The sequence below is a fragment of the Aquarana catesbeiana genome, linkage group LG08 (assembly GCF_042186555.1).
Source record: "Aquarana catesbeiana isolate 2022-GZ linkage group LG08, ASM4218655v1, whole genome shotgun sequence".
Classification (NCBI taxonomy): Eukaryota; Metazoa; Chordata; class Amphibia; order Anura; family Ranidae; genus Aquarana; species Aquarana catesbeiana.
The window spans coordinates 288,477,077-288,548,838 of record NC_133331.1 but is presented as its reverse complement, the minus strand read 5'-3'; the positions used below and the strand labels follow the sequence as shown (position 1 = coordinate 288,548,838).

General features: G+C 45.4%; 4 protein-coding genes across 8 annotated transcripts in view; 3 read left to right on the top strand and 1 right to left on the bottom strand.

Moving 5' to 3' along the window:
* Positions 1 to 4,430, top strand: part of LOC141106780 (uncharacterized) — a 111,245-nt gene extending 106,815 nt beyond the window's left edge. The window contains exon 13 of the mRNA XM_073597708.1: positions 2,559 to 4,430. Coding sequence (XP_073453809.1) covers positions 2,559 to 3,544 — 986 coding nt within the window. The 3' untranslated portion in view covers positions 3,545 to 4,430. The remainder of the gene's footprint in view (positions 1 to 2,558) is intronic.
* A 13,858-nt stretch (positions 4,431 to 18,288) lies between these two features.
* LOC141104714 (uncharacterized) lies at positions 18,289 to 39,348 on the bottom strand. Of its 2 annotated transcripts, XM_073594408.1 has the most exons (11): positions 39,263 to 39,348; positions 38,749 to 38,909; positions 38,090 to 38,260; positions 37,880 to 37,961; positions 32,636 to 32,724; positions 32,202 to 32,286; positions 28,793 to 28,887; positions 28,008 to 28,089; positions 21,629 to 21,709; positions 21,432 to 21,536; positions 18,290 to 19,701 (listed from the first exon to the last, which is right to left on the bottom strand). In XM_073594408.1, exons 2-11 carry the CDS (start codon positions 38,863 to 38,865, stop codon positions 18,974 to 18,976), a joined length of 1,635 nt encoding a protein of 544 aa, XP_073450509.1. In that variant the 5' UTR covers positions 38,866 to 38,909; positions 39,263 to 39,348; the 3' UTR covers positions 18,290 to 18,973. The 2 variants fall into 2 exon arrangements, with proteins under 2 accessions (XP_073450510.1, XP_073450509.1); XM_073594409.1 differs by lacking the exons at positions 38,749 to 38,909; positions 39,263 to 39,348 and having other exon boundaries at positions 18,289 to 19,701; positions 37,880 to 37,957; positions 38,090 to 38,218.
* A 1,521-nt stretch (positions 39,349 to 40,869) lies between these two features.
* On the top strand, positions 40,870 to 60,531 carry LOC141104687 (uncharacterized). Of its 2 annotated transcripts, none has more exons than XM_073594356.1 (9): positions 40,870 to 41,022; positions 41,703 to 41,830; positions 42,256 to 42,444; positions 43,065 to 43,128; positions 45,942 to 46,045; positions 50,499 to 50,574; positions 50,794 to 50,888; positions 52,052 to 52,142; positions 53,778 to 60,531. In XM_073594356.1, the coding sequence occupies exons 1-9, from the start codon at positions 40,881 to 40,883 to the stop codon at positions 55,226 to 55,228; spliced, it is 2,340 nt and encodes a 779-aa protein (XP_073450457.1). In that variant the 5' UTR covers positions 40,870 to 40,880; the 3' UTR covers positions 55,229 to 60,531. The 2 variants fall into 2 exon arrangements, with proteins under 2 accessions (XP_073450457.1, XP_073450458.1); XM_073594357.1 differs by lacking the exon at positions 40,870 to 41,022 and adding an exon at positions 41,052 to 41,575.
* Positions 60,532 to 65,910: 5,379 nt separating this feature from the next.
* LOC141104733 (uncharacterized) overlaps positions 65,911 to 71,762 on the top strand; it is an 11,740-nt gene continuing 5,888 nt past the window's right edge. The window contains exons 1-4 of one of the 3 annotated variants that reach the window (XM_073594434.1): positions 65,911 to 66,042; positions 69,902 to 70,054; positions 71,436 to 71,524; positions 71,700 to 71,750. In XM_073594434.1, coding sequence (XP_073450535.1) covers positions 70,024 to 70,054; positions 71,436 to 71,524; positions 71,700 to 71,750 — 171 coding nt within the window. In that variant the 5' untranslated portion in view covers positions 65,911 to 66,042; positions 69,902 to 70,023. Of the gene's footprint in view, positions 66,043 to 69,901; positions 70,055 to 71,435; positions 71,525 to 71,696; positions 71,751 to 71,762 lie in introns of all 3 variants that reach the window. The other 2 variants (XM_073594433.1, XM_073594435.1) reach the window with 2 other exon arrangements.

The following is a 71,762-nucleotide window of genomic DNA, read 5'->3' as shown; positions in this document are numbered from 1 at the left end:
CAGAGACACAAAAGAGAGCTCTTATGGTGAAATACGTTTTATTAAAAAATTATTTAAAAAACACAGATTTTTGCACTCACATGTGACTGTGCCAATCCCAGCACCAAGGTGTCTACAGCATGTGCAGATGAATATATCAGACTCGCAGCGGCGTGCGATCCACGCCTCGTTCTGGATTAACAATTATATAGGATGTCACATATTTGAAGACATATCAAACCAGAAGAATCTATACATTCATTTATGGTGTTGGGATTGTCACTTTTGGACTTTATTAAGTTCGCGATTTACACATGTTTTACTTGCATTGTTCTGTATGTTAAACACTTCATATGTGATGATTTATAGCCCCAGCACCTTTACCCTTATTAATTGTGGAGCTGATGGTCATGAGACTCGATCAGAACGTTCAAACCGTTTCCAAAACATATGCAATTGAAAGGTGTCTCTCTCTCGCTCTGGATCCTATTGAGGAACTGCTGGCGCAAGATTCATTGACTAAGCCCCTGTCTGCTCTTTACTTTGATCTACTTAGTGTAGATTCCCCTAAAATGAAACGTTTATGGGCTCAGTGGAGGGATGATTTTCCTGACCTGGATAGAGAGGACTGGGAGCCATCGGCTCCGGTAAGCGGCGGAGACGACCGGAACGCAGTGAGGACCTCTCCCGCAGCCAATAAAAGTGATCTTGTGGTGAATGCGCCATGCAGACCCCTTTTATCTTACAGAGAACTGCCCGCCATTTAAGAATATACCAGGGTTATGGCAGCTATCTGCTGCCATAACCCCGGTATTTATGTCAAAGTCCCAACGTACAATGACGGTGGTTTGCGGTAAGTGGATAAAGAAACTTTTTTTGCTTGTCAGTTTGCTTTAACTTACATTGTATGCAGATGAAAACTCATCACTTTGATCTGCAGATGAATGAAACAGAGTGAATACAAAAGGAACAATGTCAGACAGTCCATTTTTTTTTTTACAGCAGCTATTACATCTACTGTATTTAAACAGCAAGTCCTGCCTGTCATTTTTACAGCAGGGAATTGCTGGCAAGTTCGAAAGGAGGAGGACAGTGTACCTCAATGGGTTTTTTAGGTTTGTGTAGCACGCACAGTATCTACAATTGGCTTAGGGTTTTGGTGTGTCTTGTAAATTAGTTTTCTTACATTTAACATTTGAATACAGTTTGCTTTAGTTTAAGTGTTTTCTAGGGTAAGAGAGAAGGGCAGAGTAAGAAGACAGAGAAATGAGAAGAAAGAAGGAACAAAAGGCAGGGGTGTGACAAGAAGAGCAGAACGATGAGGAAAATTACAATGTCGTAAGAGCAAAGGAAGAAGCAGGAGGAGAGAGAGCTAGGGACTGAGAAGAAGGGAAGAGAGGAATGATGAGAAAAGAAATAGTAGAGGAGGAGCAGAGGAAGAATGGGAAGAGCGAGGTACTGACAAGAAAGGGAGAGAAGAATGATAGAGGAAGAGCAGAAAAAGCATGAGAAGAGTGAAGGACTGACAAGAAGGAAAAAGAGGAATGATAAGGAAGGAAATGATAGAGGAGGAGCCGAGGAAGAATGGGAAGAGTGAGGGACTGACAAGAAGGAGAAAGAGGAATAATTAGGAAGTAAAAGATGGAGGAAGAATGGGAAAAGCAAAGGACTGAAAAGAAGGGAAGAGAGGAATGATGAGGAAGGAAATGATTGATGAGGAGCAGAAGAAGAATGGGAAGAGTGAGGGACTGACAAGAAGGGAAGAGAGGAATGAGGAGGAAGGAAATGATAGAGGAGGAGCAGAAGAAGAATGGGAAGAGTGAGGGACTGACAAGAAGGGAGGAAGGAATGAAGAGGAAGGAAATGATAGACGAGGAGCAGAAGAAGAATGGGAAAAGCGAGGGACTGACAAGAAAGAAAAAGAAGAATGATGAGGAAGGAAATGATAGAGGAGGAGCAGAAGAAGAATGGGAAGAGTGAGGGACTGACAAGAAGGGAGGAAAGAATGATGAGGAAGGAAATGATAGAGGAGGAATCGGAAGAGCGATGGACTGACAAGAAGGGAGGAAGAAATGATAAGGAAGGAAATGATAGAAGAGGAATCGGAAGAGCGAGGGACTGACAAGAAGGGAGGAAAGAATGACGAGGAAGGAAATGATAGAGGAGGAGCAGAGGAAGAACGGGAACAGCGAGGGACTGACAAGAAGGAAGAGAGGAATGATGAGGAAGGAAATGATAGAGGAGGAGCAGAAGAGGAATGGGAAGAGTGAGGGACTGACAAGAAGGGAGGAAGGAATGGTGAGGAAGGAAATGATAGAGGAGGAGCAGAGGAAGAATGGGAAGAGTGAGGGACTGACAAGAAGGAAGAGAGGAGTGATGAGGAAGGAAATGATAGCGGAGGAGCAGAGGCTGCACGGAAAAGCGCAGGATCTGGTGGAGGAGTTCTGTCCTCCTTTCTACTGCTGAGACAAGGTGGGGTGGAGATGAGGGGGTGCCGTAGTTGCAGTAAAGGTGTGAGGACTACATGAAATAGCCTGGTGGGCTATTTCTCCTCCATGACATTTTTCTTTTCCTTCCAGCAGATGGACAGTACCGCACCGTATCTACATCCCCATCACCGCTTCTTGCAGCCCCTCCAGATGCTGAGATAAAAGACGAGGACCCTCCTGCAAAGTCTGCAGTAAAGCACACTGTCATCCCAAAACGTCATCCGACACTCCGCAGCCCAACCCTGCCACCAACTCTCTCTACGCACAGCAGCAATGCAGTCAGCCATTCCAATTCCACCCCTTCTAACCGAGTGGAAGGACGGTTCCCTTGTCCGGACTGTGGCAAATCATTCAACTACAGAGCCAAGCTCCTCTCGCATCAGATAACGCACACGCACGAGAAAGCATTTTCCTGCGATGAATGCGGCAGGCGGTTTGCGCACAAAACAAGCCTTTTAGACCATCAAAAAATCCATACTGGTGAAAAGCCTTATTCTTGTTCCTACTGTGGGAAAAGCTTCATTCAAAAGTCCAAGATGACCCGTCACCAACGCATCCATACTGGGGAGAGACCCTACTCTTGTGCGGAGTGCGGCCGGTGTTTTGCCTATAGGTCAAACCTCATTGAGCATCAGCGGATCCACACGGGCGAGATGTTGTACCCTTGCGCCGAATGCGGCAAGTGCTTCACACACAAGACGAAGGTCATTGCGCATCAGAAAGTCCATTCGGGAGAGAAGCCATACTCCTGTTCGGACTGTGGGAAGAACTTTGGCCACAAGTTCAATCTCCTGGAACATCAGAAGACTCACACAGGGGAAAAACCTTTCGAGTGCACGCTCTGCGGCAAGTTCTTTGCACGTAAATCAAACCTTGTTGAGCACCAGAAGGTTCACACGGGGGAAAAACCCTTCCCTTGTCTTCAGTGTGGCCAGAGGTTCGCACACCGATCAACTCTTGTGAAACATCAGAGCACACACAAGATTGATGAGACTTCAACCGAGAAGGCACTTCGGCACACGCAACTTGGGTTACAGACTTTGCCATTGGTAGACAAACGAGACCCACCAGTCTGAATATAATTTGGGGGTGATGGGGATACAGGGGTTTTCTACTATCTTGAATTAAATACAATCACTACTGAGCTTCTTAAGAGGGTATCAAATCCTAGAGAATTCAAATTTTCAGGAATCTCATTGATTTTGAATTTTTTGCCTTGTTTCCCATGCCATGTGGGCAGATAAGTTGAACTACACACATCATGGAACATCAATGAATCTTGCACCATTGACCTGACCATAATCCATACTCCCAAGAACTTCTTCAGACTGTTTACCTTTGAAGTCATTTTATGTCTCCTTTAAGACCCTTTTCCCTTTTAGGTTTGCTCTTGCTGAGACTTTTTTCTCCCTCCTGATGAGAGGAGAGAGGTGAAGGTTGGATGACAGCTGTGTTAAAAACTCTGAAGGAAAGTATTGCCTACAAAGGTCCATCATAGAACCATTTTGTCTATTCAAATCACCCCCGTGCTCCCTTTTGGTCTCCTAGCTCTTGCAAGTTTTTTCCTAGCAATGCTCGATTTGGTTGTTGAAATCAGCCTATTTCCATCGGTCTATGACATCATGCTACACAAATTGCACTGCGTTCACCTTTGATACCTCTCTCAGTTAGGCCACACTGTCCACACCTTGTGACATCATCATATTTTTACAGGCTTACCTGTTAGTTAGGATGCACTGCATGTACACTGAGATCTCACCATCCAATCACAGACTTTTCTCCTGCATCAATTGTACTGCATTACCTCTCATGCATCACATACTAACCTGCTACGTACTAAGATTGCACTGTGCTCATAACGGAATGTTGCCTTTAAACTGCAATCCTTCTTAGCACTTCAATTGATATATTTTGTTATGTTGTTATTTAGTGATGATTAAAGGATAAGTCCTTGATGATAAATTTACTTCCCCTCTATACGATGAAGCAGGGGTTAGAAACCTTTTGCACATTAAGGATTCGTTCTCAAGGATTAGACAACCAGTGTGTCGGTGTATAGCTCAGATCAGACCTAATTCCTACACCTTCACACCTCAGATCAGCTTCAATTCCTGCACCTTCACATTTTAGATCATCCTCGGTTCCTGCACCTTCATACCTCAGATCATCCTCAGTTCCTGCACCTTCACGCCTCAAATCAGACCCAATTTCTACACCATCTACCTCAGATCAGCCTCAATTCCTGCACCTTCACACCTCAGATCAGCCTCAGTTCCTGCACCTTCACACCTCCGATCAGCTTCAGTTCCTGCATTTTCCCACCTCAGATCAGACCCAATTCCTGCACCTTCTCACCTCAGATCATACCCAATTCCTGCACCTTCACACCTCCGATCATGCTCAGTTCCTGCACCTTCACACCTCCGATCATGCTCAGTTCCTGCACCTTCACACCTCAGATCATCCTCAGTTCCTGCACCATCAGACCTCAGATCAGCCTCAGTTCCTGCACCTTCACACCTCAGATCAGCCTCAGTTCCTGCACCATCAGACCTCAGATCAGCCTCAGTTCCTGCACCTTCACACCTCAGATCATCCTCAGTTCCTGCACCATCAGACCTCAGATCATCCTCAGTTCCTGCACCATCAGACCTCAGATCAGCCTCAGTTCCTGCACCTTCACACCTAGATCAGACCCAATTCCTACACTATATACCTCAGATCATCCTCAGTTCCTGCACCTTCACACCTCAGATCAGACCCAATTGCTACACATATACCTCAGATCACCCTTAATCCCTGCACCTTCACATTTCAGATCTTCCTCAGTTGCTGTACCATCAGACCTCAGATCATCCTCACTTCTGCACCTTTACATCTCAGATCAGACACAATTCCTACACCATGCACCTCAGATCATCCTCAGTTTCTGCACCTTCACACCTCAGATCAGACCCAATTCTTACACTATATACCTCAGATCATCCTCAGTTCCTGCACCTTCACTTCTCAGATCAGAACCAATTTCTACACCATCTACCTCAGATCAGTCTCATTTCCTGCACCTTCACATCTCAGATCAGCCTCAGTTCCTGCACCTTCACACCTCCGATCAGCTTTAGTTCCTGCATTTTTCCACCTGAGATCAGACCCAATTCCTGAACCTTCACACCTCAGATCAGACCCAATTCCTGCACCTTCACACCTCAGATCATGCTCAGTTCCTGCACCTTCACACCTCAGATCAGCCTCAGTTCCTGCACCTTCACACCTCAGATCATCCTCAGTTCCTGCACCATCAGACCTCAGATCATCCTCACTTCCTGCACCTTCACATCTCAGATCAGACCCAATTCCTACACCATGTACCTCAGATCATCCTCAGTTTCTGCACCTTCACACTTCAGATCATCCTCAGTTCCTGCACCTTCACACCTCCGATCAGCCTCAGTTCCTGCACCTTCACACTTACGATCAGAGCCAATTCCTGTACCTTCACACCTCAGATCAGCCTCAGTTCCTGCACCTTCACACCTACGATCAGACCCAATTCCGGCACCTTCACACCTCAGATCAGCCTCAATTCCTGCACCTTCACACCTCAGATCAAACCCAATTCCTGCACCTTCACTTCTCAGATCAGCCTCAGTTCCTGCACCTTCACACCTCAGATCAGACCCAATTCCTGCACCTTCACACCTCGGATCAGACCCAATTCCGGCACCTTCACACCTCCGATCATTCTCAGTTCCTGAACCTTCACACCTCAGATCAGCCTCAGTTCCTGCACCTTTACACCTCAAATCAGCCTCAGTTCCTGCACCTTCACACCTCAGATCAGACCCAATTCCTGCACCTTCACACCTCAGATAAGCCTCAGTTCCTGCACCTTCACACCTTAGATCAGTCCCAATTCCTGCACCTTCGCACCTCGGATCAGACCCAATTCCAGCACCTTCACACCTCAGATCAGCCTCAGTTTGCTGCGTCTTCACACCTCAGATCAGACCCAATTCCTACACCGTATACCTCAAATCAGCCTCAGTTCCTGCACCTTCACACTTTAGATCATCCTCAGTTCCTGCACCATCAAATCTCAGATCATCCTCAGTTCCTGCACTTTCACACCTCAGATCAGTCCCAATTCCTGCACTTTCATACCTCAGATCAGTCCCAATTCCTGCACTTTCATACCTCAGATCACCCTCAATTCCTGCACCTACACACCGCAAACCAGGGAGGAAGGCGATAGGTGGGTGAGTTTCTTTACTTAACAATGTTCTCAGTCGCAGGTGAGCCTATGCTAGCACTGGGTGGAGTGCCTGCACCTGAACGTCCTTGAGATCAGGCAGGTCTCTCTGAAACATCATGGAGGTGGGTGAGCCATGGCGACAGAGGGTCTAGCCAAGCTATGAAACTGGCAACCTAGTTATCTGTCAATAATAATCTGGCAGAGGCACTGTATTTGCGGGAAGCAGGGTTGCTCTGCAGTCTGAGCCAGCACCCATGCCATTTGACAATCATCAAGGTGCCACTAAAAATTACATTGCATGCCGCCCTTGGCACGCGTGCCTTAGGTTGCCCATCCTTATGATAGAGGTTAGCTTAGTGTCCAAGACCTCGGGAATGGCCTTTGCAAACTCTTTATCTCACTTTCTGCAGTTTCCTATGCAGGCTCCCACCTTCCCTACCAAATTGTCTTTCAGAAGGTGAGCCCATATTCAAAAGTAGATCCCAAATTCCCAGTTAAGGTGCTACATAGTTTGATTGTACTACCCTTTCCTGGTGCACAGTCATGATTTTCGGAGCCCCTAAAATAGAGTAATGTAAAATGTCTCTTCAGGCAGCGGTAGCTTGTGTACATGAAAGTTTGGGTCTCCACATCTAAAATCCATAGTTTTCAAACTGAATAAAAACTCTTTAAAAAGTTTTAAGGTTCAAAAGTTTTTAACCCTCCAATTAGTGAGGTGCTGAAAGCACATTCCCCCCTGCAGAAACTGCTAGACTTGGCAGTAACCTTCAAGTGCCCAAAGAATCTTAGAAAAATGTGTATGAAAGTGTACTCAGTGCTCCAACATTTTCCCAGAAGCAGAGTTTTACGTACCTGGTGGTAGAGCCTAATATGCAGAGGACGGCCTCTCTTACACCTCTGACTCGAGGCCCCTGGTAGAGCAGGCAGGAGTGCAGAGTCGCATGATTGCCTGGCAGCGGAGCTGGACTGGAACTCCTAGCAGGGATATGGAGGCATGCAGACACAGTGGAAGACCAGGAGCAGCGGGAAGCTTGGAACAGACTGACACTGGAACACCACAGGCTGGGAAGCAGATGCTGCTAGATATGGGATGGCAGCTTCCAGAGGACTGGAGGTACAGGCAAGCTGAGTCATAGTCTGATGAGTAAGTCAGGAACTGATGCAGAGGCTGGAGCGGAGTCAAGGTACAGGCTGGCAGCGAGGTAGCAGAAAGAGCAGGCAGGTGTGGAGACAAGCTGGGGTCGGATGCAGGCAGACAGCGGGGAATGTCAGGAACAAGCCGCGTCAAACAACTGGAACAGGTTTCAGGTAATGGAAGCAGGGACGCTGTAGAGCAGACAGCATTGAATCTGGGTGCTGACCCAGTTTAAATAGCCCATTTGGTGCCATGAACTGTCACAAGGTGCGCAGGCGCACCCGTGGCATTCTTACAGGAATTGAAGGCTTAGGACGTCATCTGTGGCTACCATCTTGGTTGCTGGCATGCCCTTCCTGACACAGAGACTTCACTAACCACCTGTGTTTCTGGTCTGGCATTTGGGAGACCAAGCTGATTGGTAAACCAGGCATAAGAATTTTTCTAACATAAATGTTTGGACATATATGGCCTCTAACCAACGTCTTGCCAAAATGTGATTCTTAATTGAGTGAGGGTCTCATGAAAGACAACCACAGTCTTCATTGACTCACCCAAAGCCCAACCAAGCATAAGACCTCTCCTAACACAAATGTTTGGGTATATATGACCTCTAACCAATGTCTTGCCAAAATTTGCTTCTATGTGGAATGGTGGCCTTGGTAAGGAAGACTACATCTGCCACTGACACAACAAAAGTCCATTGTATCAGTTTTATAGTCCCACATTCCACCAGACCTTGAGCCGTATCACCTAATGACAACTTCCAAGAAGATACGCAAAGCTCAGTTTCAAAGCTCCACGGCTGGGGTCTTGGCACTAGTTTCCACCAGGACTCAAAGTTCTCCCAGGAACATACTGGTAGGTTTATGAGCTTCTACATAAGATTTAAGCCACAAGATACATCTGAGAGAGCTTTAACACTTCCAGTGAAAGAGATTTGACATGTCACGTTGCCGATCTTCTAACTGCCATATCCGGATTTTAGTGCCATCATTAGTGTTGCCATCTTTCCTTTTCAGCCAATTCTAGCTGTAATGGTTGTGGGGGGGGGGCTTAAGCTTTATCTCCTGAGCAACCCATGTTAGCAAGATGCCCCATCCTGTGTGGGAACCAAATCTATACACTGATTAGCCTTAACAATATGAACACTGACAGGTGAAGTGAATGACTTTGATGATCTTGTGAAAATGGCACCTGAAAGTGGGTAGGATATATAAGGCAGCAATTGAACATGTTGTCCCTGAAGTTGATGTGTTGAAGGCAGAAAAAATTAGCAAGTGTAAGGGTTTGAGCGACTTTGACAAGGACCAAATTGTAAGACCCCTTTCACACTGAGGCGCTTTTCAGGCACTTTCACACTAAAAAAAGCACCTGAAAAGCTCACAAAAACCTATTTCCATTAAAATCAATGAACGCTTTCACACTGGGGCAGTGGGCTGGCAGGGCGGTGAAAAAACGCCCCTCTCCATTGAAATGAATGGAAAGCTCTTCAAAAGTGCCTGAAAAGCTCTTCAAAAGCGCTCAAATGTTTTACTGGCAGTTTAGAAGCGCCTCAGTGTGAAAGGGGCCTTACGGTTAGATGACTGGGTCAGAGCAAATCCAAAACTTCAGCTCCTGTGGGATGTTCCCAGTCTGCAGTGGTCAAGACTGACCAAAAGTGGCCCAAGGAAGGAAAACCAGTCAACCGGCAACAGGGTCATGGGTGGCCAAGGCACATTGATGCACATGGGGAGCGAAAGCTGACCCATATAGTCCAATCCAATTGAAGAGCTGATGTAGCTCAAATTGCTGAAAAAGTTAATGCTGGTTCCAATAGAAAGGTGTCAGAACACATAAGGTGTGCCCATGCTGACCCGTGTCCACAGCCAAGGGCACCTACAGTGAGCACAGCGGAATGAAAGAAAGTGGCCTGGTCTGATGAATTCAAGAATGGTTTGAGGAACACAATAATTTAGCCTCCAAATTCTCCAGATCTCAATCCAATCGAGCATCTGTGGGATGTGCTGGATAAACAAGTCTGATCCATGGAGGCCCCACCTCCCAACTTACAACACGTAAAGGGTCTGCTACTGACGGCTTGGTTCCAGATACCACAGCATACCTTCAGAGGTCTAGTACTGCAGTCCATGCAGGGCCGTCTTTAATATTGATTGGACCCTGGGCAAACATTTTCTTGCCCCCCCCCCATGCAATTTCACTCTCCACCTGCTCTGAGAGCAGCTAGACTAAAAATCAGTTTACTACAGCAGATCAGGCAGCAATTGCGCTTGGTTCCTAGAGGTTACAGCACACAATACTGATTGGTTGCTAGAGGTTACAGCACATCATTTCTGCTTTTTGATTGTTTTCTAGAGGTTACTGCACATCCTCACCACTCATTGATTGGTTCATAGAGGTTACTGCACATTATTACTGCTTACTTATTGGTTGCTAGATGTTACTGCACTTCATTACTGCTAACTGGTTGCAAAAGTTTACTGCACAACATTATTGCTCACTAGTTGCTAGAGATTACTGCACATCATTACCACTCACTGATTGGTTGCTAAAGGTTACAGCACATCATTATGGCTCACTGATTGGTTGCTAAAGGTTACAGCACATCATCTCCTCATTGCTTGCACACCATGGACTGGGGAGGTGAGGGGAAGCTGAACACAATTAATCCTTTTATTGCTGGCAGAGAAGTTACCAGTTGGAAGTGCATGATTAACCTTTTCAGATCTGTGTTGGACATGTATGATTAACCATTTCTTTGCTATCAGAACTCTAGTGTAAATGCATATTTCCAGCAGGGATCTTCTAGCATTAAAAGGGTTATCATGTGCTTCCCCTGGGATCTACTATCTCAACTCAGTAGCTGCCACGGCACATATCTCTGTCCAGTCCACTGTGCAGCCTGACTAAATCTGGCCATAGATGGTTCAAATCTCAGCCGGTCCAGCAGGAACCGGGCAAGATTTGAACCATGTATGGGAAGGCTAAATGTACTCAAGTTGATCGATCGATCAACTTGGGTACAACCAGCCTGCAGGATTTTAAATGCGATTATTACTAGCGGCAATGCCTCAGGGATAATCAGTACTCTAGTGGGAGCCACCTGATCAATGCTGGGGGAGGAGAGGGCAATCTGTCCCTGGTATGTTCTCCAGCGGGCCCCTTTCCTGCCATCTGGGGCCCCCCACAGTGGGGGAACGCCGGTGCCCGGTCGCAAGTGCGATCCTGAGAGTTCTGCCACTGGTACCACAGCTATTTGGTAGCTGGTTAAGTAGTTCCCAATGCCTCATTCTCTACTGGTGGTAGCAAGTAGCGGCTGCAAAGCCCTCTTACCAGATTCAGTGACACAGCAGCAATGGTCCCTTCAATCAGGTGTCTGGGGTTGTCCATGATGACCACAGTAGGCAGTGCAGCAAGGTCCGTATCCTGGCAGTGGCTTGGCAACACGGTCATCTCGCTCTTGCAGTCTCCCCCACATGGTACTTGTTTGGTTATCTGTCAGTGAGAGGAACCTGTGGTACAGTTCCCCCCCGAAACTCCCCCAGAACACTGCACTGTCATGGTGAATTTTTTGCCCTGGTAAATCTTGCTTCCTCCTCCTTTAAAAGCAGAATATAGTTCAGGTCCCATGGACTTTAGTGAACAGTACATTTCTTGGGACTACCTGTCCCATGATGCCCCTCGAGCCTCTTGTGATTGGCTGCTTGTTCTGCTTAGCCAGAGAGGGAAGAACAAGTAGCGATTAGAGAAAGCCCACGGCTGACAGCAGGAGGGGAAGGCGAGCGTGTTGCGAGCACCCAGACAACCCGCAGCTGCACCTCCTGTCAACACAGTCGATCAGAGACCCGTAGTGGCCCTGTGCAGCGGTGGGAGGGGAGATCGCTCAGCTACACTGATGACAGGGAGGTCGCATGGGCCCCCATAGCTAGGAGTGAACCCATGATATTACACCTATGCCAGGCTCAAGAAGCTGCATTGGGCCCTACAAAAATGACTGGGCCCAGGGCAGCTGCCCCTTTTGCCCCGCCTTAAAGATGGCCCTGAGTCCATGCCTTGACAGATTGTGGTGGGGGGGTCTTAAGGTTATGGCGGATCGGTATATATTCTATTTTTTTTTTTTATGGTTCAACGCAACTTTGAAAAACTTTAAACTGGAAAAATAAACAGAAGATACAAAAAGTGTGTTTTTGATGGAGTCATCTCCTTAAATGCAGATGAAAAGGTTGTGATTTGTCACAGGAACAATAGGGGGGGCTGCGGCCAAGGTTCAGCTTCTACTAGCCGACGGGCAGCCATGCTGATTCTTTGACTTCAATACTGTCAGAGGTACTGATCCCGCAATAAAATATGGTAAGTGGCCTTCAAACTCCTGATCTGCGTACTTGTTCACAGGAAAATGGTTCTGATGATGCTGGAGCTACTGGATTAGCATAATTGTTGGGCAGTAAGTTTTTGCCAAGGGGGCCGTTTATTTCTTTAATGACAGGTTTCCTTTATAGTGAAAATCTATTATGTTATTTTTAATGAAAGTCTGTCCAGCTGCTGTGGATACCAGGCATAGAATAGCCCTTTGACATGATGCATCCACCCATTGTTGGGCATGCCCACCTACGTGCCTGTTAGAATGGCAAATCACAACCCGGACTGAATGGTAAAGGCCAAAACACTCTTCCACTATGATGTGGTGCATTACCTGAATGCAGGTTACCAGTGTCAGGACAAGGTTATCTAGAGCCCAGGGCGAGCATCCCAAACTGCACCCCCCCCCCCCCCCCCGCAAGGTGTATGAGCATGTGTAAGCAACCCCCCCCCCAATGTTTAGCACTAAAGCACTAATCTGAATGCTTCCCCTCAAAGCATAAATTCCCCCTCCTCCTGGTACAAATCAGCCCCCCTGCTAAAATATCCCCTCCCGGAACAAATCTTTGGCCCCCAGCACAAATGCCCCCCCCCCCCCAAAAAAAAAAAAAACACCTCTCCTAGCACATATCCTCTACCCCTCAAATTTCCCCTCCAAGTACACAGCCTCCCCCCCCACTCCAAATCCCCACTCCCAGAACAAATCTTTGCCTCCCAAATCCCCCCAGCACAAATGCCCCCCCCAACAAAATCATCCCCCCTAGCACAAATCCTCTGCCCCTCAAAATACACAGCCCCCCCACTCCAAATCCCCCTCCCAGAACAAATCTTTGCCCCCCAAATCCCCCCAGCACAAATGCCCCCCCCAACAAAATCATCCCTCCTAGCACAAATCCTCTGCCCCTCAAATCTCCCCTCCAAAGACAAGCCTTCTAACCCACTCCAAATCCCCCCTCCCAGAACAATTCTTTGCCCCCCCCCCCAAACAAAATCACCCCAAATCAAATCCAAGACCTCCAAGCACAAATCCTTTTCCCCTCAAATTTCCCATCCAAGTACACAGCCTTCCCCCCTCCCAGAACAAATCTTTGCCCCCCAAATCCCCCAAGCACAAATAACACCCCCCCTCGCAAACAAAATCACCCTTCCTAGCACAAATCTACCCCTCAAATGTCCCCTCCTGAGTACCCTCCCCCCCAAAAAAAAGTTCTCCTCTACCATATCACCTCTTCTAGCACAAACCCTCTTCCCCCATCCCCCTTCCCAACACAAATCCTCCAAACCATCACTCCTAACACATCCCCCAAATTTCTCCTCCTAGAATACTTACCCCCTGCCCCCCCCAATTACCCCCTCCCAACACAAATCCCCTCCCCCTAATCTCCTTGCAACGCCCCCCATCTCATGATATCACAGTGCCCAGGACACCCCTTGTCCCAACCCTGCATGTTACATGCAGTGTGGTGCCATTCATTTTTAATGGCATGCCAAGGTACTGAGGCAGACTTTCTTGAACTTTTTTTTTCCATATTAAATTTTTATTGAGAAAAAAGAATATCTTTCAATGCAACAAAAGACATTACAGCAATGTGCAATTACAAAAAGAACAAATGTGAACATAAAATCAAGAAAAAAAAAAGAAAAAACCCCAAGACTAGTCACAGGACCACTATACATAGGTACGTCGGAAGAAGGCTCTATATGACAAATCTACTAACCATATAAATAACAAAATGGTTAAAGAGCCCAGTTAGCAAGACCATCATAAAGGAGAATTTATAATAAAGATTGAACCCCTGTTACCCAAAATGACTGTACATGGTAGCTTAACAAAGACTGGGTACAAGGGACACTACTATCTGGCAGTCCAAGCTCCATGGAAATCTGGGTGACCAGCGGCTGAAGAAAGAAAAAAAAAAGGGGGGGGGAGGGAGTAGGAAAAAGAGAGAAGGGCGAGATAAGGGAGAAGAGAAAAGAAAAAGAAAGAAGGGGGTGTAATCCAACTCCCAAGTGGGGCCAAGGAAAGGTAGTTAAACATACTTGGTTGGCCGGGCAAATCAGGCATTTCAGGGCCGAAAGACAAAGCTCACCAGGGTATAACGGGAGGGCTTTTAAAAGAATCTCAATACCATGCTGAGGTCCACCCAGCATGACCCCCAGCTTTCTTAACTTTTTTACCCCCGAGGATCCCTTGAAATGCTTTTTAGGTCTTGGAAAACCCCTGCTAAAAACATGTAATTGGAGATCAGTGGGAAAAATGCCCCTTAAATTGGTGGCCAGTAGGAAGAGTGGTGGTGGCCAATACAGTGGTGGTGGCCAATACCATCCCTACAGTGAAGCATGGTGGTGGCAGCATCATGCTGTGGGGATGTATTTCATCGGCAGGAACTGGGAGACTAGTCAGGATCGAGGGAAAGATGAATGTAGCAATGTACAGAGACATCCTTGATGAAAACCTGCTCCAGAGCGCTCTGGACCTCAGACTGGGGTGAAGGTTCATCTTCCAACAGGACAACGACCCTAAGCACACAGCCAAGATAACAAAGGAGTGGCTACGGGACAACTCTGTTAATGTTCTTGAGTGGCCCAGACTTGAACCCGATTGAACATCGCTGGAGATCTGAAAATGGCTGTGCACCGACGCCCCCCCATCCAACCAGATGGAGCTTGAGAGGTCCTGCAAAGAAGAATGGGAGAAACTGCCCAAAAATAGGTGTGCCAAGCTTGTAGCATCATATTCAAAAAGACTTGAGGCTGTAATTGGTGCAAAAGGTGCTGAGCAAAGGCTGTGATACTTATGTACATGGGATTTTATTTAAATAAATTTGCAAAGATTTTAAACTTCTTTCACGTTATTATTATGGGGTATTGTTTGCAGAATTTTTAAGAAAATAATCAATTTAATCCATTTTGGAATAAGGCTGTAACATGACAAAATGTGGAAAAAGTGAAGCGCTGTGAATACTTTCCGGGTGCACTGTAATGGTCAATATATGTAATGCTTGAGAGGAAATAAATCGCAGAATCAGAGCTGAAGCTCAGTTTACGCGCAAAGCTGAAACAGTCAGAGCAGTCGCTCCTCTCCCCTCCCTGTGGTTCTATACAGACTTTCAATTAGAAAGAACCAGTCGGAAAGAAAACAGCTTCTGCAGTGCTCTAGGAATCTGGTGTTATGAGTGCACCCTGCATTAAACATTTATTGGTAAAAATCCAGAAATTATCAAAATGACATCAAACAAATTACAAGCATGTAAACATTAAAATATTGACAAAACTGGCCAAATATGACCAGGCTTTCTCTTAAAAATGCAGTTAACATAACTGCCTATTGATAATTAAAAGGGGACAACAGATCACATGGGACGTTGGTCACTCCTGCTGTTCATCTCTTCTCTGCAATGGAGACAGCCTGATAGGAGATTTCAGCTGGTGGGCAGAACAGCGGAGTTTTATGTAAATTCATACTAATTGTGAAATAGTTCTATTTTTTTTTTTTTTTATTGAAAAAATATGAACATGAGCAAATAGAGGTAAAAAAGCAGTAAAATACACTACAGTGAGGAAAAAAAGTATTTGATCCCCCGCTGATTTTGTACGTTTGCCCACTGACAAAGAAATGATCAGTCTATAATTTTAATAGTACGTTTATTTTAACAGAGACAGAAAAACAACAAAAATATCCAGAAAAACGCATTTCAAAAAAGTTATTAATTGATTTGCGTTTTAATGAGTGAAATACGTATTTGACCCTTTCGCAAAACATGACTCTGATTGCCAACAAGGATTTTGCCACCAAGTACTGAGATCAGATGTTTCTTGTAGTTGGCCACCAGGTTTGCACACATCTCAGGAGGGATTTTGTCCCTCTCCTCTTTGCAGATCCTCTCCAAGTCATTAAGGTTTCGAGGCGGACGTTTGGTAACTCGAACCTTCAGCTCCCTCCACATATTTCTATAGGATTAAGGTCTGGAGACTGGCTAGGTCCAGGACCTTAATGTGCTTCTTGAGGCACTCGTATGTTGCCTTGGCCGTGTGATTTGGGTCGTTGTCATGCTGGAATACCCATCCACGACCCATTTTCAGTGCCCTGGCTGAGGGAAGGAGGTTCTCACCCAAGATTTGAAGATACCTGGGCCCCATCCATCGTCCCTTTGATGCGGTGAAGTTGTCCTGTCTCCTTAGCAGAAAAACACACCCAAAACATAATGTTTCCACCTCTATGTTTTACGGTGGGGATGGTGTTCTTGGGGTCATAGGCAGCATTCCTCCTCCTCCAAACATGGTGAGTTGAGTTGATGCCAAAGAGCTCGATTTTGGTCTCATCTGACCACAACACTTTCACCCAATTCTCCTCTGAATCATCACCCTCATGGAGCCCCAGACCGAGGGAGATTGACAGTTATTTTGTGTTTCTGACATTTGCGAAAAATCACGCCAACTGTTGTCACCCTTTCATCAAGCTGTTGGCGATGGTCTTGTAGCCCATTCCAGCCTTGTGTAGGTCTACAATCTTGTCCCTGACATCCTTGGACAGCTCTTTGGTCTTGACCATGGTGGAGAGATTGGAATCTGGTTGATTGCTTCTGTGGACAGGTGTCTTTTATATAGGTAACAAGCTGAGATTTGGAGCACTTCCTTTAAGAGAATGCTCCTAATCTCAGCTCGTTACCTGTATATAAAAAACCTGGGAGCCAGAGATCTTGCTGATTGATAGGGCATCAAATACTTATTTTACTCATTAAAATGCAAATCAATTTATACATTTTTTGAAATGCATTTTTCTGGAGATTTTTGTTGTTATTCTGTCTCTCACTTTTAAATAAACCGACCATTAAAATTATAGATCGATCATTTCTTTGTCAGTTTGCAAACCTACAAAATCAACAAGGGATCAAATACTTTTTTCTCTCAATGTACATCCAGTGTTACATGCTGTATAATAAAAAGTGTCTAACAATGGATAGCTTTGATTTTCCATTAATCAGGGGCCACAAAATGGCCAAGTACCATAGAAACCACGAAAAGAATGTTCATATTAAAGGGTCAGTCTCACAAAATTGGGATTTCAGTTTTTGGTTGAGCCTTGTAGGCCAAATCACCTGTTGGCTTTGTATATTTCCTCCCAACTCCGACAGCAAGACGATCCAGTCCCAGGAATGCAAAAAAAGACAATAGTGTGCCTGTGTTATGGCTGACATGTGGGTGGGACTGAGAACACAGGTACGTCTGGAGTCCCTAGGAGATACTTCAAAAAATCATGACCCATCGGGATTTCTCTATAGCCAAAACAATGGAATTTTCCTACTCATAATAGAATTTTTTTCTTGGAGTCCATTGATGAACGCAGGAATTCTGATACTGTTGGGTGCTGCCTACAGGATTGGATATTGGCAAACAAATTGCAGGCCTGCCCAGGATAACCCCTCCTCTTCCCAGCATGCCTCAGTTTTCTAGCAAGTAGTATCAAGACCATAATTATAAACACAGACGCGTGGGTCCCGGGGAAAAGGGATTTTCAATGGACCTTCAACAGACACAATGGACCTTCAACTGACTCAATGGACCTTCAACAGGCTCAATGGACCTTCAACAGACTCAATGGACCTTGATTCAAAAGCGGTCCAACTGTCTTTGCCCCCCCCTTCAAATCACCCACCCCCCCACGTCACCCCCTGCCCCATTTCCCCCCCACCCTTCACAGCCATGTCCTTTTGCCCCCCTTCACTCTCCTGCCTTACACAGAGTGGAATGCAGGAGGCAGGAGGATAGTAATGAACTGAGGGCAGGAGGTACAGCAGCACTGGATGGAGGGCGGGAGCTGCATGAGTTGACTTTCCAGCAGGCGGATTGGTTGCTAGGACACAGGGCGATCTTTCCAACCAATCGCCATCTTGTTAATATGATAGGTCAATTGCGGCAGCTCCCGCCCTTCAATGCATACTGTGCCTCCTGCCCTCGGTTCATTACTATCCCGCCTCCCGTATTCCACTCTGTGTAAGGTAGGAGAGGGAAGTGGGGGCAAGAGAACATGGCTGTGAAGGATGGGGGGGGGGGATAGAGAGGCAGGGGGTGACGTGGGGGGGTGGGTGATTTGAAGGGGGGGCAAAAGCAGTTGGACTGCTTTTGAATGTCCCGGCAGTAACTGAATTCCTTTGTCCCTCTTGTCCCTCAATGGACAAAAAAGGAAATAGAATCTTTGTACTCGTGAAATCCTTTATCTGAGGTCCATTGAGTCAGTTGAAGGTCCATTGAGTCAGTAGAAGGTCCATTGAGTCAGTAGAAGGTCAATTGAGTCAGTAGAAGGTCCATTGAGTCCGTTGAAGGTCCATTGAGGGTCCATTGAGTCAGTTGAAGGTCCATTGAGTCCGTTGAAGGTCCATTGAGTCCGTTGAAGGTCCATTGAGTCCGTTGAAGGTCCATTGAGTCCGTTGAAGGTCCATTGAGTCCGTTGAAGGTCCGGGGCGGGGGGGCAGGGGGCGATGTGAAGGAGGCAGTGCTGTGTGTGGAGGGGGGGCGGGGGGCAATGCTGGGAGGGAGAGATGTGGTGGGGGGAAATGCTTGGGTTGAGGGAGATCTGATGGGGGGCAGTGCTAAGGAGGGGGGTGATGTGAAGGGATCAGAGCACACTGTTATGGAGATGAGGGGTGTCATGTGATTTGGACCTCTGCTGGATGAAAATGTTACTGACCGGACCTCCGTGAATCTTACTTCAATAGCCCTGCTATAGAAGTCGTTTTCTTTTTTTTCGTGGAAAGGTCCTCATCTGGTGTGGATCATCTGGTGTCGGTAGAGGTTGGTCTCGCGGTTAAAACATTTGCCGCACATTATGCAGGAATAAGGTTTTTCTCCCGTGTGCGTCCTCCGGTGCCGGTTCATGCTGCTGCTGGTGGTGAAGATTTTGCCGCAGTCCTCGCACTCGTAGGTCTTCTCCCCCGTGTGGGTGGTCTGGTGGACGGCGAGGCGCCCGCTTGTGGTGAAGCACTTGCCGCACAATGCACAAGGGTAGGGCTTTTCTATGGCGTGGACGGGAAGGTGCGCCTCCAGAGAGGACCTGAGGGCGAAGCGCCGGCCGCATTCGGCGCAGGCGAAGGGCTTGTCGCCCATGTGCATCCGGCGGTGGGCGATCAGGTTGGCCTTGATGGTGAAGCATTTGCCGCACTGCGAGCAGGCAAAGAGTTTCTCCGAAGTGTGGACCGCGACGTGCTCTCCGAGCTCCTCGGAGCTGGAGAAGGAACTTCCACAAGCCGTACAGGAAAAGGGCGCCTCCCCCGTGTGGACTTTGTGGTGTGATTGGAGCTGCTCCGAGGACGCAAAACACCTCCCGCAGTCCAAGCAGGTGAAGGTTATTTTCTTGCCCCGGCGGCAGATACTTCGATCGACGGCTTCAGCGACCTCCGACGCTTCCTGGACGTTGTCTAAACTGATTTCGATAATGGTGTCCTCTGAGCTGTCATCCCGAGACGGGCCGATACGGTGCGGGGAGCCGCCTGTGGGAAAAGATCAGGAATACAAAGTCAATGCTCAACTCCGGCCTTCCCTTCAATCTTGTGCTGGCTCCTCTCCTGGACTGCTATTGCTTACTCCTACTTCACCACACACTGTGAGCTTCCCAGAGTGTGCATTCAAAGCTTCAGCATGTCAGTTACAACCCGCCCCATTTCCTGGCTGGAGGACGTCCAGCATCACCTTTCCTCCCCACTCTGACTGTCCCTGGCCTGCCCCTTCCAATCATTGGATTTCAGTAGAGGATCAGCATCACATGTGGACGTTACCCGGGGCAGTCTGCTCTTCAAAGGCAAACCGAGGCCGGGTGCTGGGATGTTTTCAGGAAGCTATGTACAGCACCCTGCTGGCCCCTCCCTCCAAGCTATGTACAGCACCCTGCTGGCCCCTCCCTCCAAGCTATGTACAGCACCCTGATGGCCCCTCCCACCAAGCTATGTACAGCACCCTGCTGGCCCCTCCCTCCAAGCTATGTACAGCACCCTGATGGCCCCTCCCACCAAGCTATATACAGCGCCCTGCTGGCCCCTCCCACCAAGCTATATACAGCGCCCTGCTGGCCCCTCCCACCAAGCTATGTACAGCGCCCTCCTGGCCCCTCCCACCAAGCTATGTACAGCGCCCTGCTGGCCCCTCCCACCAAGCTATGTACAGCGCCCTGCTGGCCCCTCCCACCAAGCTATGTACAGCGCCCTGCTGGCCCCTCCCACCAAGCTATGTACAGCGCCCTGCTGGCCCCTCCCACCAAGCTATGTACAGCGCCCTGCTGGCCCCTCCCACCAAGCTATGTACAGCACCCTGCTGGCCCCTCCCACCAAGCTATGTACAGCATGATCTGCCTGTGCTGCATAGAGAAGCACAGAGACCCAGTGATGACATCACTAGGTCTAAAATAATGAATCGAATGAAAACAGAACGATTTTATATAGTGGTGTCAAAAATTCTGGATGCACTTGGCCCAAAACCAAATTGAATTAATGTGGCTGCTGTTTTTGCATTGAAGTCAATAGGGGGTGTTTTTGCATTGAAATCAATGGGACACGATTTTGCATTGAAGTCAATGGGACGCGTTTTTGCATTGAAGTCAATGGGACGCGTTTTTGCATTGAAGTCAATGGGACGCGTTTTTGCATTGAAGTCAATGGGACGTGTTTTTGCATTGAAGTCAATGGGACGTGTTTTTGCATTGAAGTCAATGGGACGCGTTTTTGCATTGAAGTCAATGGGATGCGATTTTGCAGTCCCGCATTTCAGGCGTTGTAGTAGATTGGCACTAGCACACAGCAGATTTTGAAAGGCAGGACACTGACCTCTGGGGGTCCCAATTATAAAAAGTCAAATTTAGCTCTTTAATGGCAGCCCTGTGGAAGCACAGCAGGGGGCCTCACACTGTGCCGCCACAACCGGAGCCCCCAGTCCCAGCACTGTGACTGCACTGTCACCGATAGCTGTCACCGAGCAACAATTAGGATGGGCTCCCAGTCACGTGATCACTGACAGCCAATCACAGGAGTGGGAGGCCAATGTGAAGCCTCCATCATTAGGATCTTTTAAAGGGGCGGCTCCTGCGGTGGGAAGAGGTGAAAAGCTTATGTAGAGCCAAAACATTTATTGCTGTGGTTCCCTCTGTGAGGTTTCCCGGGGCGATGGCTCGGCCAGGTCTTAGCGATGGTGAGAAGTTTTAGGTCCGGTTGATGGTCTGGAACCAACTGACCTGCAGAAATCTCCCAGTGTGAATCCTTCCTGGGGCTCTCCTCCTCCTCCTCCTCTTCTGTCATAATGGATAGTTCTGCTTCCTTTGGGGGGCGCCACCTTCTACCTGCAGGATTAGGATAACAAAATCAGGATGATTAACAGGAAGGGCAGCGATTGATCGGCTCGGGAAGGAAGAAGGTTATACATCATACTGACTTTTGGAGTTTTCTTCGCTGTCCTCTTCATCCTCTCCCACTTCGATCGCTGACACAGAGGAAGGCTTGTCCTGGCTCCCCCCTGCAGGAGGATGAGGATGGTTATTGCAAAAGGCTTTTTTTTTTTTTTTTTTTTTTTTATATATATATATATTACAGGTCATACCAAACACTGTCCATTAGGGGGAGATGAGGAAATAAACGCTGGCAGTATGTACCTCCGATTTATATGAATAATCTGACTTTCTGTGCCTGAAGTCAGTGACTCTCCTACTTTCAGGGAAGCTCTACAAACTTCGGAGTGAATCTCCTTGAGGAGAATTGAGGAAGGCTGGGGCAGCTGTGCATGGCAACCAATCAGCTTCCAGCTTTCATTTTCCAAATGTAATTGAACAAGCTGATTGGTTACTATGCCCAATGCTCCAGGATTCTGTCTGCTCCAGTTTTAGTAAATTCCACCCATTCACTCCAAAGACCCAAGCTGGCAGGATGATTAGCATTGTGGTTACAGGGAGGGTTAAAGAGGAAATAAATCCTGATGGGATTTACTTCCTCTTTATTCCCTTGCAAAGTAAAAAGCATAATGGGCTAGTATGCAACCGCATGCTAGCCCATTATGTGCCACTTACCTGCAAACAAAGCCCGCGACGTCCCCACTTGTGGCCGCATCCATCTTCACCCCTCTTCCTTCGGGGGCCGCAGACCCTGGCTCTGTGACTGACTGGAGTCACTTGACGTCACTCCCGCGCATGCGTGCGGAGCCGGAGGTCATGATACGGGCCCTATAGAAACGACAGGCTCATGCCCTTTCTATAGTGTGCATGCGCCGATGACGTCGGCACAAGTGTACATGGTGAATATCTCCTAAACCGTGCAGGTTTAGGAGAAATTTCCAGTACCTACAGGTAAGCCTTATTATAGGCTTAACCGTAGGGAAAAGTAATGTGTAAGGGTTTACAACCATTGTAATGCCCCGTACACACGGTCGGACATTGATCGGACATTCCAACAACAAAATCCTAGGATTTTTTCTGACGGATGTTGGCTCAAACTTGTCTTGCATACACACGGTTGCATCCAATCGTTCTGAACGCGGTGACGTAAAACACGTACGTCGGGACTATAAACGGGGCAGTAGCCAATAGCTTTCGTCTCTTTATTTATTCTGAGCATGCGTGGCACTTTGTGCATCGGATTTGTGTACACACGATCGGAAATTCTGACAACGGATTTTGTTGTCGGAAAATTTTATAGCCTGCTCTCAAACTTTGTGTGTCGGAAAATCCGATGGAAAATGTGTGATGGAGCGTACACACGGTCGGAATTTCCGACAACAAGGTCCTATCACACATTTTCCGTCTGAAAATCTGACCGTGTGTACGGGGCATAAGTGTTAGGCCCCTTTCACACTTATACGACTTGAAAGTCGCGCGATTTCGCCGCGATTTGGGAGCAGTACTACTTTGTATGACTTTGCCACATTTTTGGCATTAATAAATGAAAACATACAGTAGTTGGTATGAATCATAAGGGGGAACTCCACGCCAAGTTTTAAATAAAAAAACTGGCGTAGGTTCCCCCCCCAGGGGCATACCAGGCCCTTAGGTCTGGTATGGATTGTAAGGGGAACCCCCTACGCCGAAAAATCGGCGTGGGGGTCCCCCCAAAATCCATACCAGACCCTTATCCGAGCACACAGCCCGGCCGGTCAGGAATGGGGGTGGGGACCGTACCAGGCCACATGCCCTCAACATGGGGGGGTGGGTGCTTTGGGGCATGGGGGGGGGGCGCCCACCCCAAAGCACCTTGTCCCCATGTTGATGAGGACAAGGGCCTCTTCCCGACAACCCTGGCCGTTGGTTGTCGGGGTCTGCGGGTGGGAGGCTAATCAGAATCCGGGAGCCGCCTTTAATAAGGGGGCCCCCAGATCCCAGCCCCCCACCCTATGTGAATGAGTATGGGGTACATGGTACCCCTACCCATTCACCTAGGGAAAAAAGTGTCAATAAAAAACACACTACACAGGTTTTTAAAGTAATTTATTAGGCAGCTCCGGGTTCCTCTTCCAACTTCGGGGGTCTCTCCGGCGTCTTCTCCCAGTGTCCACATCTTCTGCCGGCTCCACCGCTATCTTCTGCCGCTCTTTTGCCAGCGGTGGCCCGGACTTCTGGATCGTCTTCTTCCCTCTTCTCTTCCAGAGATGTTGACACGACGCTCTCTCCAGCTGCAATGGTCTCTGAGCTCTCCGCAACGGACTTATATAGGCGGTGACCCCGCCCCTTATGCCGTCACAGTCCCTGGGCATGCTGGGACTGTGACGTTTTAGGGGCGTGGTCACCGGGTGATGGCCATGCCCCCTTATGACGGCACAGTCCCAGCATGCCCCCGGACAGTGACCCCATAAGGGGGCGGGGTCACCGCCTATATAAGTCCATTGCAGAGAGCTCAGAGACCATTGCAGCTGGAGAGAGCGTCGTGTCAACATTGGAAGAAAAGAAGAAGGCAAAAGGCAGAAGTCCGGCCCACCGCTAGCAATTGAGCTAGCGGTGGCCCGGAAGAGGACCCCCGGAGTCGGAAGAAGACCCCCGAAGTCGGAAGAAGACCCCGGAGCTGCCTAATAAATTACTTTAAAAACCTGTGTAGTGTGTTTTTTTATTGACACTTTTTTCCCTAGGTGAAGGGGTAGGGGTACGATGTACCCCATACTCATTCACATAGGGTGGGGGGCCGGGATCTGGGGGCCCCCCTTTTTAAAAGGGGGCTCCCGGATTCCGATAAGCCCCCTGCCCGTAGACCCCGACAAACAACGGCCAGGGTTGTCGGGAAGAGGCCCTTGTCCTCATCAACATGGGGACAAGGTGCTTTGGGGTGGGGGGGCCCGCAGGGTGCCCCCCATGCCCCAAAGCACCCACCCCCCCCATGTTGAGGGCATGCGGCCTGGTACGGTCCAGGAGGGGAGGGGGGGGGGCGCTCGCTCGTCCCCACCCCCATTCCTGACCGGCCGGGCTGCGTGCTCGGATAAGGGTCTGGTATGGATTTTGCGGGGGACCCCACGCCGATCTTTCGGCGTAGGGGGTTTCCCTTAGATCCATACCAGACCTAAGGGCCTGGTATGCCCCTGGGGGGGAACGCACGCCGGTTTTTTCATTTAAAACTTGGCGCGGCGTTCCCCTCAGGATTCATACCAGACAGCTGTCAGCACTGTCTGACGCTCATCGCGAAAGGAAAAAAAAGTTTTCCTTCCCCGATCAGCGAGCCAGGCTTGTGCTTACAAAGTCGTATTGAAATCGTGTCTATATTATTCAGGTACGATTTGCATGCTACTTGAGGGTTTAACATTGAGGTCTATGGAGTACAGCTCGCATAGAAGTTGGACCAAAGTAGTGTAGGGACTACTTTGAAGTCGGCACGACTTAAAGTCGTGCCAATATGAATGGTAGCCATTGAAAATCATGGAGAATGACTTGTCATAAGATTTTGCAGTACAAAATCATGGAATAAGTCGTATAAGTGTGAAAGGGGCCTTAGGGTCACATGGAAAGTTGGTGTTGAGGTTACAGGGAGGGTTGGTATGAAAATTAAAATGGGGAGTATAGTGTTACAGTGAAGGTTAGTGGTGAATTTATAGGTTGGGTTAGTGTGAGGATAACAAAGAGGGTTAAGGTTACAGGGAGGGTCAGTGTTAGGGAAAGTATTAGGGGGATAGTGTTGGGGTACACAGGGGAATAGTGTTGAGATAAGTATTAGGGAGGAATAGCGTTGGAGTACACAGGGGGGATAGTGTTGGGATAAGTATTGGGGGAGGGATAGTGTTGGGGTACACAGGGGGGATAGTGTTGGGATAAGTATTGGGGGAGGGATAGTGTTGGAGTACACAGGGGGGATAGTATTGGGATAAGTATTGGGGAGGCATAGTTTTGGGGTACACAGGGGGATAGTGTTGGGATAAGTATTGAGGAGGGATAGTGTTGGGGTACACAGGGGGATAGTGTTGGGATAAGTGATAGGGGAGGGATAGTGTTGGGATAAGTATTGGGGAGGGATAGTGTTGGGGTACACAGGGGGATAGTGTTGGGATAAGTGATAGGGGAGGGATAGTGTTGGGGTACACAGGGGGATAGTGTTGGGATAGGTATTAGGGAAGAGATAGTGTTGGGGTACATAGGGGGATAGTGTTGGGATAAGTATTGGGGAGGCATAGTTTTGGGGTACACAGGGGGATAGTGTTGGGATAAGTATTGAGGAGGGATAGTGTTGGGGTACACAGGGGGGATAGTGTTGGGATAAGTATTGGGGAGGGATAGTTTTGGGGTACACAGGGGGATAGTGCTGGGATAAGTATTAGGGGAGAGATAGTGTTGGGATAAGTATTGGGGAGGGATAGTGTTGGGGTACACAGGGGGATAGTGTTGAGGTACACAGGGGGGATAGTGTTGGGATAAGTGATAGGGGAGGGATAGTGTTGGGGTACACAGGGGGATAGTGTTGGGATAGGTATTAGGGAAGAGATAGTGTTGGGGTACACAGGGGGATAGTGTTGGGATAAGTATTGGGGAGGCATAGTTTTGGGGTACACAGGGGGATAGTGTTGGGATAAGTATTGAGGAGGGATAGTGTTGGGGTACACAGGGGGGATAGTGTTGGGATAAGTATTGGGGAGGGATAGTTTTGGGGTACACAGGGGGATAGTGCTGGGATAAGTATTAGGGGAGAGATAGTGTTGGGATAAGTGATAGGGGAGGGATAGTGTTGGGGTACACAGGGGGATAGTTTTGAGGTACACAGGGGGGATAGTGTTGGGATAAGTGATAGGGGAGGGATAGTGTTGGGGTACACAGGGGGAATAGTGTTGGGATAGGTATAAGGGAAGAGATAGTGTTGGGGTACATAGGGGGATAGTGTTGGGATAAGTATTGGGGGAGGGATAGTGTTGGGGTACACAGGGGGGATAGTGTTGGGATAAGTATTGGGGAGGCATAGTTTTGGGGTACACAGGGGGGATAGTGTTGGGATAAGTATTGAGGAGGGATAGTGTTGGGGTACACAGGGGGATAGAGCTGGGATAAGTATTAGGGGAGAGATAGTGTTGGGATAAGTATTGGGGAGGGATAGTGTTGGAGTACACAGGGGGATAGTGTTGAGGTACACAGGGGGGATAGTGTTGGGGTACACAGGGGGGATAGTGTTGGGATAAGTATTAGGAGAGGGATAGTGTTGGGATAAGTGATAGGGGAGGGATAGTGTTGGGGTACACAGGGGGATAGTGTTGGGATAGGTATTAGGGAATAGATAGTGTTGGGGTACATAGGGGGGATAGGTATTAGGGAAGGGATAGTGTTGGGGTACACAGGGAGGGTTAGTATTGGGATAAGTATTAGGGGAGGGATAGTGTTGGGATAAGTATTGGGGAGGGATAGTGTTGGGGTACACAGGAAAGGTTAGTGTTGGGGTAACAAGGAGGGTTAGGGTTACAGGGAGGGTTAGTGTTGGGGTTACAAAGAGGGTTGGGGATTACAGGGAGGATTAATGTTATAGGGAGGATTAACGTTGGGGTAACATGGGAGGGTCAGTGCAAAGGCTTTAGGGAGGGTCAGTGATGGGGAAAGTATTAGTGGAGGGATAGTGTTGGGGTACACAGGCAGGGTTAGTGTTAAGGTTACAGGGAGGATTGGTGTTGGGGTAAGTATTAGGGGTATAGAGAAGGCTACAGGGCAGATTGGGGGTACAGGGTTGGCATTAAAGCTACAGGAAAGGTTAGGGTTACATGGAGGGGTAATGTGAGGACTACAGGGGGAGTTAGTGTTGGGGTACACTGGGAGGGATAGAGTTGGGGTATTAGGGTTACATGGAGGGTTAATGAGAGGATGAGTGTTAGAAGTACAATACAGAGTCAGTCCAGGTCATGGTTGGGGTTACAAGGGAGGGTAATGTAAGGACATCCTTAGTGTAAGGCACAGTTGTCAGCTCATCTTGCGATCCTGAAGGATAATGGGAGGCGGAATCAGAATGGCTGCCATTTTATCGCAGAGACAACATTGCACCCCTACAGGAACTTCTACCCAGACAGGACAAAGATTTAGGGCCGGATATATTCAGACTCACAGCTGTAGACAAATAATGGACATTGACTTCAATGCAACTCAAAATCTAGAACAGGGGAAAAGATTTCCTTTTTCTGTGATGCCAGCAGTCCCATAGTCCTATGGCCTGGTGTCCATGGAGTTCTTCACATGATACTTCTGATGGAGAACCTCAACACACCCGTCAGATTCCTCACAAGCATGACCCGTACAGCCCTGGATGTGCACACCATTATTACGCTTGCTTTTGCCACCGGCCCCCCATGTATACATATTAATCATACAGTAACCTGGACTCACCTGTATGAAGATCTTTAGTGACTTGCTCCTTGTTTTGGTTCTGCTGGTCATCCTCAGAGGCCATCACCTCCCTGGCTTCATCCTAATCTCCGACAACCACACAGAAACCCACGTTACATAAAAGTGTCCTATAAACACTATTTGCATCTAAAATAAACAATGGTTCGCCCTGCCCATAGAAGAGGCCTTTGTGACTAGGCCTTGATGGACAGGGTGAAACGCGTCGGGAAGCTGATTGAAGGAAGGGACCCCCCTCTTCCACACAGCACACAGGAACACAGCTGAGGTCGTCAATCTAGCGATGCACTGAAATTTCGGACCATCTAATCATATCGGCCGAAAAACTGTATTATCAGCATTTTGCCAATAAGAGAAAAAGGTGCCACAATCATGGCCCCAAAAACACGGGCGATATAAAAATATAAATTTCTTTGAAAATTTGTCATTTTTGGTTTCGGTTTCCGGTCAAGTGCACCCTGCATTTTTGGTTTCGGCACCAAAATTTCCATTCTGTGCACCTCTATGTCAAATCACAGGCTGTGTGCTGGAGGTCCCTCCCTTGTCACCATTTTTCTCTTGGTGTCAGTAAAACTTGTGAGAAAGCGACTCATGCTGATAGCAGAGGAAGGAGGCAGCAGACAGAAATGACACTTAGTGCTCTGGATTGAGACAAGCACACACTATAGAGGGATATGCTTTGTTCGTATTTCATGTCTGAGGTTTACAACCACTTTAACACCAGCATCTACAATGCCTGACACACGTCTGAGGTGAGTTTTGTCTACCTGGAAGTCCTCCGTGATTACATGAATGTCCTTCAAGCTCAGAGGGGACTGAGGCCTAGGAGCCACCCCCAGGATTCTTTTCTTCCGAGGCCTTCCTGTAAGAAAGAGGCAATGTATGAGGTTATGGAGGAAGATGAACAATCAGGAGCTGCAGGGGATGGCCTAGGACAGAAGGGTGTTTATGGTCAGTTAACAAAAAAAAAAAAAAAATTTCAGGAGGTACACAGGAAGCCGAGATAAAAAGTCACACAAGCACAGGGAACAGGAAGTAGACACCCAGCGACCCTGTGAGATGCTTTAATAATTCTGTCTGCAGTGGACTACATAGAGCTCAGAAGAATAGAAGTGTTCATAGGTCACTGACTGCTTTCCCTTGTGGCTTAAAACCTCTTTAGTTAGTACGAGGGCTTAACTGCTTGTAAAATCCTTTATGTAATCCAAAGCTCCTCATGGGCGGGGCTTGTCATGAACAATTTCATTGTTTTTTTTTTTACTGTGAATAAAAAGAAAAAGGCAGAACTCTAGAATGGGGTGAAAATCATAATTTAAAGGGTAAGTTCACCTTTTGTACACTTTTTTTTTCTAAATTCCAGCTCCCTATGCACCAATAGGGCATTAATGTACTCTTTTTGCAAAAATATCAAAGCTTTCCATGAAATCTTCAGTCACTTAGTTTTCTTGTCTAAATCCACGTTTCCAGACGTTTCCATTAGTAATGTCTTACTTCTTGATCGGACGAAGGAGTTGATGATACAGGAAGGAGTTGACCAGGTGACCTCATTGGCACACACCATGCATCATCCACCCGCCCACTCCCAGCTGCACGTTTTTTTAATGAAATGCAATCAGTGATCCCCCTCCTCACTAAATACACAATATACAATCTTATTGTATAGTGTATGGTCATCTTTATACATCTAAAATTACTAGTTGCACTTTCAGTGCCATTAATTAACGGTACACTAAACACAGAAGCAAACACACATTTTGCCATGTGAAAAAACGAGTGGCAAATGCTGCAAAACGCACAGTAAAAAACACGCAACACACAAAACGGCAAAATGTCCCATTAACCACATGTAGTGCAGCCAATTTAAATCAACGGGCTGCCCTATGCGTGTCACAGGAAAAACGGGACACAAAACGTTCGCTCCCACTATGCTTAATGTGAACGGGGCAAGTGAAATTTCTGCGCTAACACAAGAACAATGAGGCTCCATTCACATCTGTGTGTTTCCTTGCATTTCAGAAATACGTGGCACCAAAAATCGCAGTTAAAAACTCAGAACTCCTGATCCCTGCATTCTGTGCGCAACACACTCCTCATCCCTGCATTCTGAGCGCAACACACTCCTCATCCCTGCATTCTGAGAGCAACACACTCCTCATCCCTGCATTCTGAGAGCAACACACTCCTCATCCCTGCATTCTGAGAGCAACGCACTCCTCATCCCTGCATTCTGTGCGCAACACACTCCTGAACCCTGCATTCTGAGCGTAATGCACTCCTCATCCCTGCATTCTGTGCGCAACATACTCCTCATCCCTGCATTCTGAGAGCAATGCACTCCTCATCCCTGCATTCTGTGCGCAACACACTCCTCATCCCTGCATTCTGAGCGCAACGTACTCCTCATCCCTGCATTCTGAACGTAACTCACTCCCGATCCCTGCATTTTGTGCGCAATGCACTCCTGAACCCTGTATTCTGAGCGTAATGCACTCCTGAACCCCGCATTCTGAGTGCAACGCACTCCTGATCCCTGCATTCTGAGCGCAACGCACTCCTGATCCCTGCATTCTGAGCGCAACGCACTCCTGATCCCTGCATTCTGAGCGCAACGCACTCCTGATCCCTGCATTCTGAGCGCAACGCACTCCTGATCCCTGCATTCTGAGAGCAACGGACTCTTGATCCCTGCATTCTGAGAGCAACGCACTCCTGATCCCTGCATTCTGAGCGTAATGCTCTTCTGATCCCTGCATTCTGAGCACAACGCACTCCTGATCCCTGCATTCTGAGCGCAACGCACTCCTGATCCCTGCATTCTGAGCATAATGCACTTCTGATCCCTGCATTCTGAGAGCAACGCACTCCTAAACCCTGCATTTTGACCGTAATGCACTCCTGATCCCTGCATTCTAAGCGCAACATGCTCCTGATCCCTGCATTCTGAGCACAACGCACTCCTGAATCCTGTATTCTGTGCGCAATGCACTCCTGATCCCTGCATTCTGAGTGCAACACGCTCCTGATCCCTGCATTCTGTGCGCAACACACTCCTCATCCCTGCATTCTGAGCGCAACGCACTCCTGAAACCTGCATTGTGAGCGTAATGCACTCTTGAACCCTGCATTCTGAGAGCAACGCACTCCTCATCCCTGCATTCTAAAGGTAACTCACTCCTGATCCCTGCATTCTGTGTGCAACGCACTCCTGAACCCTGCATTCTGAGCGTAATGCACTCCTGAACCCTGCATTCTGAGCGCAACGCACTCCTGATCCCTGCATTCTGAGCACAACGCACTCCTGATCCCTGCATTCTGAGCCCTGCATTCTGACAGCAACGCACTCCTGAACCCTGCATTCTGAGCGTAATGCACTCCTGATCCCTGTATTCTGAGCACAACATGCTCCTGATCCCTGCATTTTGTGCGCAAAGCACTCCTGAACCCTGTATTCTGAGCGCAATGCACTCCTGATCCCTGCATTCTGAGCACAACACGCTCCTGATCCCTACATTCTGTGCGCAACACGGTCCTGATCCCTGCATTCTGTGCGTAACGCACTCTTGAACCCTGCATTCTATGCGCAATGCACTCCTGAACCCTGCATTCTGAGCTTAATACACTGGTGATCCCTGCATAACACACTAAACCCTGCACTCTCTTGTAATACTTATTTTATTTTTGTTCTGACTGTCTTACTGTTTTTTTTTTTTGGGGGGGGGGGGGGGGGGGGGGCGGTGATCTTTGACTTTATTAATGTTGCTCAAGTAGATCCCCATCTCTCGAAGGTTGCCTACCCTTGCTTTAAGGGATGGGGGCGCTTTACATTTTTTTTTATTTAACGACCGGGAAGCGGCGGGGGGCACCTCTCCCGCCGCCTCTAAAAGTGCTCCAGCGGCAAAAGCACCTGTGGGACCACTTTTATCGGACGCCGAATCGCCACTGCAGAAAAATGATACCGGGGCTATGGCAGATAACTGCCATAGCAACAGTATTTAACGTCAAAGTAATGACGTATATTTACTGTGGGCGGCCCTTTATTTAATCCAAAGCTCCTTGTGGGCGGGGCTTGTCATGAACATTCTTTTTTTAATGGAAAAAAAGGCAGAACTCTAGAATCTAGTGCAACTCTAGTGCCTTTGAACCCTTTAGGCAAAGGAAAAAAATTCCATCACTCACCTCTCCTTCTAGCCTTTGATGTCTGCCCGGTCACATTCGTCTCTTTCTTGATACAGAAGGTCACTGCGTTCTGTGAACGATCGTTCTAAACAAATTAAAATAAATAAAACAATGTTCTTATAACCAATCACAGATGGACTTAGGCAAAGATCCAAATTCAAACACTGGATCTGGAAGGCTACATAGGAAATATTACTGATGAGATTTAGGACAAATCCAGAGATGCCCCCTGGTGGTCAGACATCCCAGCTCTTGAGAGCTCAGATCATCATCTGTCCAACTTACAGTAGCTTCTAATGCACATGGTGAGAAGCTCACAGTGTGCAGTGAAATCAGAGGAAGCCATTTCTGCAGGGGGGGCCGGAGGGAGGATTTAAAAGGTTTCCCTGGCTGCGTTGACTACGAGGAACGGCCGCGGTCACCTGTCCTCTTACCGACTTCCTGTTATTCAATTTTTCTTCCTGATCCCGGGAATACAGCGGACGGGGACATCTCATTGGTGCGGTTCTGTTGCCGGATTCATCTGTGGGAAACACACGGTCGTATAAAAGGATGAGCTCAAGCTTATTTTTTGTATATTTCTAAGTATACAAAAATATACTGAAACCGAAAATTCAGGATGCACTTGGCCCAAAACCGAAATGGACAGTTTTAAAGATAAAAAAAAAATGTAATTTAATTAATGTTGCTGAGGTTTTTGCATTGAAGTCAAAGGAACGCCTTTTTGCATTGAAGTCAATGGGACGCCATTTTACATTGAAGTCAATAGGGCGCTATTTTGCATTGTAGTCAATAAGGGGTGTTTATGCATTGAAGTCAATAAGACATGATTTTGCATTGAAGTTAATGGGATGCGATTTTGCACTTTAGTCACTAGGGGGCGTTTTTGCATTGAAGTCAATGGGATGGGAACCGAAGGAGCACACAGAGGGTGAACGGAGGAGGACGGGGGGAGGGGGGGACCGGAGGAGCCCACGGAGGAGCACAGAGGAGGACACAGAGGGGAGCCGGAAGAGGATACAGGGGGCACTCAGGAACGATCGGTGCGGCGGCAGGAGAAGTTATAATCACCGATCTCCCTGTGTGGCTTTCAATAAAGCAGCTGAAAGCCGTGGAGGGGAGAGGAGGAGAAGCGGCTTTCAGCTGCTTTATTGAAAGCCACACAGGGAGATCGGTGATTATAACTTCCCCTGCCGCCGCACCGATCGTTCCTGAGTGTCCAGATATCAGACTAGGCATCGGGATCCTGCAAATGCAAATTATGGGCACCTTATTTTTATAAATCTGCAAAACTTTAATAACCCTATTTTAGGCCAATACAGTTCCTTGAAAAAGTATTCATACCCCTTGAAATTTTCCACAATTTGTCATGTTACCACCAAAAACTGGTGTGTTCCTTGGCCTTCATGATGCTGTTTGTTCGCTAAGGTTCTCTAACAAACCTCTGAGGGCTTCACAGAACAGCTGTATTTATGCTGAGATTAAATTACACACAGGTGGACTCTATTTACTAATTAGGTGACTTCTGAAGGCAATTGGATCCACTATCATTTTAGTTAGGGGTATCAGAGTAAAGGGGGCTGAATACAAATGTACACCACACTTTTCACATATTTATTGTCAGGTGCGCCCCCTTTTTGCTCGAGCTGGGCCTAAGTGGGCACCAAGAGATTTCTTTAATCGATCGGGTAATCAAGACACCATAGACAAATGATGGGTTATCAAGAATACAATATATTGAAGGGCTTTCACAAGTTCTATAGGGTAGCGACATCATACAATGCTAAGGGACAGTCCCTTAGAATATCCAATCACAGAGGTACAAGTATCATAAGCTATACGTTATATGACACACATAGTATTCTGCCTAGAGATAGGACTATAAAGTTCTTCTCTAAATATAACTTCTTAACTTTTAACTTAAACTATAGCATTTGGAACATTGGTCCTGGGCGTCCTTGGTGTGAGGCACGCAATGTCTCTCGATGTTCTGAGATATGTCTCACTTGTGACCACAGGCGGTTTCCTGCTCGCCGCAGCTGGAACATTCTATTCTTTTACAAGAAATACATGTTGTTTGCAGATAAGCCTTGTCTGTGCATCTCAGCTTCTTCTAACACAAGCAGTTTAGAAGTTCAACTTACCCTCTTGACCACCGGGCACCTAAACCCCCTTCCTAACAAGACCAATTTTCAGCCCTCTCACACTTTGAATGACAATTACTCAGTCATGCAACACTGTATCAATATGACATTTTTGTCCTTTTTTCCCACAAATAGAGCTTTCTTTTGGTGGTATTTAATCACAGCTGGGTTTTTTATTTTTTGCGCTATAAATCCAAAAAGACTGAAAATTCGATTAAAAAAAAAAAAAAAAATTCTTTTTATCTGTTAAAATTTATTGCAGAGTATTGGCGAGTACTGGCAGAGTTTTGCAGTGTTGCAGAGTATTGCAAAGTGTTGCAGAGTATTGCAGTGTATTGCACAGTGTTGCAGAGTATTGCAGTGTATTGCACAGTGTTGCACAGTGTTGCAGAGTATTGCAGTGTATTGCAGAGTATTGCACAGTGTTGCAGAGTATTGCAGTGTATTGCAGAGTATTGCACAGTGTTGCAGAGTATTGCACAGTGTTGCAGAGTATTGCAGAGTATTGCAGCGTTGCAGAGTATTGCACAGTGTTGCAGAGTATTGCACATTGTTGCAGAGTATTGCAGAGTATTGCACAGTGTTGCAGAGTATTGCACAGTGTTGCACAGTGTTGCAGAGTATTGCAGTGTTGCAGAGTATTGCACATTGTTGCAGAGTATTGCAGAGTATTGCACAGTGTTGCAGAGTATTGCACAGTGTTGCACAGTGTTGCAGAGTATTGCAGAGTATTGCACAGTGTTGCAGAGTATTGCACAGTGTTGCAGAGTATTGCACAGTGTTGCAGAGGATTGCAGAGTATTGCAGAGTATTGCAGAGTATTGCAGTGTTGCAGAGTATTGCACAGTGTTGCAGAGTATTGCAGAGTATTGCACAGTGTTGCAGAGTATTGCACAGTGTTGCAGAGTATTGCAAATTGTTGCAGAGTATTGCAGTGTTGCGGAGTATTGGACAGTGTTGCATTGTTGCAGAGTATTGCAGAGTATTGCACAGTGTTGCAGAGTATTGCAGTGTTGCAGAGTATTGCACAGTGTTGCAGAGTATTGCACAGTGTTGCAGAGTATTGCACAGTGTTGCAGAGTATTGCACAGTGTTGCAGAGTATTGCAGTGTTGCAGAGTATTGCACAGTGTTGCAGAGTATTGCACAGTGTTGCAGAGTATTGCAGTGTTGCAGAGTATTGCAGAGTTTTGCAGAGTATTGCACAGTGTTGCAGAGTATTGCACAGTGTTGCAGAGTATTGCAGTGTTGCAGAGTTTTGCAGAGTATTGCAGTGTTGCAGAGTTTTGCAGAGTATTGCACAGTGTTGCAGAGTTTTGCAGAGTATTGCAGTGTTGCAGAGTATTGCACAGTGTTGCAGAGTATTGCAGAGTGTTGCAGAGTATTGCAGTGTTGCAGAGTATTGCAGAGTTTTGCAGAGTATTGCAGTGTTGCAGAGTATTGCAGAGTGTTGCAGAGTATTGCAGTGTTGCAGAGTATTGCAGAGTTTTGCAGAGTATTGCACAGTGTTACAGAGTATTGCAGTGTTGCAGAGTATTGCAGAGTTTTGCCATTATTTACATTGAGCAGCGCTGTGGGCACTAAACATCCAGCCCACAGCGCTGCTGCCATCTCTCCCCCTCTCCCCTCGCAGTGTACCGATAGGTACAGAGAGGGGAGGGAGGAACCGGCGTCATGACGTGACGCCGGTTTGTTTACAAGTGATCGCTCCGTCATTTGACGGAACGATCACGTGGTAAACAGCCGCGATCAGTGGCTATTTACCGTGATCTGTGATGCCCCGGGTCCTCCGGTCACGAATGTTCCCAGGTGCGCGCCCCAGGGGGCGCGCGGGAGCAACATTCTGGAATGACGTCCCACGGACGTCCACCCAGAACTAGCCGACCGCGCTGTTGCCGTCTTTCGGCAATGGCCCGGTCGGCAAGTGGTTAAAGCATCACTCTAGAATATATATGTCTATCTAGTGAACCATTCCCTAAGATTTATTTGTAAAAAATGTCGAAAACCATTTATCATTTTCCTTCCACTTCACAATTATGTGCCACTTTGTGTTGGTCTATCACATAAAATCCCAATAAAATACATTTACATTTTTGGTTGTAATATGACACAAAGCTGCAGACTTGCAAGTGCTCCAGCTGCTGTCTGTGTAATGACTAAAGATGAATTACTCCAACATAAAAAAAAAGGAAGAAAATGTAGAAACTGTAAAGAAAAAATATATACTTTTTTTTTTTAAACATAAAATATATATATTATATATTTATTAAGAAGGATCTACACTTCAATGTTGAATTTCACCAGTTCCTGTCTGTGTAATTACAGCTATGAGTTACTCCTACGTAATGTTTTTTTTATATTTGTACAAAAAAAAAAAACAACCCACAAATGTAGAAATGTTAAATATTTTTTTAATCTAATAATATTTTTTTTTTTTTTTGAAAATACAAAAATATATATACACTTCAATGAAGTAACTCAGGATAGTATTGTTTTTATATGGAATTGTCACTGCTGCCACCTACTCTGCTTTGCATTTCTATGCCGTCAGACCTTGGGAGCATAGGCCACGCCCACAATGTTGTCTTGTCCCGCCCCCTAGGATCCTCCAAATATATTTTACTACTGGCCCACACTGACAAGCTATTATGAGCAATCAATCGTTTCCTATGGAACGGTGAGAGTCATTACACCTCAGGAAGGAACGGTAGGAGGGCTGTGGGAGGAGATCAGAGGCATACCATAGATTGTAAGATCCTTGAGGGCAGGGACTGATGTGAATGTGTAATAAATATGTAAAGCGCTGCGTAAATTGACGGCGCTATATAAATACCAATAATAAATAAAACAAAGAAATTAATTATGGGTAGTGAAGTAACACACAAAGGAAAGCTACCAACTCAGCTCTGTATTTCTATGCTATCAGACCTTAGGTGTGTAAGCAACACCTACAATGTTGTCTTGCCCCACCCCCTAGGATCCTCCAAATATATTTTATAAATGGGCCACACTGACAAGCTATTATGAGCAATGAATAGTTTCCTATGGAACGGTGAGAGTTATCACACCTCAGGAAAGAACGGTAGGAAGGCTGTGGGCGGAGATCAGAGGCATTATGGGTAGAAGAGCCACACACACATGGAAGAGGCACATTACAGTCACTTACAAAAGGAGACTAATTCATGGAAAAATGGAAGAAACGTTATTATGCTCGAAGGTTATCATGATGGAAAATTTGGAAAAATCTGAGGTTAGATGCCCTTTAAGTATCCTGTTGCCATGACAGCAATAGGAGGTTGGGTTGTAGGAGAGTTTGGTGTGCGGCCGTTGAGGTGACACTAGAATATCTGAGGCGATGTGAATGACGGGACCACGTTTTTGTCTCTCTCTTAGCACCTTCTCATCAAATCCTCAACATATTCCTACAAAAGGAAGCCCAACTCACCCACAACACAACCTCCTATAGCTGCAACGATCATACACATGTGCAGAGAGGCGGGGCTTAATGATACAGCGAAAGGAAGTCTGTTCTCACCTTCTGAGCTCAGGACGTCGTTTTCTTCCTGTCCTAAGAACTTTGACATACAACTCATCTCCTGGACCGACCTTCGTCCTTCCTTAGATAGACAAAACAAGGATGAGTGACACCTCATAGGAACCTGACACCCACAATGATACCGTCACCATCCAGACACATCCCTTGTCTGTTACTGGATAATGTCCCAGAATTCCCGGCACCGCTCACCTCTCCTGTCAGCAGATCGATGATCTTCTGGGTGACTTCCAGGATCTTCTTCTCGTTGCTGTCAGGTGTCAGCTTTGAGGTGGGGATCTGAGTCCGTCCAAAGCCTCCCGATACACAGGGACTGCTGCTGTGCGTCACCTGACCATAGGACATCTTCAGGACTATGTAATCCTATACAGAGGAAAAAATGATGTCATGTGACCTCCCAGAATCCTCCTCACCTCTCCGGTCAGATCAGTGTTTTATTAATAGAGATAAGAGTGATGTCATGTGACCTCCCAGAATACTCCTCACCTCTCCGGTCAGGTCTGTGTTTTATTAATAGAGATAAGAGTGATGTCATGTGACCTCCCAGACTCCTCCTCACCTCTCCGGTCAGGTCTGTGTTTTATTATTAGAGATAAGAATGATGTCATGTGACCTCCCAGAATCCTCCTCACCTCTCCGGTCAGGTCTGTGTTTTATTAATAGAGATAAGAGTGATGTCATGTGACCTCCCAGAATCCTCCTCACCTCTCCGGTCAGCTCTGTGTTTTATTAATAGAGATAAGAGTGATGTCATGTGACCTCCCAGAATCCTCCTCACCTCTCCGGTCAGCTCTGTGTTTTATTAATAGAGATAAGAGTGATGTCATGTGACCTCCCAGAATCCTCCTCACCTCTCCGGTCAGCAGGTAGAGGATATCCAGGGTGAGGTTGATGATCCTCTCCATCATGTGACTCCGCGTCTTGTCCGCGCCGAGAGTTTTGGTCAGATCGAGGCGTGAAAGCTTCATTTTGAGGCGGAGCCTCTACACGGACAATATGAAGACGTATCAATCTGCAGAAGAAGACAAAGATTAGGATCACTTACTGTCATCAAACCCAATGGCTCGGCTGTAACCGTTATTTACATCATGGCAACTCCAAGCGTCTGAGAGCCACCCTCGCTGTCTCTAGAAATTGATAACAAATAAGCAAACACAGGTGTTTTTGGGGGCTTATGTCATCTCAAATTTCCAAAGAGGAGACCATAAAATGCAGCTGTATGTCCCCCACACCTCCCCCAAACACACCACTTGGGTGGACTATCCCTTTAAGTCATCCTTCCAACCTTCCCCACCTCTAATAACCATTAAAGCACCTATTAGTCTCCTTTAGGGACTCCAAAGAAACCCTGTCTCCCCACACTACCTGTCTGTCTAGGGACCCGGGAACTGCAAGCTGCAGAGCGCCTCTAACCAATTAGAACGTTCTGCGCGTGCGGACACTGACTTCCCACGTCGCATAGAGTCGTCCAATCAATTGCTGTCCATTTGTGTCTTCCATACAGAAGCCATGTTAATGAAGACGGCCTCGGGCGGCTGATATAAAGAAAACGACGGCAAAATGGCCGCCTGCTTCCTTGTATGAGAGAAAGGGCGGACGGGAGACGAGACAGAGTATTTGGTCTCTAGTGGTTAGTTTATTAATAATAATCATAATAATGATTATTAGTAATTAAAATATGAATATATGTTATATTTGTGTGTGTATATTTTAAAGAAATAAAATTATATATATAACTTATACACATTATAAATATTATATACATATATATATATATATATATATATATATATATATATATATATATATATATATATATATATATATATATATATATATATATATAGATATATAAACAAATACACACACTATTGTTATTCTTATCATTATTATTATCATCATTATTATATTATCATTCTAATTATATTATTTTTAATATTATTATGACTGTAATTATTTTTAATTACCAAAATCTTGAATCTTGTGATTATGGTGATGATTATTTATTATTATCATTACTATTTAATATATTTTATATTTGTGTATGTATATGTTTAAAAATCTATATTATCTATTATATTATTATACTATTATACTATAATATAATTTTATTATTATACTAGCTATTATATATATATATTTAATTATTAATGTATACACACATATATATGTATTATTTATTATTAATTAATATATTTTATATATGTTTGTATATAAACATATACACACAAGTATTATTATTATTATTATGATTCTAATTATAATATTTTAATAATATTATGACTATTTTTTTTTAATCACCATTACCATATTTGTAATTGTTCTAATGATGATGATTATTTTATTATTTTTATTATTATTATTATTATCACTGTATTATTAATATTATATTCTTATTTATGACTATAATTCATTTTACCTACCACTGTTTTTTTCTTATTGTTATTGTAACTATATTTATCAATATAACATAATTACTAATATTATATACCTTTTATTAGTGTCACTATTATAATATTATAATTATAATATTTTTTTAATATGATTATCTCTAATTATTGTAAATTAACGCTATTTTTTTTTTACTATTATTATCATCATTGTCGATATCATTCTATTGTAATATTATTTTTGATAGTATTATGACTATAAATAATTATAATTACCCCTATCTGCTTCTTATTTTTACTGCTACTAATTGTACCACTATAACATTATTATATTATTATTATTATTGTCACTATTACATTATTATAAAAATATTGCTGTTATAATATTTAGGTCTGCAATTATTTTATAGTTACTACTATATTTTATTCTTCTTCAGCTTCATTATTATTATTATTATGAGTGTGATCACACCAGCACCATTGTTCGCTCCCTTAACAAACATGGCGGCGGTGACTTCCTCCAGTGTTGCCGCGGTAACAGAAAAGCTACAGGCTCCGGGAGGGCTCAGAATACTTAGTTAAGCATTTGGCGCATGCTCAGTGCGGACAAAGCAGTCCTCGGTGGGCTACCACTCCCGGCATGCTCCGGGTGGCTCGGTGTTGATACAGAGAGGGCGGCTGAGTACCGGGGGGAAGAGGGAGGAAGGAAGGAAGGTGCGGGGCCCGGGAGGGAAGGTGAGTGTCCTAAAACCATGGGGATGACGTCACAGCTCCCATTACTGGCATTGTCTTGCTGAGCCTGGCTGCAGCCAATCAGAGAGCTGCTTGTGTCACACAGGTCAGAGGAGGCCCAGAAGGGTGAGCTGTGATGGCAGGGCCCCTGGATAGGTGAGGGCAGCCATTGGCTGTGTTGGTGCTGGGCTCAGTTCCCGGTAGGGCCTGGTCTGTCTTTGGACCAATCAAAAGCCAACATTGGATGGTTACACCCCCTCCAGAGAGCTGCAGACCAATCAGCAGCCAGAATCAGTCACTCCCTGTCCAGTGGGCTCCTGATGAGTATTGGCCACAGCTGCAGACCAATCAAAAACCAGCGTTATCTGTTCACACCCACCAGGGGCTCATGCTTAGTATTGATCACAGCTTCAGACCAATCAGAGACCTGCAGTAGTTTGGTCACACCCCTCTCAGAGCTGCAGCTGTGGACCAATCATAAGCTGTGATTTTAGTATTAGCTGCCACTGCAACGCAATCACAAGTCACACCAACTTACTGTTGTCCTCCTGTTGCTGTGAGTGTGCTCCATGGTTGGTGGGATCACTGGTGGGGTTAAACTGGTGAAAGGCCAATAAATGGTCCAAATAATTGTGTGTCTTCTGAGAGATGAGAAGGTCATTTACCACCAACTCTTCCGACAGATCGGCTCCCGAGTACCTGTCTACACCACCGGGGCCCCTCCAGACACAAGATGGGGAAGAGCCGCAGTCACACGACCAAAAGGATAATAAGTTTGGCCCTGGAGATCATCTACCTGCTGACTGGAGAGGTGAGGAGGATTCTGGGAAGTCACATGACATCACTCTTATCTCTATTAATAAAACACAGAGCTGACCGGAGAGGTGAGGAGGATTCTGGGAGGTCACATGACATCACTCTTATCTCTATTAATAAAACACAGAGCTGACCGGAGAGGTGAGGAGGATTCTGGGAGGTCACATGACATCACTCTTATCTCTATTAATAAAACACAGACCTGACCGGAGAGGTGAGGAGGATTCTGGGAGGTCACATGACATCACTCTTATCTCTATTAATAAAACACAGACCTGACCGGAGAGGTGAGGAGGATTCTGGGAGGTCACATGACATCACTCTTATCTCTATTAATAAAACACAGACCTGACCGGAGAGGTGAGGAGGATTCTGGGAGGTCACATGACATGTAATCATGAGCCTTGTCTTCCTTCCTAGGATTATGGACCCATAAAAAAGAATTCAGGTGATCGTGTGACACCACAAAGCCCTCCTTGTGTGTCCGAAATACGAAGCAGCTCTCGGAGTCCTACTATGGACCCACCACCTCCATCTTGGACACCATTGAGGAACCACAAGAAGATCCTAGAAGTCATCCAGAAGATGATGGAGCTTCTGACAGGAGAGGTGAGCGGTGTCGGGAATTCTGGGACATTATCCAGTAACAGACAAGGGATGTGTCTGGATGGTGACTGTATCATTGTGTGTGTCAGGTTCCTATAAGGCGGGGGGGTCAGCAACCAGTAGATCACGGACAGGTGACTGGTAGATCGTGGTCTGGGCTTGCTGATCCACCACCCCAGAGCATCAGAGTGCAATGCCGAGGGACTACTTGTAAAGTTGGAGGTGTAGTAGGGAGCAAGAGCCGCATAAGCTGTTTCCTTCTCTGTAGTGCCGACTTCTGTCCCATGCGGAGTGATGCCAACTGCACTCCACCTTTTATCCTGAGGGGTTAGAGCAGGCAGCTTTGTGTTGCTTTCTCTCCACCTGCTTTAACCCCCATTGGACCCCGCTCCCGCGGGGCACTTGCAGAGTGGCCCCACTTTATGTGTGAACGAGCCTCAAGGGTGCAGTTGCTGAATGGAACAAAGTGCTCATTCACTACTCCTCACCACCTGATTTGCGACATGGTGGAGGTTTCAGGTGTGAGGAGGTGACACTGATCTTTGACTTCTCCCATGTTGTTCAGGTAGATCTCCACCTCTTTAAGGTTGTCTAACCCTGATCTGTCTATTTTCTCCACACAGGAACAGGATAACGAACTCCATCATGGCTTAACGGTGGAGGCATCCATCCCGGTGAGATCTTCCGGTAAGGAATATTAGTTGCTTTTTTTTGCGGATATTTGGTACTCTTTAAGACAGGGGTAGGCAACCTCGGCCCTCCAGCTGTGGTGAAACTACAAGTCCCATGAGACATCGCAAGACCCTGACAATCACAGGCATGACTCCTAGAGGCAGAGGCATGATGGGAATTGTAGTTTCCCCACAGCTGGAGTGCCGAGGTTGCCTACCCCTGCTTTAAGAGAACCAGTCACAGCTGCAATGTTCCATCCTATGTGCTGATGTCTGTACTGGTCTACATATACAGTGCCTTGAAAAAGTATTCAAACCCCTATGTAATTTCCCACATTTTGTCATGATACAACCAAAAACTTAATTGTATTTTATTGGGATTTTTATCTGATCGACCAACACAAAGTGGCACATAATTGTGAAGTGGGAGGAAAATGATAATTTTTTTTTTAACATTTTTTACAAATAAATATGTGAAAAGTGTGGGGTACATTTGTATTCAGCCCCCTTTACTCTGATACCCCTAACTAAAATCTAGTGGAACCAATTGCCTTCATAAGTCACCTAATTTATTAAATAGAGTCCACCTGTGTGTAATTTAGTCTCAGTATAAATACAGCTGTTCTGTGAAGCCCTCCGAGGTTTGTTAGAGAACATTAGTGAACAAACAGCATCATGAAGGCCAAGGAACACACCACACAGGTCAGGGATAAAGTTGTGGAGAAGATTAAAGCAGGGTTAGGTTATAAAAAAATATCCCAAGCTTTGAACATCTCACGGAGCACTGTTCAATCCATCATCCGAAAATGGAAAGAGTATGGCACAACTGCAAACCTACCAAGACATGGCCGTCCACCTAAACTGACAGGCCGGGCAAGGAGAACATTAATCAGAGAAGAGCCAAGAGGCCCATGGTAACTCTGGAGGAGCTGAAGAGATCCACAGCTCAGGTGGGAGAATCTGTCCACAGGACAACTATTAGTCGTGTTCTCCACAAATCTGGTCTTTATTGAAGAGTGACAAGAAGAAAGACATTGTTGAAAGAAAGCATCTGTCACCTGGACTCAGGTGACCTGATACTGTAATTGCAGTGAAAGGCGGTTCTACAAAGTATTGACTCAGAGGGGCTGAATACAAATGTACCCCACACTTTTCACATATTTATTTGTAAAAAAAATGTGGAAAACCATTTATCATTTTCCTTCCACTTCAGAATTATTGTGCCACTTTGTGTTGATCTATCACATAAAATCCCAATAAAATACATTTACGTTTTTGGTTGTAACATGACAAAATGTGGAAAATTTCAAGGGGTGTGAATACTTTTTCAAGGCTGTGTGTGTGTGTGTGTGTGTGTGTGTGTGTATATATGTATATATGTATATATATATAATATATTCTATCTATCCGTATTTATCGGCGTATAACACACACCCCAAGTTTAGGAGGGAAGTTTAAGGAAAAAAAACTTACATTAAAATGCCCATCAATGCAGCGTTATCAGTGTCCATCTGCAGCTTTGTGTGATCTGTGTGATAGCCGCGATCCCCGCCGACATACACAGCTGTGTGTAGATTCAAATAGGGCGCCGAGACTGCAGGGACTCGGCGGAGCCGAGATACACAAAGCCGAGTGTTCTCGGCTATTCTCGCCGCCGCTCACTGTCAAGCCCAGTCCCGCCCTATGATGGACATAACACAGGTCCAATGGGGGGACTGGGCGTGACTGTGAGTGGCGGCGAGAATAGCCGAGAACACTCGGCTTTGTGTATCTCTGCTCCGCCGAGTCCCTGCAGTCTCGGCGCCCTATTTGAATCTACACACGGCTGTGTATGTCGGCGGCAATTGCCGCTGATCAAACAAAATTGGCGGGGATCGGCGTATAACACGCACCCACGCTTTTCCCCTGATTTTAAGGGGGAAAAAGTGCGTGTTATATGCCGATAAATACGGTGTGTGTGTGTATGTATGTATGTGTATATATATATATATATATATATATATATATATATATATATTTATATTCTTTTGTCCTCATTTATCAGTAAATTGCTTATGCGGCGTACACACGAGCGGACTTTACGGCAGACTTTGCCCGGCGGACTGGATTTCGTCAGACAATTCGATGTGTGTGGGCTCCAGCAGACTTTGTTTTCTCAAAAGTTGGACGGACTTAGATTTGAAACATGTTTTAAATCTATCCGTCGAAATCGAGTGCGGTCGAAAAGTCCTCCGTCTGTATGCTAGTCCGACGGACAAAAAGCCACGCTAGGGCAGCTATTGCCTACTGGCTATGAACTTCCTTGTTTTAGTCCGGTCGTACGTCATCACGTACGAATTCGACGGACTTTGGTGGATTGTGTGTAGGCAAGTCTGTTCATTCAGAAAGTCCGTCGTAAAGTCTGCCGTAAAGTCCGCTCGTGTGTACGCGGCATTAAAGAGACCCTGTAACCAACTGAAGTATTTTCAATGCTTACTTGCACCTTTTTTTTTATTTTTCCCTTCCCATAAATAATGATTTAAAGCGGTACTCCGCTCCCGCCACTTCCCCTATTGCTGTGGCTACAGAGACAGGTTCTCTTTATGCTCAGTATGGAGGATTGTATTGAATTGTAGAGGAAGGTGGTGACTGAAGGAGAGCCCTGATATAAACACATAGAAGCAATGTAGTCAATGTAGGCCCCTCCTGTCCCTTCTGTATTGAACTGTACTGTAATTGTGCTGTCCCCCCCTCTACATTGTAAAGCGCTGCATAAACTGTTGGCACTATATAAATCATGTATAATAATAATAATAATAATAATGTAGTCCGTGTGTGCGTTTCCTACAGATGGATCCACTCAGACTAATACCCACGAGAGATGTCCGTGGAGCGAGGAGTCCGGTCATGTGAAAGAGGAGGAGGATGACTATGGCAGCCCTGTGGATGACGAGGTAAGTCTACAGATGGATACATTTTCTGTTTCAAGGGGATAGATTTATGGCATATTTATTTTATTTATTTACATGTATATTATAATCATGCCATAAATCTATCCCCTTGAAACAGAAAATGTAACATATATGTATGTATTTAGTGTGTGTGTGTGTGTATATTTTTTTTTATATTATATTGATTTTTATTTATTTTTATTAGTAATGGCGGGGATCAGCAATTTTTAGCGGGATTGCGGCGGACAAATTGGATACCTAACTGACATTTTTGACACTTTTTTTTTTTTGGAAACCAGTGACATTATTACAGTGATCAGTGCTACAAATATGCACTGACATTGTACTAATGACATTGGCAGGGAAGGGGTTAACATCCGGGGCGATCAAGGGGTTAACTGTGTTCCCTGTTTGATTACTGACTGTATGGAGGACGGTGTGACTGAGGAAACACACAGATCCGTCTTCCTGCTTAGCAGGAACAGAAAATCTCTGAGTCCTCCCCTGACAGAACGGAGATCTGCCTTGTTTACTTGGGCAGATCCCCGTTCTGTCTCTGCGGGGAACGATCACGGGCGGCCGGCGGATATCGAGTCTGCCAGACCCGCTGATTGGCTCCCCCCGCTGGCCAATTGGAGGGCACGCACCACCGAATGCTAGTGCACGAATCGGCGCACCGGTACGGCGATTTGCGCAGCCAAGCCACCTTGTCGCAGTACATCTGCGGTGGGAGGTCAGCAAATAGTTAAAACCAAAAAGGAAAAAAAATTGGTTTTGATTATGACCAGCAGCAGATTTCGACGAGTTAGCTCTCCTCGCACATGTGCACCCGACAGAATAACAGAACCCCCCCCCAGGAGCTGTTGGAGAAAACAAGGGGTTTTCCTGGGATCTACCCAATCGCCTCAGTGCGCATGCACAAGGTACATCACTAATCCTTTGAAGAGTTTTCAAAAAAAAAAAAAAAGGATTAGTGATGTACCTTGCGCATGCGCACTGAGGCGATTGGGTAGATCCGAGGAAAGCCCCTTGTTTTCTCCAACAGCTCCTGGGGGGGGGGTTTCTGTTGTTCTGTTGGGTGCACGTGTGCGCATGGCCAGTAGAGCCAAATCTGCTGCTGGAGATTCACCGGAAGTGACGTTTGAGGTCACTCCGGTCTTCCAAGACCATAGAGCTGAGTGGGGGGGGGGGGGGGCATCTTGCCCTCACTTGACTTACTGCCTAGCCAGCCCGCTTCGGATCGGATATATAACTAGTTCCAGTCCAGGCCAATTGTGATATTCCTTTCCTACATGTAAAAAAACATTTTCTATTTTATTTTTTTTTTTTGCTAGAAAATGATTTAAAACCGGTGCGCAAATACCGCGTGACATAAAAAATTGCAACGATCACCATTTTTGTTCCCTGGGGTCTCTGCTAAAAAATATATATATAATGTTTTCTAGCAAAAAGTCCTGATTTTAACCACTTCAGCTCCGGAAGGTTTACCCTCCTTCATGACCAGGCTAATTTTTGGGATGCAGCACTGCGTTATTTTAAATGACAATTGCGCGGTCGTGTAAAGTTGTACCCAAATAAAAAAACATTTTTTCCCACAAATAGAAGTTTCTTTTGGTGGTATTTGATCACCTCCTGCGGCTTTTATTTCTTGCGCTATAAACAAGTCCCACCCTCCTTGTAAATATACCCTTTTCTCTTGATGGATATGGGATGGATATTCATGACCTTACCAGGCCATGGCTTCCTGAAAGTCCCTATTCCCCCAAAAGCTTTTCCATTTTATTGAATAAACAATAAAAGAGCGACAATTTTGAAAAAGAAAACAATATTTTTTTACTTTCTGCTATAAAACACATCCAATAAAAAAAGGTAAAAAATCAATTTTGGCCAATATGTTCTGCTAACATGTTTTTGGTAAAAAAAAAAAAATTCCAATAAGCGTATATTGATTGGTTTACGCAAAAGTTATCGTGTCTGCAAACTATGAGATAGATTTATGGACTTTTTTTTTTTTTTTTATTATTGTTTTTACTAGTAATGGCGGCGACCAGCGATTTTTTTTTTTTTTTTTTTAGCGGGACTGCGATATTGCGGCGGAAAAATCTTATACTTTTTGGGGACCAGTGACACCAATACAGTGATTAGTGCTAAAAAAAAAATGTAGTAATGACACTGGCAGGGAAGGGGTTAACACCAGGGGCGATCAAAGGGTTAAATGTGCTTCTAGGGAGTGCTTTTTAACTGTAGCGGGAGGTGCTATGACTGGAGGAAAACAGAGATCCGTGTTTCTGCTTAGCAAAAAAAACACAAGATCTCCATTTTTCTCCCTCACCGTTCTGCCTCTCCAAAAAAACGATCGCAGGTGGCCAGCGAGCACCCCAGAGCCGATCACAGGAATCACGTACAGGTATGTGATTTTGCACTTCAGGCGCGCCCTGCTGCAGTATATTTACATGGGGCGGTTCTTATCCACTTCCAGCCCAAGGACGTCATGTGACGTCATTGACTTTGAGTGGTGATATCTGAATGATGGGTGCAGCTGCAGATATCCTCTTTTACAGTCGGCGATTCTGTGCACTGTAAGAACAATCATAGCGGCAGTTCAGCTGCTTGATCGTTCTTACAGGCGGCTGAAGGGGAGATTACCCCCCGCCACCCTCTGGTGCTCCCTCGGGCCGCCCGTACGATCGGCGAACCGAAGAAAGAATCCACCGCCGCCGGATGTTGATCATAGAGATTTCTGGTGACCAGATGGTCCCCAGTCATCTCTATGACCTTCGGAGGCCCGGGAGCGACGTTATGACGTCCGTCCGGCAGAAGTAAACAAAGCCGAGAACTCGCCTGGAAAGAAAGAGATCGTTCATTTATTTATTTATTTATTTATTTTTTTTTATCTCAATCTTTCTACCCTGGAGGAGAGATGAGGGGTCTCATAGACTCTATATCTCTCCATAAAGAGGACCTTTCGTGCACCATTCCTATTACAATTCCTTGTAATAGGAAAAAAAGGGATACAAAAAAAAATAAAATTAAAGAGAAAGTGTAAAAATTTTAAAAATGTAAGTAAAATAAACAATAATAAAAAAAAAAAATGTTTATAGCGCCCTCGTGTGCTCGCGCACAGAAGCGAACACACGTGTAAGTCGCACCCACATATGTAAACGGCAAACGAACAATACATGTGCGGTATCGCCACGTGCGTTAAATCGAGAGCAACAATTCTGGCACTGGACCTCCTCTGTAACTCTAAACTGGTAACCTGTAAAAGTATTTAAAGTGTCGCCTATGGAGATTTTTAACTACTTCAATACCGGGCACTTTCACACCTTCCTGCCCAAGCCAATTTTCAGCTTTCGGCACTGTCACTTTTTAAATAATTGTGCGGTCATGCAACACTATACCCAAAGTCTCTGTTAGAGACTCTTTACCTAGATCGGAGTTGCGGTGTGTCAGACTGACACACCGCAACAACGATCGCCGCGATGCGCGCCCCCGGGGGCGTGCAGCGGCTTGATTTCCTGGCGACATCGTATGACGTCCGGTCAGGATATCGCAAACCACTTTGCAGACATCATATTGCTATATGGCGGGCGGCAAGTGGTTAAGTACCAATGTTTGGTGCCATTCCACAAGTGTGCGCCATTTTAAAGCGTGACATGTTGGGTATCTGTTTAGATGGCATAACATCATCTTTCACATTATATTAAATTGGGCTAACTCTAATTTTTGTTAATTTTTAATTCACTAAACAGTTTTTTTTCTCCAAAAAAAATGCATTTGAAAAATTGTTACGCAAAAAACATGTGACATAAAAAGTTGCAACGACCGCCATTTTATTCTCTAGGGTGTCTTCTAAAAAAAAAACATATATAATGTTTGGGGGTTCTGAGTAATTTTCTAGCAAAAAAATGATTTTTACATGTAGCAGAGGAGTGCCAGAATAGGCCCGGTATGGAAGTGGTTAAACATGTAAACAAAAAATGGCAGAAAAAGCCCCTCCAAAAAAAGATTAAAAGTCAGCAGCTACAAATACTGCAGCTGCTGCCTTTTAATATAAGGACACTTACCTGTCCAGGGATCCCTCGATGTCGGCACCCAAGCCGATTCTTTAATCGGGTTCGGGTCAAGGCGCCATCATAAAGATCGGGATCCCCTTCCACCGCATCTAAAAGTAATCCAGCAGTTTATAGCCGCTAGGATTACTTTTACATTGAAGGGAATCAACGTCTAAATAAAATGATATCTCGATCATCGCTGCAGCTGCAAGGATGACCGAGATATCGCTCGCTCTTCCCATCCAGCGACGTACCTGTGGACAAAGCGGGCCTTGTCCCAGCGAAACGCGTCAAGTATTTCTACATGGTACACCCTGAATGAATAAATGCAGATGTGTAAAGTTACTGACAGGTACACTTTTTACACAGTGAAAATTTCTATTTTTGCCTCTTGTTTTTAGTGGGAAGATTTGGTTGACCTGAAAGACCACACAGAAAAAGTCTTCATCAAAGTGAAGGTGGAGAACGTCAGTGAAGGTGAGAGAAGGGGAAAGGGGCCCTGTCATTACTGACCACACCCACTTTAATTTGGCCATACCCCCTTTAAAAAAAATGCAACCTTCCAACCTGATCTTTGGTTTCTCCAGCGTTTTCAAAGTAGATCTCCACCTCTCTGGGGTTGTCTACCCCGGACTTATGGGAACTGTATGGGCACTGAGCGTAGTCTTCATTCTTCACTTTGGTTTTCTTGTACAGATGAGTCCAGTAACTTTGGTTCTGAGAAAAGTCCGAGTCCCACATCTACCGGATGCTGTAAAGAAGAGGACGAGGACGTCCCTATAGACTTTAAGGTGGGAGAGAGTGTATACACTGTATGGCCAAAAGTTTGACTCCTGGCCATCACACCTTTTATATGAGCTTGTTGGACATCTCATTAAATATGGAGTTGACCTCAGATCGGCCCCAATTCCTGCACCATCAGACCTCAGATCGGCCCCAATTCCTGCACCCTCAGATCGGCCCCAATTCCTGCACCATCAGACCTCAGATGGGCCCCAATTCCTGCACCATCAGACCTCAGATGGGCCCCAATTCCTGCACCATCAGACCTCAGATGGGCCCCAATTCCTGCACCATCAGACCTCAGATGGGCCCCAATTCCTGCACCATCAGACCTCAGATGGGCCCCAATTCCTGCACCATCAGACCTCAGATGGGCCCCAATTCCTGCACCATCAGACCTCAGATCGGCCCCAATTCCTGCACCATCAGACCTCAGATCGGCCCCAATTCCTGCACCATCAGACCTCAGATCGGCCCCAATTCCTGCACCATCAGACCTCAGATCGGCCCCAATTCCTGCACCATCAGACCTCAGATCGGCCCCAATTCCTGCACCATCAGACCTCAGATCGGCCCCAATTCCTGCACCATCAGACCTCAGATCGGCCCCAATTCCTGCACCATCAGACCTCAGATCGGCCCCAATTCCTGCACCATCGCACATGAAAACCTCTGTGATTTGAAAGACCTGAAATCTAATAAATTAAGTTTGCGGAGCAGGGACAGTGCTGGATGTCCTCCAGCAAGGAAAAAGGGCGCACTGTTTGATTTGCTGCAGCTTCTAATGCACACTGTGACATGCCCACAGTGTGCAGTGAAATCAAAATAAACAGTTTCAGTACAGGAGAGGATCCGGTACAACTGTGCAAGACTGAAGGAAAGGCCGGAGTTCAGCTTTAAATATTTATTATGTAATATGTTTATTCTATGTGATAGTCTTACTACGTTGTACCATAATAATGCTGTATAATCTGTCCCTCACATGGCACCGCTAAGTAATAATATTATATTATACTTTTACTATAGTGTATGAAGCTTTGCTATTATTTTAAGCCCGTTATTATATTATGCTGAAGCGCATTATAATTCTACTCTACCATTAGTATACTTTGCTATTCTGAAATGTCCGACTTCTTATTAGTCTGTTATTTTTTTTTATTTTGGCTTTTAGGCGAAAGAAATGAATACCGTAGAGGTTGACATCGTTTCACAGTCAGAAGATGAGACTCCAGTGAAAGCGGAGGAAGTCGAAATGGGTCCAGGTGAGTAATTCTACTTTATAAACCCGTCTTTCATCAGATGATAATGTCCTGATTATCAGTGCAGCCCCAATAGTGCCACCTATTAGTGCCCATCATTGCTGCCGATTAGTGCTCATCAGTGCATCATATCAGTTCCACCTATTAGTGCCCATCAGTGCCGCCTATCAGGGCCCATCAGTGCTGCCTATCGGTGCCTTTCAAATGACACTAAAGGTTTGTTTGTTTTTTTTTTTATTTCTTTTAAATAACAAACATGTCATACTTGCCTCCACTGTGCAGCTTGTTTTGCACAGAGTGTCCCCGAACCTGGTCTTCTGGGGTCCCCCGGCTGCTCTCTCAGCTCCTCCCCACATCAAATGACCCCCTGGGAGAAGCGCTCTCCCGAGGGGGTTACCTTGCGGACACGCTCCTGAGTCCAGCATTCGGCGTCCATAGAGGCCAAATGCAGGACTCAGCCCCGCCCGCGTCATTGGATATGATTGACAGCAGAGGGAGCCAATGGCTGCACTGCTATCGATCTATCCAGTCAAGAGCCGAGAGCCCCGGGCAGAGAGAGCGAGCGTCCCTGTGGGACAAGTTCGAGGGTTCAGGTAAGTAAAAAAGGGGGGGCTGGGGGGCCAGTCACTGACAGGTGTTTTTTTACTTTAATGCATCCTATGCATTAAGGTAAAAAAACACCTTACCTTTGCAACCCCTTTCAGTGCTGTGTATTAGTGCCCATCAGTGATGCAAATCAGTGCACATCAGTGAAGGAGGAAAAATTGCCTGTTTGCAACACTTTATAACGGAAATTAAGAAAAAAAAATTCCAAAATGTTTGCTCTTTTTTCATTTATTTAGCAAAAAAATAAAAACCACCAGAGGTGATTAAATACCACCAAAAGAAAGCTCTATTTGTGTGAAAAGCATGATAAAAAACTAATTTGGGTACAGCGTTTAATGCCCGCACAATTGTCATTCAAAGTGCGACAGCGCTGAAAGCAGAAAATTGGCCTGGGCAGGAAGGGGGTGAAAGTGCCCAGTAGGCAAGTGGTTAAAGTGGAGCACCTGCCCCCCCCCCCCCAAATTAAAAGTCAGCAGCTAAAAATACACTAGCTGCTGACTTTTATTATTAGGGCACTTACCTGTCCAGGACCTCCACGATGTCTGCACCCCAGCCAATTTTCCAATTGGCTCTCGGGTGCTGCCGCCACCATTTGTGGTAAGGCTGTAGGCTTCACGGCCGGTTCCCTACTGCGGAGGAGGGGGGCTGAACTTTCGGAGGACCTTGCTGCATCTTTGGTCTCCCAGAAGTAGGGACAGGTACCTGTCAACAGGTACCCATTCCCCAACCCCCACCCCCCTCAAAGGTGCCAGATGTGGCACCAGAGGGGGGGGGGGAGCAAACAAGCGGAGCTTCCACTTTTGAGTGGAACTCCGCTTTAATGTCCTCCCAACAGTCGTTCAGCAAGGATGCCTTTTTTTAAGCTGCCTTGAAGGAGGTGATAAAGAAATATGATGCAGGAAAAAGGTTCACCTGAAATTTGATTTTGGGCAGATGTACCTTCAACTATTGAAAAATATGCTTTATTTATGTTTGTTTTGTTCAAATGTGCCAAATATTCGATGAGAAATATTTAAATTTGTTTTTCAACAGATGGTGGTGTCACTGAGAGTTTAAAACCATCAGACTCCACTAGCATGAGTCCCGGCATTGCTTCCATCATTGAAAACGCACCTGCAACACACATGCCTCCCAATGAGGAGAAGCCCATTCCCGAACCAATGCATGGCGGCTTCTTCAGCAACTTGGACAAGACTCGGCGCAACACCACCAAAAATTCCTTTATATGTAGCGAGTGTGGGGATGGCTTTGCCACCAGGGCCCAGCTCTTAGCCCACCACAGGGCACACACGGGGGAGAAGCCCTTTGTTTGCTCTGAGTGCGGCAAAGGCTTCACCCGTAACACCATCTTGGTGGAACACATGCGACTGCACACGGGGGAGAAACCCTACTCTTGTTCCGAATGCGGACAGAGCTTCATCAGCAACGGCCAACGCATCCGACACGAGCGGCTTCACTCAGGCCAGAAGCCTTACATTTGCAACGTGTGCGGCAAAGGGTTTACCCGCAACACCATCCTGATTGAGCACATGCGCATTCACACCGGAGAGAAGCCTTACACATGCGTGGAGTGCGGCAAACGGTTCACCACCAACTCCCAGCTTGTCAAGCACATCAAGTACCACCGCGACGAGAAGCCTCATGTCTGTACACACTGCGGCAAACGGTTCATCAGCAATGGACTGTTGGTTATACACCAGCGAATTCACACAGGCGAGAAGCCTTTTGTTTGCCAGGAATGTGGGAAGGCCTTCGCCCGAAACGCGATCCTACAGGAGCACATGAGAATTCATTCCGGGGAACGGCCTTTTGAATGTAAAGAGTGTGGGAAACGTTTTGCCAGTAACTCCCACATGGCCAAACACCTGAAGAACCACACCGGAGACAAGCCCCATGCCTGCCCTGAGTGCGGGAAGCGGTTCATGTGCAATGCCCTGCTTGTCATTCACTATCGCACCCACACCGGGGAGAAGCCATTTGTGTGCAATGACTGTGGGAAATGTTTCGCTAAGAAAGGCAGCCTGGTGACTCATCAGAGGATTCACACTGGGGAAAAACTTTTTACCTGCACAGATTGTGGGAAGGGTTTCACTCAGGGTTCCGATCTTGTCTCCCACCGGCGGATCCACACTGGGGAAAAGCCCTTTGTCTGTAACGAGTGTGGGAAGTGTTTCGCTCAGAACTCACAACTGTGCGTCCACCAGAAGAACCACAAGGGTGAAAAGCCGCACGCTTGCACCATCTGCAAAAAGAGCTTCACCACTAAGGGAAGCCTCACCGCCCACCTTAAAGTACATACTGGTGAGAAACTCTTTACCTGCCCAATTTGCGGCAAGGGCTTCACTAGTAATTCTAAGGTGACTATTCACCAGAGATCTCACACAGGAGAGAAGCCTTTTATCTGTTCAGAATGCGGCAAAGGGTTTGTCAGCAATTCAGTCCTCGTGGCTCATAAGAAACTTCACGAGACCAAAAAACTATAACTTTTTTAACGCCGGTCATAAAGACAGAAGAATGTTTATAGAATGTAATAGTATTGCCATACTTAACATATTAAGCTATTTTAGGTCACGCTTCCTGAAAATGGGGTGTGATTAAAGGCCATGGCTGTACCACAAGTAGGGTGTGATTGAAGCTCATGGCTGTACCACAAGTAGGGTGTGTTTGAAGCCCTATGACTGTACCACAAGAAGGGTGTAATTAAAGCCCATAGCTGTACCACAAGTAGGGTGTGATTGAAGCCCATGGCTGTATCACAAGTAGCGTGTAATTGAAATCCATGGCTGTATCAAAAGTAGCATGTGATTGAAGCCCATGGCTGAACCACAAGTAGGGTGTGATTGAAGCCCATGGCTGTACCACAAGTAGGGTGTGATTGAAGCCCATGGCTGTACCACAAGTAGGGTGTGATTGAAGCCCATGGCTGTACCACAAGTAGGGTGTGATTGAAGCCCATGGCTGTACCACAAGTAGGGTGTGATTGAAGCCCATGGCCATTCCACAAGTGCTCCAAGACTAGCTAAGTAGACATTTTCCAAAGAAAGTAGATTAACTACTGGAGTGCTTTCTACCTTATTCTTTAGTTCACTTCAAATACAAATTTGTTTTCCCCTTAAACAAGACTGTGTATCAGAACCTGGGTGGATATTTGAAGTGAACACAGGGTATGGTGTAACTAGTCCCTTGTATGCCGATTATGGTAAACATACTTGGTTGCAGCTGTGATTCCTATACTGAGGTGGCCTTTGTGGCCTTCCATACAACACTATTTGCTGAATGTGATATTATATGGAGAATATTTTGTTATTTAACAGCAGTGACTTTTAATTTGAAGTTGCTGACGTTCCCATAATAGTTGTATGTCCTCAAAGTGCAGCGCTAAATAAAATGACCATGTGCAAAACACAATATATGACATAGTGCAAAACCTTTGACGTGAACAGAAAATCCAATCAAAGTATTATTCAATCCAAAAATGTCCTTATGCAAAAGTGCAAAATATATTCGTAAAAGTGCAAAGTTCGTAAATTGATCACTAAAGTGCTCCTGTGCAAACAATTCATGCATGCCAGTGTCCCACACTGGATAATACAATCCTGACAGCGCAGTGCTCAGATATTCATCGTTGTGACATCTTCACCATAAATCAGATGGGGGCTTACCAGATCACCAGCGATCTTCCTTACTCAGGAAGGTCATTCAGCTCATATTGGGATCTCTGATCCTCAGAGGGAAATCCGGAAATGTCCCCCCGGCAGCCTCACTGTGTTCCCCTTATGGTGACAAGATGATCCAGCTCATCGTCTCAGATGGGATGGATGGATGAATCCTCACAGCTAAAATGGGTAAAAAACAGGGAGACTCCTCATAGTGTAATGTGGTCTCAAACGTTTTATTTTAAAATCAGTGCACTTACATATAAAACAAAAAATGCTGCTGGCTGTAAATCTCTCCACTATAGCCAGTGCTATCCTTCAAACAGTCATAAATTCAAAAAAGCATCTGTGCAGCAGCGTGTGTGCATCGTCCCTACGATAGTTTCGTTATATGTAACATTACCAGGGGTACCCCTGATGACCTGGTACTTAGGTTTTAGTGCACAGCTGCTGTATTTACTTTTGATAACACAGTAGTGCAGATTTTTTTTTTCTATATACAGTGCCTTGCAAAATATTCACCCCCCCCCCCTTGGCTTTTTACTTATTTCGTTACATTACAGCCTTTAGTTCAATGTTTTTTTTTTTATCTGAATTATATGTGATGGATCAGAATACAATAGTCTAAGTTGGTGAAGTAAAATTAGAAAAATATATACATAAAACAATTTTTCAGAAATAAAAAACTGATAATTGGCATATGCGTATGTATTCACCCCCTTTGTTATGAAGCCCATAAAAAGTTCTGGTGCAACCAATTACCTTCAGAAGTCACATAATTAGTGAAATGATGTCCACCTGTGTGCAATCTAAGTGTCACATGATCTGTCATTACATAGACACACCTTTTGTGAAAGGCCCCAGATGCTGCAACACCTAAGCAAGAGGCACCACTAACCAAACACTGCCATGAAGACCAAGGAACTCTCCAAACAAGTAAGGGACAATGTTGTTGAGACGTACAAGCCAGGGTTAGGTTATAAAAAATATCCAAATCTTTGATGATCCCTAGGAGCACCATCAAATCTATCATAACCAAATAGAAAGAACATGGCACAACAGCAAACCTGCCAAGAGACGGCCGCACACCAAAACTCACGGACCGGGCAAGGAGGACATTAATCAGAGAGGCAGCACAGAGACCTAAGGAAACCCTGGAGGAGCTGCAGAGTTCCACAGCAGAGACTGGAGTATCTGTACATAGGACGACAATAAGCCGTACGCTCCATAGAGTTGGGCTTTATGGCAGAGTGGCCAGAAGAAAGCCATTACTTTCAGCAAAAAACAAAATGGCAGGTTTTGAGTTTGCGAAAAGGCATGTGGGAGATTCCCAAAATGTATGGAGGAAGGTGCTCTGGTCTGATGAGACTCAAATTGAACTTTTTGGCCATCAAAGAAAACACTATGTTTGGCACAAACCTAACAAATCACATCACCCAAAGAACACCATCCCTACTGTGAAACACGGTGGTGGCAGCATCATGCTGTGGGGATGTTTTTCAGCAGTCGGGACTGGGAAACTGGTCAGAGTTGAGGGAAAGATGGATGGTGCTAAATACAGGGATATTCTTGAGCAAAACCTGTACCACTCTGTGTGTGATTTGAGGCTAGGACGGAGGTTCTCCTTCCAGCAGGACCATGACCCCAAACACACAGCTAAAGCAACACTTGAGTGTTTTAAGGGGAAACATGTAAATGTGTTGAAATGGCCTAGTCAAAGCCCAGACCTCAATCCAATAGAAAATCTGTGGTCAGACTTAAAGATTGCTGTTCACAAGCGCAAACCATCCAACTTAAAGGAGCTGGAGCAGTTTTGCAAGGAGGAATGGGCAAAAATCCCAGTGGTAAGATGTGGCAACCTCATAGAGACTTATCCAAAGTGACTTGGAGCTGTGATAGCCGCAAAAGGTGGCTCTACAAAGTATTGACTTTAGGGGGGTGAATAGTTATGCACATTGACTTTTTCTGTTAGTTTGTTCTATTTGTTGTTTGCTTCACAATAAAAAAAAAAACATCTTCAAAGTTATGGGCATGTTCTGTAAATTAAATGATACAAATCCTCAAACAATCCATGTTAATTCCAGATTATGAGGCAACAAAACACGAAAAATGCCAAAGGGGAGGGGTGAATACTTTTGCAAGGCACTGTAGTGCCCATAATAGTTACCTAATTTTACATGAAGAAAACATGATGTTCTTTGAGTACTGACCACCTCACCCATTTAACCCGGGGACCCGGAGGTAGAATCTGCCGCCGCCGGATGACAAGCATAGAGATTTCCGGTAACCAGATGGTCACCAGTCATCTCTATGACCATCGGAGGCCCGGGCGTGACATTATGATGTCACATCCGGCCCACGGTTGTAAACAAAGCCGCGATCACGGCTGGAAAGCATGGGATTGTTCTTTTTTTTTTTGATCTCATGCTTTCCAGCCTGGAGGAGACATGTGGGGTCTTATAGACCTCATATCTCTCCATAAAAAGGACCTGTCACGCACTATTCCTATTACAAGGGATGTTTACATTCCTTGTAGTAGGAATAATAGTGATCAAAAAAAATAAAATTTTAAAGAGAAAGTGTAAAAATAAAAAAAATTTAGGTAAAAATAAACAAAAAAATAAATAAAACATTTAAAGCGCCCCTGTCCCCGTGTGCTCTCGCACAGAAGCAAAAGTGTGTGCGTGAGACCCACCCACATATGTAAACGCCTCTCAAACCACAAATGTGAGGTATCGCCACGTGTGTTAGAGCGGGAGCAACAATTCTAGCACTAGACCTCCTCTGTGGCTCTAAACTGGTAACCTGTAAAAAATTTTAAAGCGTCGCCTATGGAGATTTTTAAGTACCGAAATTTGGCGCCATTAGATGAGTGTGCGCAATTTTAAAGCGTGACATGTTGGATATCTATTTACTCGGCGTAACATCATCTTTCACATTATACCAAAAAAATGGGCTAACTTTACTGTTTTTTTATTTTTTAATTCATGAAAGTTTTTTTTTTCCAAAAAAAACGTGTTTGAAAAATTGTTGCGCAAATACGGTGTGACTTAAAAAGTTGCAACGACCGCCATTTTATTCCCTAGGGTCTCTGCTAAAAAAAAACATATATAATGTTTGGGGGTTCTGAGTAATTTTCTAGCAAAAAAATGATAATTTTTACATGTAGGAGAGGAGTGCCAGAATAGGCCTGGTGTGGAAGTGGTTAAATATGATTATGATGGAAGGTCCATTGAAATAATATGGCACTTATAGTGACCCATTTTATGCAAATGGTTAGCATCTTATGTAATCCTGATCACATTTTCACGTGAACTGGGAGCTACAAAGGCTGGAGCCCCTGTCAGGTTTTTATTGTTCAAGTCCAAAGAAGAAGGAAGCCTGCTGCACTACACAAGATTCAAATGTAGAAAAACAATTTTGTTTTCATCATACAATAAATGGTTTAATGCTGCACTTAGATGGCGCCCTTGGATGTGTGTGTTTTTATATCTTGAGTCAGAGATTTCTTCCGTCTCTGTAGAGGAACTGCATCCTGTGAAAGGAAGCTTACCGGAGTCTACCACTGACATACCTGATGCTAAAGACTGGTTTATTTATAGGGAACCCTGTATCAGAGGCATCCAGTCCATGGATTACGGCTAGGTAGCCAAATGAAGTCAGAGCACTTCCTGGTTGGGAGGAGACGCCATGGAAACCCAATGGATGATGTCAGATGCCGTGGGACATCCTGGGGACATGGCTACACATTTCAAGGCATTCCTGCCTCTTTGTCAAGCCTGCCTCAAGGCATTGAAACGTGTAGCCACGCCCCCAGGTCGTCCACTGGCATCTGACATCATCCTTCGAATTCCTGTGGAGTCTCCACCCAACCAGGGAGTGCTCTGAGCTTCCCATGCCTACACGGGAGGCAGCAGTACTACACAAACCCTGGACTGGATGCCTCTGTTACAGGGTTCCCTGGATGTCCTGATTTCTTATGCTTCCAAAAACATACTTCATGTAAGTTGCCAATTCGTTTTATCATACAATAAATGTTTTAGCGCTGCACTTAGATGATGGCCTCTGCTGTGTTTTTATGTATTGAGTCAGAGATTTATTCTATCTTTCTGGAGGAACTGTATCTTGTGAAAGCTTACTAAAGTCTACCCTTGACATACCTGATAAAGACTGGTTTATTTACAGGGAACCCTGTAGCAGAGGCATCTAGTCCAGGGATTGTGCAGCAATGCCTACAGCCCGGTCTAGGCATAGGAAGCTCAGAGCACTTCCTGGTCCGGAGGAAACTCCAGAGGAACCTAATGGATGATATCAGATGCCAGGTGATGTCCTGGGGACATGGCTACACATTTCAAGGCATTCTTGCCAATTTGTCAAGCCTGCATTTGTACATTTCTATTTGCTCTATACCATGCCGTCTAATTATGATTGCCTTACAGAGTTAAGTGGGTCCATCTACAGTCTAAAATATTTTTTGCCAAAACAAGCATTTGTGCATTTTCTTTAGACACAGAATCAGATGTATCTTTAATAAGTGTGCATTTTGTGTTATCTTTGCCCCACTTGCCTGAAAGTTATTTTGGAGACCACTTTCACATCCTTCCTCGTTCTTCCATACTTTAAAAATAATTATTTGTATGCACATCTGCAAAAGTGCCTTTTGACTCTATATGGAGGACTTCTAGTACTTGGCTGTCCCTGGCCCGCTCCTTTTATTCATTGGATTTCACTTTCGATCATGGAGGCGCAACATCGAATGTGTGCATTATCTAGAGTGGTCTACCTACAAATACACTCTGTCTAGAAACGCCCACTTCTCCCGACCGATATCCACTCATCAAAGCATTGTGATATTTGCATAACTCCTCCCAAGAGCTAGCCCACTGTTTGCATCAGGGCTGAGGGCTCTTGGGAGGAGTACCGAGGCCGGGGGCTGTGATGTCTTCAGGAAACTGTACAGTAAAGCCCCCTTTCACTGCCCTCAATCTGCCTTCATTGCATTACTCACCCCTGCACTCTCCATTACTCACCCATGCTCTCTCCATTACTCACCCCTGCTCTCTCCATTACTCACCCATGCTCTCTTCATTACTCACCCCTGCACTCTCCATTACTCACCCCTGCTCTCTCCATTACTCACCCCTGCACTCTCCATTACTCACCCATGCTCTCTCCATTACTCACCCCTGCTCTCTTCATTACTCACCCCTGCACTCTCCATTACTCACCCCTGCACTCTCCATTACTCACCCCTGCTCTCTCCATTACTCACCCCTGCACTCTCCATTACTCACCCCTGCACTCTCCATTACTCACCCCTGCTCTCTCCATTACTCACCCCTGCACTCTCCATTACTCACCCCTGCACTCTCCATTACTCACCCCTGCTCTCTCCATTACTCACCCCTGCACTCTCCATTACTCACCCCTGCACTCTCCATTACTCACCCCTGCTCTCTCCATTACTCACCCCTGCACTCTCCATTACTCACCCATGCTCTCTCCATTACTCACCCATGCTCTCTCCATTACTCACCCCTGCACTCTCCATTACTCACCCCTGCACTCTCCATTACTCACCCATGCTCTCTCCATTACTCACCCATGCTCTCTCCATTACTCACCCATGCTCTCTCCATTACTCACCCATGCTCTCTCCATTACTCACCCCTGCACTCTCCATTACTCACCCCTGCACTCTCCATTACTCACCCATGCTCTCTCCATTACTCACCCCTGCACTCTCCATTACTCACCCATGCTCTCTCCATTACTCACCCCTGCTCTCTTCATTACTCACCCCTGCACTCTCCATTACTCACCCCTGCACTCTCCATTACTCACCCCTGCTCTCTCCATTACTCACCCCTGCACTCTCCATTACTCACCCCTGCACTCTCCATTACTCACCCCTGCTCTCTCCATTACTCACCCCTGCACTCTCCATTACTCACCCCTGCACTCTCCATTACTCACCCCTGCTCTCTCCATTACTCACCCCTGCACTCTCCATTACTCACCCCTGCACTCTCCATTACTCACCCCTGCTCTCTCCATTACTCACCCCTGCACTCTCCATTACTCACCCATGCTCTCTCCATTACTCACCCATGCTCTCTCCATTACTCACCCCTGCACTCTCCATTACTCACCCCTGCACTCTCCATTACTCACCCATGCTCTCTCCATTACTCACCCATGCTCTCTCCATTACTCACCCCTGCACTCTCCATTACTCACCCATGCTCTCTCCATTACTCACCCATGCTCTCTCCATTACTCACCCCTGCACTCTCCATTACTCACCCCTGCACTCTCCATTACTCACCCCTGCTCTCTCCATTACTCACCCATGCTCTCTCCATTACTCACCCATGCTCTCTCCATTACTCACCCCTGCACTCTCCATTACTCACCCATGCTCTCTCCATTACTCACCCATGCTCTCTCCATTACTCACCCATGCTCTCTCCATTACTCACCCCTGCACTCTCCATTACTCACCCATGCTCTCTCCATTACTCACCCATGCTCTCTCCATTACTCACCCATGCTCTCTCCATTACTCACCCCTGCACTCTCCATTACTCACCCATGCACTCTCCATCACTCACCCTGCACTCTGCATCACTCACCCATGCACTCTACATCACTCACCCCTGCACTCAGAGCCTATACACTCACTATGCAAGCTGCATGGGGCATCCAAGACCAGCATCCCCCCTGCACCTCTGGCTGACTGTTTAAAGTGCAGTAGGGAGAGGTGGGAGGAGGTGGAAGGCGGCAATCAGCAGCTCTATGGTGCCTGTGTGGGCGGCGGGATCTCCCTGGGGCTTGTAGTACTCTCTTGAGTGTCAGTGTATACAGTGGAGAGGAGAAGGGAGGGGCCTCTGACCCAGGCAGGTATCAGTTTCACTTTCACTCTGCTTGAACACTGTTGCTGATGCCCGGGTCAGAGGCACCTCTCCGCTGTATACATTCGGAGATAGAACTACTAGCCCCAGGGAGATCCCCCTGCCTGTGGACACCATAGAGCTGCTGATCGCCGCCTCCCACCTCCACCAGCCAGGTACAGGGGAACCTCTGCAAGGGGGAGAGTCAGCTGTTTGGGGACCCTGATGTAACGGGGGGGGGCTCTCTGGGGACACTAATATAAGAGGGGGGGCTCTCTGGGGACACTGATATAAGGATGGGGCCCCATGGGGACACTGATGTAAGAGGGGGGCCTCTGGGAACACTAATGTAAGAAGGGGGCTTTCTGGGGACACTAATGTAAGGGGGGGGGGGCTCTCTGGGGATCCTGGTGTAAGGGGGGCTCTCTGGGGACCCTGGTTTAAGGGGGGGGGGCTCTCTGGGGACCCTGGTGTAAGGGGAGGCTCTCTGGGGACCCTGGTGTAAGGGGAGGCTCTCTGGGGACCCTGATGTAAGGGGGGCTCTCTGGGGGCCCTGGTGTAAGGGGAGGCTCTCTGGGGACCCTGGTGTAAGGGGAGGCTCTCTGGGGACCCTGATGTAAGGGGGGGCTCTCTGGGGGCCCTGGTGTAAGTGGAGGCTCTCTGGGGACCCTGATGTAGGGGGAGACTCTCTGGGGACCCTGATGTAAGTAGGGAGGCTCTCTGGGGAACCTGATGTAAGGAGGGGCTCTCTGGGGACCCTAATGTAGGGGGAGGCTCTCTGGGGACCCTGAGGAGACTTTCTGAGGACACTGATGTAACGGGAGGCTCTCTGGGGACCCTAATGTAGGGGGAGGCTCTCTGGGGACCCTGAGGAGACTTTCTGAGGACACTGATGTAACGGGAGGCTCTCTGGGGACCCTGATGTAAGGGGGGCTTTCTGGGGACCCTGATGTAAGGAGGGGCTCTCTGAGGACACTGATGTAACGGGAGGCTCTCTGGGGACCCTGATGTAAGGCGAGGCTCTCAGGGGACCCTGATGTAAGGGGGGCTCTCTGGGGACCCTGATGTAAGGGGAGGCTCTCTGGGGATCCTGATGTAAGGGGAGACTCTCTGGGGACCCTGATGTAAGTAGGGAGGCTCTCTGAGGACACTGATGTAAGGGGGCTATCTGGGGACCCTGATGTAAGGAGGGGCCTTCTGGGGACCCTGATGTAAGGGGAGGCTCTCTGGGGACCCTGATGTAAGGAGGAGCTCTCTGAGGACACTGATGTAAAGGGAGGCTCTCTGGGGACCCTGATGTAAGGGGAGGCTCTCTGGGGACCCTGATGTAAGGGGAGGCTCTCTGGGGACCCTGATGTAAGGGGAGGATCTCTGGGGACCCTAATGTAGGGGGAGGCTTTCTGGGGACCCTGAGGAGACTTTCAGAGGACACTGATTTAAGGGGGGCTCTCTAGGGACCCTGATGTAAGGGGGGCTCTCTGGGGACCCTGATGTAAGGAGGGGCTCTCTGAGGACACTGATGTAACGGGAGGCTCTCTGGGGACCCTGATGTAAGGGGAGGCTCTCTGGGGACCCTGAGGAGACTCTCTGAGGTCACAGATATAAGGGGGCTCTCTGGGGATCCTGATGTAAGGAGGGGCTCTCTGGGGACCCTGATGTAAGGGGAGGCTCTCTGGGGACCCTGATGTAAGGGAAGGCTCTCTAGGGAGGGAGGATTGTATTGGGAGCACTGAAGTGTCAGGTGTGACTGTGTGGCAATGGCAAATGGTTTACATAGCTCACAGGATCACGGGTTTAGGTAGAGGGCCCCTTAGCAGAATTTTGCTTAGGGCCCTAGGGAGGTCAGGATCGGCACTGCCTGCACTCTCCATTACTCAGCCCTGACCCCTGCACAAACTGTTCCTTACTCCTGACCCCTGCATCCCAGCTTTATATATATAGAACTCAGTGTTTGCTCTCAGCCGTGTACACACACCGATCAGCCATAACATTATGACCCCCCAGCCTGACCCATCCAGACGTGGACACCTCTACACCTGTGAAGGTAAGTTGTGGTATCGGCACTCAGCTGTCACTATCATATTCTGTACACTAGGAGGTGCGGCCGCCATGGATCAGACTTGTTCATCCAGCACATCCCACAGAGGATGGATGGATGGATGGATGGGATCGGGAGAATGTGGAGTCGTTGTCGTGTTCCTCAAACCATCAGAGAAGACCTCCTTCCATCACTCCGGGGTCCACCGCCCAGTGTAGGCGCTCGTGGCTGCAGATCAGTATGGACATCCTGAGAGCCCCACCGTACACAACACACTGCCAGGGACATTACTTCTCAATTCACCAAATCAACTTCAGGGACAACATGTTCACCTGCTATCTTATACATCCCACCCACTTCCAGATGTCATAGTAACCAGATATTACCAGCAGTATTCACTCATCCTGTTATAGTGTTATGGCTGATCGGTGTAGAGATCACCACTGTGTATATATATAGAGAGAGAGATCAGTGTTGTCACAATGGAGGTTCCCTCTTCTGGTGTGATGTCATCACTCCCCCGCCTCCTCCCTCTCTAGGCTCTCATCTCTCACGCACATGCGCAGAGCGCCCTCCCTCCCCGGCCCGCCCACTATTGCCGTCTCTCCCCGGCCCGCCCACCTCACAATGATCGGAAGTGTCCGGCGTGTAGAACGGAGAGTGACGTCACTGGGGGAGCTGTATATATTTATATATATATACACACCGGGGTAAGGGGGGGAGGGGGACCGTCATCATCATCTGATCATCCCCGACACCGATCATCCCCACCGATCTCCCCATAACACAGCACTGTGTCCCCGATCATCATCACTGATCACTCCTTATCATCAATCATCTTTATTATTACCAATATCAGGATTACTGATCAATATTCATATTATTATTATCACTTGTTATTATTATTGTTAGTATTATAATTGATCACTATTATTTTTTTTATTATTATCAATCACCATTATTATCATTGCTGATTATTATTATTATTATTATTATTATTATTATTATTATTATTATTATTATTATTATTAATAATCAATATTCATATTATTACCATCACTGATCACCCCACAACACAGCACTCCTTATTATCATCATTATTATTCATATTATTATTTCTCATCACTATTATTATTATTATCATTTTTGTTTGTCATTATTATTTGCTATTACTGATCACCATTAATATTATTACCAATCGCCAATATCATTATCATAATTACTGATCATTATTATTATTATCATCACTAATCACCATTATTATTTTTAATATAATTACTGATCACCATTAATATTATTATCATTGCTGATTATTATTATTACTGATCACCACTATTATTAATATTATTATTATTACTGATCAATATTCATATTATTATTATCAACCTTAATCACGGATTATTATTATCACTAATATTATTTTTCATTTAATTACTGATCACCATTGTTATTATTACCATCACTGATTATTATTATTTTTATTATTATTACCAATCACCATTATTATTATTATCACTAATCACCATAATTATCTTTAAAATAATTACCGATCACCATTATTATTATTATCATTGCTGATTATTATTATTACTGATCACCATTATTATTATTATTATTACTGATCAATATGCATATTATTATTATCACTAATCACCATTATTATTTTTAATATAATTACCAATCACCATTAATATTATTATTATTGCTGATTATTATTATTACTGATCACCATTGTTATTAATATTATTATTATTATTATTATTACTGATCAATATTCCTATTATTATTATCAGCCGTAATCACTGATTATTATTATCGCTAATATTATTTTTCATTTAATTACTGATCACCATTATTATTATTATTACCATCACTGATTATTATTATTATTATTATTATTACCAATCACCATTATTATTATTATTATCACTAATCACCATAATTATCTTTAAAATAATTACCGATCACCATTATTATTATTATCATTGCTGATTATTATTATTACTGATCACCATTATTATTATTATTATTACTGATCAATATGCATATTATTATTATCACTAATCACCATTATTATTTTTAATATAATTACCAATCACCATTAATATTATTATTATTGCTGATTATTATTATTACTGATCACCATTATTATTAATATTATTATTATTATTATTATTATTACTGATCAATATTCCTATTATTATTATCAACCGTAATCACTGATTATTATTATCACTAATATTATTTTTCATTTAATTACTGATCACCATTATTATTATTATTACCATCACTGATTATTATTATTATTATTATTACCAATCACCATTATTATTATTATCACTAATCACCATAATTATCTTTAAAATAATTACCGATCACCATTATTATTATTATCATTGTTGATTATTTTTATTATTACTGATCACCATTATTATTATTACTGATCAATATTCATATTATTATTATCAACCTTAATCACTGATTATTATTATCACTAATCACCATTATTATTTTTAATATAATTACCAATCACCATTATTATTATCATTGCTGATTATTATTATTACTGATCACCATTAATATTATTATTATTACTACTGATCAATTTTCACATTATTATCAACCTTAATCACTGATTATTATTATCACTAATCACTATTATTATTTTTAATGTAATTACTGATCACCAGTATTATTATTATTACCATCACTGATTATTATTATTTTTATTATTATTACCAATCACCATTATTATTATTATCATTGCTGATTATTATTACTGATCACTATTATTATTATTATTTTTATTATTATTATTATCATTGCTGATACTATTATTACTGATCATCATTATTATTATTACTGATCAATATTCATGTTATTATTATCATCATCATCACTGATTATTATTATCACTGATCACCATTACCATCACTGATCACCTTTATTAATTATTTGTATTATTATTACCTATCACCATTATTATTATTATCATTGCTGATTATTATTGATTAATATTACTATTATTATTATTACTTATCACCATTATTATTATTGCTAATCACTACTATTATTATCACTGATCACTATTATTATCACTGATTATCATTATTACTATAATTAATATTATTTTTAATATCACTATTATCATTATCATTAATAATCACTGATTATTATTATTATTATTATTATTAAAGGTCACAACACTGATATCGCTGATCTCTATTATTATGATCACCCCATAATACCTCACGGTGTAACTTCTATTATCACGGATACTGATCACCTCCAACACCTTCTACCATTATTATTTTTATTATTATTACAAGTCACCCTCAACACATCATCATATGTCTTCCTGTATTATTTTTATTATTACCAGTAGGGATGAGGCCCCCCCCCCCCCAGTTTAGACCGAACATCATAGATTGTAACCGTTTTTTCTCCCTCTGTTATCTATGACCGCTTCCTTCTTCCACTGGGTTTCCCCCCATAATTCATTTCAGGTCTTTCGGGCTTGGCATGACTGGGTCTGGAATTTAAAGGGGGACCCCTTGCAAAACAGCGTGGGGTCCTCTTGAAATTCCATACCAGACCCTTCAGGTCTGATAAGGAGTTCAAGGGGGAACCCTACACAAAAAAAAAAAAATGTGTGTGGCCCCCCCCAAAAACTCCACCCCTGACCTTTATCTGAGTATGCATCCCAAGAAGTAGAGGGGAAGGCGAGAGTTTTGGTTCCCCCCAGAACCATACTAGACCACATACCCTCAACATGCGGCAGGGACCTTGCCAGAGGGGACCCTCCAGTAAAACACCTTGTGATGAAGACAAGGGCCTCGTCCCCACAACCCTGGCCCATTCGTTGTGGGTGCCTGTGGGCAGGGGCCTAATGGAATCTGCAGGCCCCCTAGATTCAACCCCTCACCGTGTAAATGAGTAGGGGTTGCATAGCACCCCTACTCGTTCACAACAAAATTGAAAAATAAATTAAAAAACACACCGTTTTGGACAAGTCCTTTAAAAAAAAAATGAAAAAAAGACCCAGGATTTAAATCATGTCATGCAATGATTCAGATCCATGTCAATCATGATAAATGATGCCCACCGAAATAGGAAATCAGCCAGATACAGCCATTTCCAACCACTATTTTGGTGGGGGGAATGGGTGGAAAGGGTGGATTGTAGTTCCTGTCCTTGGGCAACAACACTGCTCCTTTATCTATAGAGTACAGGGAGTGAGCGTTGTCATTCTGGGACAGGAAGTGTGTTACTGGCAGAATCACTAGATACAAATAAAGAAAAAAAAAGCAGATTCCACCCATCCAAGGACTGATAAGCTACAATATATCACCCTTTAGTTTCTGGGTTTGGATGCACTTTATTAGTCTTCTTCTTCAGGGAATCTTTAAAACTGCCCCATAGTCCGTATAGATCATCAGGTAGCACTGGGCTCAGTTTAAACCCTTGTAGTCCTCCTTTGTGTTCCTTCACTGCCATCCCCTACACACTAGATGAGGACAACATAATCCATAGGCCAACACTTTCACTCAGCCCCTGTGTGTCTTACAGGCCCCCGCCCCTCATGAAATAAATCTGGTGATGATGTCATTGCGTGGGATGGTGCGGTGTTGCCATCCATGGAGGAGTTGGAATATTTAGAAGGACACAAGGATCTGTAGAAGGACCTCATTATGGCGAGCCAGCCGGCCCTCACATCAACTGGTAAGAGGAGACTTCCATTTCTTGTATTGGGATCCACCTAGATACAAACATACTTTGATATAAGGATATAGTATGTCAGGTTCCTATAAGGTGTCAGGATGTCACTGTCTATTTCTCCATGGAGAAGTGGAAGTATTTAGAAGGACACAATGATCTCTACAAGGATGTCATTATGGCAAACCAGAAAGTCCTCACATCACCGGGTAAGAGGAGACTTCCATTTCTTGTATTAAGGATCCACCTAGATATACACATCCTCTAATATAAAGATTTAGTATGTCAAGTTCCTATAAAGTGTCAGGATATCATTGTCTATTTCTCCATGGAGGAGTGGGAGTATTTAGAAGGAGACAAGGATCTCCCGAAAGGAATTTCATATTGGCGAGCCAGCTGGCTCTCACGTCATGGGGTAAGAGGAGACTTCCATTTCTTGTATTGAGGATCCACATAGATTCATCCTCTGATATAAGGATATGTGATGGGGAACTTTGGCATCCCAGATGTTTGGAAATACATTTCCCATGATGCTCAAGCACTCTGTATTGTAGTTGAGCTTCATGGGAAATGTAGTTCCAAAACATCTGGGTTGCCATCGTTCACCATCACTGCTATAAGGTGTCAGGATGTCACTGTCTATTTCTCCATGGAGGAGTGGGAGTATATAGAAGGACACAAGAATCTCTACAAGGAGGTCATAATGGTGAGCCAGCTGGCCATCACATCACCGGGTAAGAGGAGACTTCCATTTCTAGTATTGAGGATCCACATAGATTCATCCTCTGATATAAGGACATGTGATGGGGAACCTTGGCATCCCAGATGTTTTGGAAATACATTTCCCATGATGCTCAAGCACTCTGTATTGTAGTTGAGCTTCATGGGAAATGTAGTTCCAAAACATCTGGGTTGCCAAGGTTCACCATCACTGCTATAAGGTGTCAAGATGTCACTGTCTATTTCTCCATGGAGGAGTGGGAGTATTTAGAAGGACACAAGGATCTCTACAAGGACGTCATTATGGCAAGCCAGACATTCCTCACATCACCGGGTAAGAGGAGACTTCCATTTCTTGTATTGAGGATCCACCTAGATATATACATCCACTAATATAAAGATATAGTATCTCAGGTTCCTATAAGGTGTCAGGATATCACTGTCTATTTCTCCATGGAGGAGTGGGAGTATATAGAAGGACACAAGCATCTCTACAAGGGGGTCATAATGGTGAGCCAGCTGGCCCTCACATCACCGGGTAAGAGGAGACTTTTATTTCTTGTAAAGGAGAGAAGAGTATTGAGGATCCACCAAGATACACACATCCTCTGCTATAAAGACATAGAAACAATGTACAGTATTTAGTCAGTGTGTGTGTTTCCTACAGATGGATCCAGTAATGGGAACCCACCAGAGAGATGTCCCCGTCCTCTGCATTCCCGGGATTCACCACAGGAAGTAGGAAGGGAAAATCTGGTACGTTCCATTAGAAAATACTGAATATAAAAATATTTTTTTTATTAGATGTAATTATGCTGAACTCCTAAGGGATATAAAAAATCACTATTATGTATCTATTACAAAAAATGATTACAGCTAGTATAAATATTTCAACCTGAATACATATTAGCTTTTTTTTAATTTTTAGCAGTGCAGGCCTGAATTCTGGGAGAGGAAGGGACAGTACTGCCAGCCAATCAAGGTTTGTTGCTTT

Bases quoted from the DNA above. Each gene is read 5' to 3' on its own strand.
- LOC141104714 (XM_073594408.1), bottom strand. From the start codon at position 38,865: ATGAAGCTTTCACGCCTCGATCTGACCAAAACTCTCGGCGCGGACAAG. The intron at 38,261-38,748 runs GTGAGGAGGATT...TCCTCTGTATAG, and splicing joins TCTACCTGCTGACCGGAGAG to GATTACATAGTCCTGAAGAT. The intron at 28,888-32,201 runs GTGAGTGATGGA...TCTTTCTTACAG, and splicing joins ATCAAAGGCTAGAAGGAGAG to GAAGGCCTCGGAAGAAAAGA.
- LOC141104687 (XM_073594356.1), top strand. From the start codon at position 40,881: ATGCTCAGTGCGGACAAAGCAGTCCTCGGTGGGCTACCACTCCCGGCA. The intron at 41,023-41,702 runs GTGAGTGTCCTA...CTCTTCCGACAG, and splicing joins TGCGGGGCCCGGGAGGGAAG to ATCGGCTCCCGAGTACCTGT. The intron at 46,046-50,498 runs GTAAGTCTACAG...TCTTGTTTTTAG, and splicing joins GCAGCCCTGTGGATGACGAG to TGGGAAGATTTGGTTGACCT.